Here is a 72,089-nt window from a genome sequence, read left to right as displayed (position 1 = left end):
TGTTTATTGTTGCGTTTATAGCACATACATTTAACTGCGTTCTCACGCGACTATATAAATATTGTGAGAGCTGCTCTGTCTCGTGACGTCACAGTCGTACAAGCGGAGCGCATCGTGGTGCACTCAAAACGCAACCGGTGTGAATTACCGGACGGCGAACAGCGGTGAAATACTGGATCGGTGCCGTGGCGCTGCGCAGTGGAAACCCCGGGTAAGTTTGACATCAACATTAGTACAAAGTGTCTATTGATACGGAAATGTGTGGCCGAGTGCACTCAAGGATCCTTCCCTCCCCTAACGTGGGTTAAAATCCCACTTTTGTGATTTTAACATAACACGGCATATTCCACCTTTAAAAATAAATATTAAAAAAAAGCAACATTTTAGGATATTTCCTGGGTTAGGGCTAAAATAAAAGGGTTAACGGGTTAACTTTAAGTCATGTGGTGCACCTATCACGCCACCTAAACTGGCCAATGAGGGGTGCTACGTATGAATAGACTGGCAATCTATGCATACGTTTCCGTATGAATAGCTACGTATTAGTATGTAGTGCAGGGGTGCCCAAATTCTTTTTATAGAAAAGCCAAAAATGTATCGTAGTGGAGGGCCGCGGGCCAAAACTAAACATTCATGTTGCAGTGCATGAAAATAAATATGCCAATAACATCACTGTTCAAAATAAACACTTAAAGGTAGGGTAGGTGATTTTCAAAAGCTAACATGATTTTGAATGTAGCCTCTCTGATGGCTCTGCCTTTACCCCCCTCGCCCCTCCCCTCTGTGCTCCGTCTCACTCACATGCACACGCAGCGCTGCTGGAGAAGTAGAGATAATCTCATCGCTTCTATTGTGTAGAAATGTCGTTGTTTCATGTCTCATTCAGCAGTAAGTAAACAATAAACTTTACCATCATATATGTAAAAACACATGACCAAAAACTCTGTTTTAACTCTGTCAGCGGTGACACGCTTTCAATGTGACGTGATTGGTTAAAAAAAAACATTCTTTTTTTCTATTGGTTGAAGTTAATACAGGTTTACAGCTGCTACAGTTGATGGATTTTCTTTGTTCCTTTTTCAGAGCACATAAAATCTTAATTTCTGTTAGGACATAAAGACAATTTCAACCAAAAACTTAAAGAGTGTATCTGGAGAAAATCGCCTACCCTAGCTTTAAAGTAGTTTTGAAATTGAAGTACACTTTATACTGTTTCACGGCATAAAATTGTGAAACATCTAAATGTCTTTAGACAATGAGTACAATATAAATTCAACAAAATAGGACACAACATGCCCCGCCTTGAAACAATACTTTAAAACTCAAGAAAAATAATAATTTAATTAAACATCTGCTTGAGTTTTTTTTTCTGAAAGAAATCACTATACTGTATTACATTAATTTTGGGTGAAATATTAACTATAGACAGCAATTCTCAAACATGACTGAAAAAGATGAGGAAAAATGCTACATCCATCACGACCATTTTTAGGGATACAATCCTCAGTGTACACTTAGCAGATGAAGGGGTTCATAAGTAAAATTACCCAAAGGGTATCAACTGTCACCCCCTGATTTATGATAAGCATGCCCAAAACGACCTGAAAGAAGAGATAAAAAGACTTTATCCGACAAAACCAGGTTAACCCTTGTGGCTCCTGGACTACATGCAGAGGCCTTTTAGTGGGAGACATGAACCCTGTCCCTGGTTTTTAAATGTCTCTCAGTATCTGCAGATGTTGGCATACCTGTGTACAGGAACACATAAGTAGAAGTCCTGTAAGGGGAGCTCTGGAGGTCTGAATCAGACTGAAGTTCCAGCTGTTCCAGTTGAAGCTCCACTGACTACATCCACATCAACAGAAAAGTGCTGAGCAAACAACTCAAATGCTGTTGTATATTCTAAAAAAACGTTGAACTCATGTTTCCCCAACTCCTTTTAAACTTTCTGTTATCAGTGTGCTACTGCTTTACACGCTCCATCTCAGTTCTGACTCCAACATCCTCTCACTCTCTGCTCAATGCGCTCATTATGCTACAGATCTGAGCCCTACTAATAACGTAAAACAATGGCACTTTGTGGCGATGGGAAGGAAGTGCAACAAAAAATACATTCAGATTGCTGGAAACTGGGGAAAAATATTAAAAAAGAATAAAAATAACAATTTCAAATCTGGGCAGCAAGCCAAAACCTAACACTTGCGGGAAAACTTTGGCCCGCGAGCTCCAAATTGGACGGCCCTGATGTATTGTGTTCACATTAGATAGTATGAAAAGAATATGTTAGAAATTATGCATTGAGAGACTGATGTCACCGTCTGAGTTTACCTCCGTGCTGAGATTATAACCCTAACCCTAACATAATCCAATAAACATATAAAACACGTTTCTGTTCACTTTGGAAACAAAAATTAATAAAAAAAGGAATTTATTTCTTTTTAGCAAAAATTCTTTTTTCGGTAGTGCGCATGTCCGCGCAATGCACATATGCAATCTCAGTACGATGTGAGCTCAGACCATGACACCGGCTTCAAGCTAAAAATCAAACATTCCCTTTTTTCAAAACAAATGCATCTCTTATTGTCTTCCATTAGTTTTTTGATACTTTTGTAAATAGGGCTTTTGTTTTGAAGTTAACCGGACATATTGCCAGTGGCACAATGGAGGGTCTCTGAAAATCTCCAGAATGAAATTCATTTTCCGCAAGTTTTATGGCTCAAATGAGCACATGTTGATATTCTACTTTGTCAATTTCTCACTTCAAATATTTTCAGAACTTAAGTACAAGTAAAATTACTGATTTAGAAATAGTCATAAAAGTACAAATACCCATAATAGCAAATCAATTACAGCAACGTGAGTATTGTAATCTGTTACTTTCACCTCTGATAAATACAATACATAGACTTTGTGAGTGAAGTCAGCTGACATTGGTCCTCCTTTCCCACAGCTGTCTCTCTCAAGAAGTCAATCCCCCAGAAATGGTTTCCATCACACCCAAGACAAGTATCATCCAGTATCAGCTTGGAATCCTGCCTCTCCCTCGTCCAGTACGCGGGTCAGTAACAGACGTGGTCAGAGTAGTCCTGAAAAGATCCTGAGTCTACACGAGCAGCTGCAGCAGACAGTGATGAGCAGCTATCAGGTTCACAGTAAACCACCATGTACTGTACGTACAGTATGTGATCCCTCTGTGAGCCACACACTCTCAACCTGATCTTTTCTCTAAGCTTTCAGAGACAGAAGGTTTGTTGTTGTAGGTTCCAAATGCATCTTGGGAAACTTGGAAGTATACTACAGTGGGAATGCTCATCATTATCATACTTATCATATATAGTAGACAGTATATACTCTTTGAGTAATTAGTGTAACGTACGGAGTGTGCGATTTCGAACACAGCCCTAGACACAGACATGAGAGAGGGATTATAACCCATAAACGCACACAGAGAGCATGAGAAAAGCAAACAGAGTTAACATGAATAACTCAGGAACGGAGGGAAGTTTATTCTTGTTTCAACATTTTGAAAGTAGTAAACTTCTAAAGTTGGTGTTATTTCGTCAATTTATCACAGAGAACAAATAAAACACGTATGACCAGACACAAATCTATGTTAGTTTGATGAGTATTGTGCTTGTGTTTTACACACCTGTCAGCAATTAAAATAATGACGTTTCAGTAAGTCACAATTACATATGTGATTCATGAGATTTACGACTGTTTGGATGAATAGTTTCTTTAAACTCAGCACTAAACTTTAAACTCATATGAACGGAGGGAGGCATCGTGGTGTTGGATGTGACGCCGCAGCAGAGTGCACACCCACTGTGCAGCTTCCCAAGATAAGTGATACATTCTTGGATTTTAGGCATCGGGGAGCCTTAAGGGTCTGTCCCTGAACACCCTCTCCCTTCAGAGAACTCTATAAAAAAGTATTATTTTAATTCTTTGGGGTTTTTTTTCACTTTGTCTGCACATGCTGTCAAATGTCAACACTACAAGAAGTGCAACCTTTAAAGACAGCAATGTATGATTTGTTATTGTAATTAAATAAATAAATGTATTTAATTGCATAATTGTGACCATCACCAGCCCTCCCTAAGTTAGGCTAAGACACACTTTATTATAGGGAGGATATAAAAAGAGAGGGCTCTGCTAGGTGAGGGGAAGGGAACAGGGAAGAGGGAGTCAGGGTAGGAAAATGGAAAGGGTGGGGAAGAGTGAACTGCTTTATAGTGAGAGTGAGATAATAATAATGCATCAATTTTATTTCGCGCTTTGTCATAGACACTCAAAGACGCTTTACAGAGTTAAGGCATTATTCTTTCACTCCACACTTAGTGGTGGCAAACTACTGTTGTAGCCACAGCTGCCCTGGGGCAGACTGACGGAAGCGAGGCTGCCAAAGTGCGCCATCGGACCCTCCGACCACCACCAACACTCACTCACACACTACGTTCATACTAGGCAATGTAGGTGAAGTGTCTTGCCCAAGGACGCAATGACAGAAACCACTGCAGCGACTGACACCCCACTGTGGCACCTGGAATTCTCAGTGGTCTCCCATCCAACTACTAACCAGGCCCAGACCTGCTTAGCTTCCAAGATTGGACAATGACAGGCTGGTATGTGATGTAATAGTTATGCATATTGTGCTTATTGTGTTGTGTAATCAGTTCAGCCAGTCAGGTGGAAAGTGTGGAGTATAATGGTGGTGGCCATGACTAGAGAGAAGGAGTGAGTGGTAATACCTAAAACTGGTATTTGGGATCAACGTGTCTAAGGTTAACCCCAGTACGAGTTTTATCCCACAGCCCACAAAACATGCCAGTGCGTCCATGACCTATGTTTGTGCAAAAACTGCTTCTGAGAACCCAAGTGCCTGCTGGAGCAGCCCCCAAACACCCCCAAGATCCCAACCTGAGGACCCAGCGCACCCCACCACCGACCCTAACCCCAAACCCCAAAGACCTGACCCCAAGGACCGGGAACCCCCAAGGGCGAGCCTCTGGGCGAAGCCCCCCCAGGGAGTCCTCCCGCACCCCAGCCCACGAACCAGCCACCATCCACCAGGACCGCACAGCCCCGAGGCAAGGACAGCAACATAATGTACCGTGCCAAAACAGCATTGAATGCCGGTTATTTGAGCAAGATAATTTTTTTGTTTTGAATTTAATTCATTGGTGTCATTTTATTCAAAAAAGAATTGTACATTATGACAAACATTTTATTTTATACAGATGCCTTTGTGAAAAATAAATTAAGTACCAGTTGTTCAAGATTTCATCCATCCCTTTTTAAGTTTAGAGATGAGATGTTTACTGTATGCAAGGGAACCGTTGCAAGATTTATTACCAAAAATAAATGTGAGGGGTGAAAGTAACTATACTTTTACTTTGAGTACTATTTAATTGAGCTACTTTTTACTTGTACTTGAGTATTTTATGTATGACTTACTTGTACTTTTTCAATCAAGTAACAGTACTTCTACTTAGGAGTAGGATATATTATATTATATTATAACTCTTTACGCCTCTGATTGTGATCATGTATTGAAAAAGTACGGAACACAATAAACTATACAATTAATAAGACAATGATTCTAAATCAAACCTAAACTAAACTGAATCATGATATTCTGTTTATTTCATTTAACAAAACACAATAAAGCCATAGATAGTGAGAAAATGTATGAATTACAGTTTGTAGAAGTCTTTGTGACTCATTTTTTTTTTAAATGTTTCGATCTCTGTTGAGTGTTTTAAAGCAGGGGTTCTCAACTGGTCTCACCCTGGGACCCACATTTTTCAACGGTCATTAAATCGCGACCCACTTTTTTTTATTCAACCAACCAAATTTTGTTTTTCAAAAATAGCTGTTGAAAACATACATATATAAATAAATATAAATAAATAAAATATAAATCTATGTATTTTCCTGTGCAACATGCATTTCACAGCATGTCTGTCAAAAAAAAAAGTTTCTTTCAAAATAAAAGACAATTTGAGAGACATGAAGTATGTTTTTTTGACCAGCTGTCCGCGACCCATTCAGTACAGTTCCGCGACCCACTTTTGGGTCCCAACTCACCAGCTGAGAATCGCTGTTTTAAAGCACCGTAATGACATATTTCTCTTAAAAAGATGACGTGCTTTCATATGAGTGGATCTGCAGGTAAACCAAGCGTGTCCTTAAACCGGGTCGGGAGCAGGTTCGCAGCACAGACTGCGTCACCATGGCAACTGAGGTGTTGACGGTTTGATGAAACAGCCGTTCCAGCTAGATTCTGGTTTAAATGAGTCAGACTCTCAGGTGACCTAACTTACAGACCAAGTAAACAACATGAGCCTAGAAATAATCATGAAATGTACCCACACACACGGATCGTGACGCTGCGTTAATTCACACATCAGCAGCTCAACCTTCTCCTTAACTGTCAGTTGTGTTTTAATGAATAATCCAGCCTGTTTAAAAAGGAATAATTGCATCACGCCTGACAGCAATCAGGATTGTAATTAGTGAAAGAATTACAATTTCTGCCAGCAATTAATAACAAACTGTTGAGGTCACAAGAATAATCAAGTGTGCAGCTTCAAAATATATAACGTATATTAAAAGATTTCATTAGTTAAAGTGAAGGTTTTAAGGACATACAAGAAGTTAATATCCATCCATCGTCTACTCTTGCCAATCCAGACCATTGTGCTGGAGTAAGTGCTAGTTTACTCAGGCTGTGGAGGACAAGTGATAAACACGAGAGGTCAGAGGTCAATCCAACAGGTTATTGCACAGAGATGAAAAAATGACAGGCACATTCATTGCCCAACTGTTGGAAAATGTCAAAATAGAAACGGTCTCACTTGAATCCAAACCAGCAATCTTTAGGAAATGTGACATAACTACTTACTACAGAGACAATCTCGAGATGTTTATCCATGCCTTTGTGTCTTCCCGTTTAGACTATTGTAACAGCTTGTTTTCTTGTCTAAACAAAAAGGCGCTGTCTCATCTTCAGCAGGTACAAAACTCTGCGGCGAGGTTACTGACTCGCACAAACAGAAGGACCCATATTACTCCCATTCTAAAAGCCCTTCATTGGCTCCCAGTCACTTTTCGTTTCAATTTTAAAATTCTGGTGCTGACCTTCAGAGCCTTGCATGGTCAGGCTCCCTCCTACATTAGAGACTTGTTGTGTCCTTATACCCCCTCCCGGAGGCTGAGGTTGCAAGATCAGAACCTGCTCATGGTCCCCCGTACCCGTTACAAGACCAGAGGAGATCGCTCCTTCCAGGCGGTCGCGCCAACGCTCTGGAACGATCTTCCGTTTTCCTTGCGTTTGCTTGATTCCGTTGATGCTTTTAAGAGCCAACTGAAAACCTATTTGTTTCAGAAAGCATTTTAAATTCCAGTGATAAAGGGTTGTTTTATGACCGTCATATTCTTGTGACTGTAACTGCAATTTGTATTGTATTGTATGCACTGTATGTATTGTGAAGCACTTTGTGACTTCTGTCTGTAAAAGGTGCTATATAAATAAATATTACTTACTTACTTATATCCAGTGTTGGCAACATTATTTTAAAAAAGTAATTAGTTATAGTTACTCACTACTTGTTCCAAAAAGTAACTGCGTTAGTAACTGAATTACTCTATAATAAAAGTAACTCATTACCAAGGAAAGTAACTATTTGCGTTAATGTTAAAAAAAAAAAGTTGCTCTATGTCAAAGAATTCACATTTTTTAGATGCGTGTGTCGTGAGGTGCTTCATTAATTTTGAGTTGCTTACAACAGATGTCGACAAAGTCTTCACTCCTGGATATAATGAACACTTCACATACACGTTCTTGCCTTTGACCACAAACAATTTAAAGTAGTGTTTGTATCGCCACCTTAAAAATGACAACTTTTCATCAGAATGCTCCACGCTCACCATCTCTGCTGTTTCATCAAATCTGTAGTGTGTGTGTGTGTGTGTGTGTGTGCTGGCACGTCGCCTTAGCCAATCATAATCGCTCACCTTGTTTTTAACCCACCTCCTCACTACATTGAGTAAGAAGCCAGGGATGCTTTCAGATAACAGTTCATTTAATCAATGAACGTAACGCACCGCATTTAGCGTTCAGTAAGCGTTGTAACGGCGTAAAAAGTAATTAGTTAGATTACCCCGTTACTGAAAAACAAACGCCGTTACATAAAACAGTGTTATTCCAAACACTGCTTATATCTAAATGACTCAAAAAGGTTTTTCTATATTTGCAGGGTTGAGATTTACAGTTAGAGTCTAATTTAATACAAATGTAGTTACTAAGTTAATAATAGCCAAATCAATATGACATATATTTTAGACTTTACATAGATCTTGATGATGCAGCCTAAATTATGATTTCAATTTTATAAGCTCTTAAAACTGAAGCCAAAAAGTGCTGTACGGATTTGTGATGTGTTAAATATATTTTTATACATATTATTATACATAACACATTTTAAAATTCCTTAAGAGTTTAGAGACGATTAAGTAGAAGGATGCACATCATGTATTTATTTAAATAATCTGTGTACAGGAATGGTTTGCAAAAGATTTGAAATATAGTATGAGCATGATAATTACATTTTATACTGCATGTACTAAACACAAAACATGCATTGTTTTAAATATGAGGTGACTGAATATACAAAACTTGAAAAAGCTCAATTTAAAGTCATATTAGGGTAGTTTGACATAGGGTAATTGCATATACTCTACATTAAAGGGTAATTTTGAGTTAATACAGGGCAACTGAATATATTCTACATTAAAAAAATCAAGTTCGTTTAACATAATGTAAATGCATATACTGTACTTTACATTAAAACGTTTTGTTAATTTAGCATAGGGTAATTTAATGCACTCTAAATAAAAAAAAAGTCATGTTGGTTTAACATGTAGAATACATGTTGAACATAGATAAACCATTTTTAATAAACATAATTTTAATATCTGCAACCGATGTGGCATGTGTGTTTTTTTATTTACATTTAACAAACCTTTTTTAAAGAAGGGTTGTAAAAAGCAGTTTTGCTGTATTTTATGTGGTTTGTTTTTATCTCTATTCTTCTCCAATTTTCCAACAGTTATTATTATATTGCTTATTTCAATGTTTCAAAAAGATGTCCAATCATTAAAAATGTATATGGTGAGTAGTTATTCATGGATTTATGTAGATTTATTATTTTCTTTTCTACTATGGAATAAAACTAGGATTCTCTCCGTCTTCATGTTCCCTAAACATCAGTGGGTTTAATCATGTGTTCACCACCGAGTTAATATGATTGTAGCCTGACAGGCTGGTTGTCATGGAAACTCAGGGGGAGCCACAGAACATCAACAACATGCTATGGATTTCATGCTGACAGAAGCACATTGTAATAGGAAAGAGAGTGTGGTGTGTGTGTGTAAAATGAGAACAATTTAGTGTTAGATTTGTGTGTAAAAAGCCTCTTCACGACACCATCAATAGACACTAATATGAAAACGTAATATCTCAACCGCCTGCAAATAGGAATAAGGAGAGTGTTTGATATAAAGACATTTACATTGAAATGGGAAGATGAAGCCACTGGTGGACAATGCACATGAAAAATAGAGAGAGAGTTAAAGGCTGCACCAGAAATAGAACAATGTATTTAAAACATTTCTGACCTACTGGGTCACCACATCATTCCAGCCTAACCGCTGCCAATTTTCAGAGACTTATGGAGAAGTAATGCTCCACTGAAAAGCAGGAAGTAGCCCATCATATCATCCAGCTGTAATATTTATCTACACTAAACAGGTGGACACAGGTGTTTATGTCACTGTGGCCATGGCGACAGGATGTTTTCAATTAGGAATGAAATATTGAGAATTTAACAATTTGGAATTAAAGTATTCTGCTTGTGTCTGACAAATGAACAAACTTCACTGGATAATTATTATTTTCTGAAGGAAAGAAAAAGCAACAAGTTCTGTGCCAGAAAAGTGTCCTTACTGTTTATAATGTGCCAACTTATAGCACTATACAGAAGACGTTTCATTTCATTTGTAATTTCTATTATTTGAAGACTGACAAAAGTACACGTCAATATGACACATATCCCTTGGGACTAGTTTAAAATACAGAGGAATGTAAATGCCATGCCTGCATCTGTTCAAGTCTGTTAAAAACAAACAATAAAACAAACAATAAATGACTTTATAAAGCCACTTTGTTATATACCTTATCAATGTTTTTATCTGCCACAATAATGTCATTTCAATGAAAATACTTCAAGTTGAAGGCGTTTCTCAGCAATTTCTAGGTGCGATTAATTAGATTAATTAATAGCACATTTTTTTTTATCTCTCGACAGCACTAATATATATATATATATATATATGCAAACTTACGCATATACATTTGTGTATGATACTACACTCTACATTGAAGCAATAAGCCCTTTTATCCTTAAGTCATTGACTCACTATGATGTAATAAAATTATTACACTATTAGGGAAAAATATATTTTTCCTGTCCCATTATGGAATAATGCACGCAAAATGTTACAACTTGTTACAAAAGTTCATTCACATCTAAGGATGGCTACTCAAACGAGAAGAAAGCATTGTAGAAGAATGGTGGGTTTAGGTGGCATAAGAAATCAGAGGGTCACATTAATGCCCCGCTAGCCTGGAGTGAACATACAAACAACATTCTCAGATATATATCTGCGCGAGACGCCCTGGACAAAGCTTACAAAAAAAGAGTAGAAGAAAATCGCACTTACATTAAAACTGTGGCAGAAGTGCTTCCTCTTATACAGCCAAGCTAAACACCTCTCAGAGGGGGCACAGAGGGCGACAGATGCCCCAAAACAAAGAGAACTTTTTGGAAATAACGAAATTCAGTGTGAAACATAACCCATTGGTCGCCAAAAAAATTAAAGAGACAGGAAACGCCAAATATACACACAACACCAATCAAAAAGGAAATCTTGGAATGTCTGTCTGATATGGTTTGTGAAGACATAATCAAGGAGGTTAAAGAAAACAAATATTTCTCTGTCAGATCAGATGGAACAAAAAACCACTGCCATTGGTACTAAGGTACTATTACAATGCTTCAGCTTATGAAAGAAAACGGATCAATTAGATGAAGGAGGGCTCACTCAACAAAAAGTGCAGTGTAAGCAGAAATATGGCCTTAAGTATAAATCCCACCTTGTTGGTCAGGGCTATGATGGAGCTGCAGTAATGTCAGGAAAGTGCCGTGGGGTTGCAGCCAGAATAAAAAAAGAGAAGCTAAACATGCTTTTTACGTGCACTACAATGCACATTGTCTCAACCGTCCCTGAGGCTGACATACAGAAAATGTATGTGTACATGTCAGGCACTTATGTGCACCAGAAATGGTTGTCAGTTCAAAAGGAATTGTATCAAGATGCACCCGGAGAGCTACAGTGACTCATTGATACCAGGTGGGTATGTAGGTACCAGGCAGGGCTGAATGATTTAGAAAGATAATCTCATTGCGATTTTTTTCCCTCAATATTACGATTGCGATTTAATATGCGATTATTTTTTCAAGGGCCTTTTGTCATGTATTGTTCAATGAACAAAAGCGAATAAATCAATCTGTTTCATAATAAACCATTTCAGATTAATTTAAACTTTAAATAAATATAAAATATACATTTTAAAGCACAGATTACAACGATAAAGCAAACCAATCTGTAGCTTTACCTCTTCAACATATCTAACTAACTTCAAGTTTCATGAAACATGTAAACATGTAGACTGCACTCTCTGAACTTAACAGGACAGTACAAGAAAAAAAAAGAAAATCGCCGCCTTTGCGATAAGAAAATCACGTTTTATCGCATATGCAGTTAATCGTTCAGCCCTAGTACCAGGCATATAAAAATCTGGTGGACATACTACCTGCTCTACTACGAGTACTTCATGAAAACAACGGGAAAAGATCTGTTGAAGCACGAGGTCGACTTGCACAAATAAACCTGACCAATATGGCATTCTTGCAATATTCAGAAAAGTTCTTGGGGAATTTCTGTCAGACATGTTACAAATCCCCATCCATTGATCCACGCTCTACAGCAATACAGAGAAGATGCATGTTTTGATGAGCTGTGGACACAGCAAAGCAATGTACTGTAATATTGTTGAAGCTGTTGAGAAACTATTCCAAAGAGGGAGCCTTAGGCTTTCTGGTTACGTCATAGAGTCCACTATGGGACAACGTAGGTGCAAAGATGGAGATGAAGAAAAGTTTAAGAATGGAGTGTTTTTCTCCATTTTAGGCATTTTAGCAAAAATAAATAAAAAAAAAACTGACATTATGAGAGGCATCCAAGCACTCAACATAGAGTTTTTTGTCAGAGGAAATTATTTTAAGTTCTATTTCATAACATTTCGCAAGATGTCTCACTATGGGATGCACTCCCATCTGCAGCCCTCAGAAGCATTTTTCTCAATCTGCCAATCCTGATTGGCTGGTGAAATGTGTCCGTCTGCCAGGGACACTCCCACCTCGTAAAAGAGGAGGAGGTGGACGGGCACACATCATTCAAACACCTCTTCTCACTCTCAAGCATATCTCACATCTTGTACCAACTCAGCTGTCCACAGACGGATCTTCTTATAGCCTCTGTCGATGAGCACTGATAGAAAGGATGCACTTGCTTTATGGATCACACCTGGTCAAAAAAAAGCCAGCGCTTACTTTACCTCCGCTTGGTCGTCATCACACCACGATCCCGAGCTTCCACACCAGCTGTTGTCTCGAGCCCAGCGCTACTCTTGACGCCTCCGGCGGTCTAATGCACGTTGGTCCTCCTCGCGGACGTTCACACTCCAGTGGACGGCTGGTCTCCACACTCAAGCTTCCAGATGCTAGTACACCTGCTGTCGTCTCGAGCCCAAAGCTGTCCTCGACGTCCTTCGACGCTCCGCACGTTGGCCCAGATCCCGGCTAGCACACCTGCTAGCCATCATATTGCTCATATTGTTTTAAACGCTACTTTGCCAATAAAACTTTTCTGATTTAAAGTCAGTCCAAAACCAAAAAAATGGGAATTTACACTATAGGTTAAAGTGACTGAATCAAATATTTTGCTCCTTTGTGACTCTCATCTGATGTTTTTGTGAGACTTTATGAGTGGTGCAACTCACATGGACTCTAATATTAAATCAGGTTAGGCCACTTTCCTATTTTTTCATTTTCCTAGCTGTGGCAGTAGTATTATAATTTAACTTAAAACACGTATAAGGCATTGTGTTTTTTTGCTTTTAAGAAAACATTATTTTGGTATGTAAGTTGTTGCAATGAGCAGCTGGCATTTGATCCACACACACATATGAACATTTTAAATACACAAAGTGCATATCACACGCATTTTTTTTTCTTTAGATATTTAACTCCTTTTGTTGCTTGAACATATAAGGGAAATGCCCATGTTCCAAATAATTATATAATTTAGGGTAAACAGTATTATTAACTTTAATTATAAGTGGTTGTTTTATTTAAAATTTACTGTACCGCCTTAATCAGAGTCTGCGCCCCTGCAGTGGCCCCCTAACAAAAAAGTCCTAGACCCTCCCCTGTGTGCAACATTAACGAAGCTCTGTGTTCTGGTGCAGGACGTCATGTGATTAAGACTGTTGCGTTTGCTGATTTCCGTGTGTGTGTAATATGTCCATGAATGTCCACATGTTTACGCCTCCGTCCATCCACTCTTTTCCTTATATCCATATCTTCTAAGGCTCTTATTAAATAAACAGTCTTGACGCGAGTCCAAAGCTTGCTTTGGGAGGCCATCTTGGATTAAATCGGCACCAGTGCGTCATCGTTACAGGACGAGCATGCGCAGAATGACCGGAATTAATTTAATGCGGAATGAACTTGTATAAGTTAAAGGAATTAAAATCAGAATAAACCAGCCACTGACTTCGAATTTAATTTTTATTCAGCCTGGCCATTTTCATTTGGAATTAAGTGTTTACAAGGTCAGTTAAAAGAGGATTTTATTTTTATTCTGAATTAAAGGGGAATTAAAGCTCTTTTGTAAATGTAGCCAATAAACCACTGATTATCAGAAGATTAAAAAGAAAATAATAAGAGCGATTACCTTGTGGAGTTTGAAACATTTTCTGACAATGGAAAGGTTTTTTTTGTATTGTTCAGAGATGAATGCAGCAGGTTGATTGGATGTTTTCGCTTTAGCAGCTTCCATCAGGAAAGTAATTGTTTAGGTGACTCTGCTTTGTATTAACAGCCGGTACCGTCAACACAAAAGACTAATAAACAAGTGAAGAAAAGAGACGACAACACTATTTTGAACGCAAATTACCCTGGAGAAACAATTGTGACAGGAGGACAAAAAGAAACAAGGAAAGAGAAGGTGGAGATGAAGAGAGAGAGAGAGAGAGAGAGAGAGAGAGAGAGAGAGAGAGAGGGGGCGAGTGAGCGACAGAGGGAGAGCTAAATCTTAACCACACTCAACTCAAACACACACACACACTCTCTCTCCTTGAGTGAGGCTGTGGTTTCCTGTGAGGAGAAGCAACACTGAGGTAAGCTGACAGTTTTATTTTCAAATATACTCGTTTGTTTGATCTGAAAACTCTTCATCAACAAATTTATTACAAGTCTTCACCTTTTTTTTCATAAGCCAGCCAAGAAAGTTGCTTAAACAGATCAATAAACAGATCAATGTAATTGTTGTTTCAGTCGAGGAGAGTTTATTTCATGATGAGTAAAAATAATGATGAAAAACATAACCAGAAATGAATCACATGTGTTTTTGCTTCTTCTTCTCCTCATTGTGACAAAATGAAATATGTATATATAATATGTGCATTTATTCTCATTAGAAACAAAACAGATAAAGCCATGGCTATACATAAAGCAGCAGTAACCCTGAGTGACGTCCTTTGTTAATATCCTGGTAGTATGTCATTACAGAGGCTTATAAGAGCGTCATTACAATAACAATGGCTTTAATGTTAATTACTTTCTTCACATGCCTTTCTGAATATAAAAATAGCATAATCATTCAGAAGTACTTTTGGAAGAAATAATCTAATTCTTTTGTAAAACACCTACAAAAAAATAAATAAAAAATGGTTTCTTACATCTGATAAAATCCAAAATGTTTCCTTTTGTGTTGCTATCCTTCCTCAACCTATGATGTAAAACAGAGCTACCAGAGCTTGCTTTGTTACCAGGAAACAGACTTTTCAACTGGGAATCTAACAAGCATTAGATAAATTCAGTGTATTTTATGGGCTTTTATAGGAAGTAGATAAGGTCTTTAATACGGAACTAACACTTGGGAAAACAAGAAGCCTGCAGTAAAAGAAGATGTGCTTTAGTTTCACAACACTTTCAGGGATGTTTATGAGAACGTTCCCTACCAGAAATGTAAGTTGAGTTCCACTTTAAAATGTCACTGTGCATATTTTAAGCAAAGGACTGTAAGCTGCAACTTTTTTTTTTTTTTTTTTTTAAGTTTAAAATGCAATGATAACTAAAATGGACAGATGTAATGGGCCTGTACAAGTATATCCTGATATCTCTCCATTAGCTTCACCTAACCAAACATTCTCTGTCACAGAGCAGCTGTACTACCTAGCAGAATATCAACACATGCACTAAAGCCAGGTCATTTCAGTCTGGCTACGTGCGCGCTCACATGAAACGGGTGGAGATTGCAGCATCAGACCAATCACAAACCGTGCAGAGCAACTCACGCCACAATTGAGGAACAAGTCTTTAAAAATATGAAGAATTGAAATCCATAGTTCAGACCAAAAGCAACACTGTTGGTGCAGAAAAAGCATTAAGGAGGGAATGCATGCAGAGAATTGATGCTTAAAAGAGTGAGATTATACAACATGCTGATGTCTTTGGGCACCTACAAAAATGGTTTATAGATAAAATGTATTAATAATAATATTAATTCATCAGAGAATAAACAACACTGATCAGTTTAATTTTACTAAGGCACACGTGTTTCTATTCACGTATCCGCCTCGTTCTGGGTGCAGTCTGTGGCTCTGATGCTGCTCAGCCTACATCACGGGTGTCAAACTCATTTTAGTAAATACAGAGCAGTTTTCTCAAGTGGGCCACAGATTTAATGTGGGAAAATTAGTAAATTCAACATTATTGTGGCCTAGTTTACACTTCTACGTATACATAAAATAAAAAATATGTAAGAAACCAACAATATCCAAGCAATAAGTGATAGATATCAGTACCAACAGGATCTTCACTTTAAATCTCCTAGATTTTGTGACCGATTTTTATTTAATTGAGGGAAATATAATGTAATAATTTGAGGAAAATTTTGTAAGAATTTAGATTTTTTTTTTTTTTCAACTGTTTAACATTAAAATTGACTCCAAACATGTGATATAATCACCAACAAAACACTGAGCCCCTGTAAATATTCAGTCATTTTTTGTTTCTCCTGCGGGCCGAATTGGATGTTCCAAAGGGCCGGATTTGGCCCCTGGGCCATGAGTTTGACGCATGTGGCCTACATCATATGGTGGAACAATATTTGTATTTTATACAGCCTGTTTTATCTTACAGGACTGAGAATCTCAGAGTTAAAACAAGATAAAAATCCATATCTTTCCTATAGAATGTCATCGGGTAAATGAAAGGATTGCATCAACGCCTGAATATTCTCTGCTCTCAGATCAGATCCACGCAGCAACGTGTCCAGAGAATGACCCGCCCATTCTTGGGCAGGGAAAACTCAATTTTATAACCCTCAAGGGGCTCTTGAAGAGGAAAAAAAAAACTTTAAACAAAAATAATGATATATATATAAAATTTGAAAGAGCAGACTGGAAAAAGAAAAACAACAATATTAACATCTACGAAGCTGGATAAGTATATCTGGAATATCTCTCCTTTAGTGGACTTCACTTAAAGCAGAACTAAGTAACTTGCACTTGGCGCTCCCCCTAAAGGTTAAGTCACTGTCGTAAAAACTCTGCACCCCCGAGGCAGCAGCTCCTCCCTCCCTCTACAGTGAGACGGGCAGCGGGGGGCTTCCTAAACGTACCGGGGCTAAATTCAACTATCCATCAATCCATCTTCATACCCGCTTATTCCCGTTTATCAGGGTCGCCGGGGTCTGCCGGTGCCAATCTCCGGCTCTCATAGGGCGCTGGGCGGGGGTACACCCTGGACAGGGCACCAGTCCATCACAGGGCAACACAGACAGACAACCACTCACTCACTCATTCACTCCTATGGGCAATTTAGAGACTCCAATCAACCTTACAGTCATGTTTTTGGATTGTGGGAGGAAGCCGGAGTACCCGGAGGAAACCCACGCAGCATGGGGAGAACATGCAAACTCCACACAGAAAGGACCCAAGTGTCCACCCCAGGGCTTGAACCCAGGACCTTCTTGCTGTGAGACCCCCCAATCACCGCATAGACACTTGTATTACCCTCACAGGGACTATGAGAAGGATTTATTAAGGTGAAAAAGTTACTTAGTTCTGCTTTAACCAAACATTCTCTGTCAGAGAGCAGCTGTACTACGAAGCAGGATATAAATACATTCACTTAAGAGAGGTGATTTCAGCCTGGCTACGTGTGCTTTCACATGAAATGGGTGGAGACTGCAGCGTCAGACCAACCACAATCACGAAGAAACTGTGGAGAGCAATTTACATCACAATTGAGGAATATTTTTTTTTAAATATATAAATATTTAAAATTCATAATTCAGACCAAAACCAACACTGTTGCTGTAGAAAAATCAGGAAGAAAAGAACACAGGCAGGAAGCTGCCGATATCATTAATGGGTAAAATTATGAGATTATGCAATATTAATCCATGGGATGAAAAATCAAATTCTATTCAGGTAGTCCTCAGTTTATCACACTGGATTACGAGCTCAGTGTTTTACTGTAGTCAGTGTTCATTTTGACAAGAAATTTGAATTCAGTTTTAGCCTTTTGACTAAAATTCTTTTTAGTTTTAGTCATCTGATTTTTTTTATAATTTTAGTCGACTAAAATACCAAGCAATTTTAGTCAACTAAATCAATAACAAATTTACTAGACAATTTTTTATCGCTGGTATAGGAAACAAACAAAACCTACTGTAATTTATGTGTGTTTATGTAATATATAAAACACAAATTTTACTTTACTTCAACACAACTGTCTTTATTTCAATACACTGAATAACACGAGCAGATATTTAAGTTTGAAATGGTATCTTTCTTCCATAATAATGCAAACAAAAAAGTACAATAAGTATTAAAAATTAGAATTAGAATAATAGAATTATTGTGAATTTCCAAGTTTTAAATATGTCTGAAATACCTAAAACCAAAACTCAAGCGTTAAGAAACATGTCCTTAGCTGTCATGCTATATGTGATTTTTTTTTTAGATTACATAGTTATATATACATTAATAAATATTGCCGGCCCGGCCAACATGAAGAACCTTTTTTTCCACCGGTTGGTTGAGTATAAGCCTATTTACAGCAGAGCCGTCCCTGAACTAGGACATCTCGGGCGTGAATTCATTTTTATCAGCCTCTGCTGGGAGTAGGGTTACTTCCTGGTTCACTTGGAGGTGAAATACTTGAAGATGTCATCTCCTACTACAGTATACACTTGTATTTGTCCCCTTGAAAGCGGAGGATTCTTTTTTTTAATTTCGGGCAGACTAGACGCCTCAAAGGCGTATTGCCTCCTGGTGGTGGCAGAAATTGCTTGCAAATTCTACATTACGGCCCCCTCCAGGATGTTAGATCAAAAGGCTTGAGGGGCAGCAACATAAATGACGCCGAACAGAAAGAATGATTATCAAAAGCATTTAACAACAAAATCTTAAAAGTAGCAACACAACAAACTAAAAGAAACTGGAGATCCTGGACAAACTGAACAAAAGTAAGGATGACACTGAGCCAACCCTATACAGGGCCGTCGACCCAGCGTCCACCCTCTAAACTACAAAACATTACAAACGCTAAATGTACATAAAGAAAAAAAACAGGACAACCAGAAATCTCCAGTCCAAACTAAAATAAACTTAGACGATGTTGCGTGGGGAGGTGAAGAAACTCTTTATACAGCTTCCTCTCCACCTGATTACTGATATGAATCAGGTGTGTTAGGAAAAAGGGAGGAAGGGCAGGCTGAGCGGCCAGAGGGGTATTCCATAAAGCAGGTTATGTTTGAACTCTGAGTATGTTTGGGCTCAAATGAGGGAAACTCTGAGTATCTCATTCCTAAACATGAGGTATGTTCTTCTCCGAGCATGTCACCATGGCAACATTGAGCGTTTTATCAAAGAAACCCTGGGTTTCTACCTGGCTCCGCCCACCTGAACACCGTTTCTCAAGGAACACTTTTTTTTTTTACTTTAACTTGACACTCTTCTCTAAAACACATTAGTAACATCACACACCACAGACGTGCTCAAATTATTACTAATGTTGTGTTGCTTTACGTTTTTTTTTTTATAAATAAATCACTCTCTTCCGGGTGGTTACCATGGTAGTTTGTGTAACCTTCGACCCATTGATGATGGCTTTTTATCGCGCGCGTGCACGTAAGTAACCCAAGGTTTACATATTCAGGGTTGATTGACCCACTTCATACCAGCTGTAATGGAATCAGATACCCAGAGTTTCCCATCGCGGGGTATGTTGACCCAGAGTTTATGAATAAACTCAGTTTGTTAACCCTCCTTTATGGAATACCCCTCAGGAGGCTCCGTAACTGCTAATAAACTCCTCAGGTAAAACTTCCTACATCTGAACCATATCTGGCGATGCGGCCGTTTCTGCTCATTTCCTCGCCCCAGAGTTGGTATAGCGGTTGAGCCAATGAGAGCTGAACAGGGGAAAACATCATATCCCCTGCACAAAGCAGTATCAAAACAAACATGGCGGCTGTCACGGACAAAGACCTTTGCAGCTATGCTCTGCTCTGTTTTAAAAGACTTGGATATATCGTTGAAACCACAACAAGAAGAGGCTTTAAAACCATAAGTCTGTACCGTACTACGCGCTGTTTTCAGCTGCTGGCTCCGTTTATGGAAAAAGAACTACACTTGTCGCGCTATTGTCGTCAGGTCCGCTCATTGTTAGATTGGTTACTCTGTACGTGTTTGTAACGCCCCGCTCAGCCACCAGAACTCAAACGGTGTGAGCGCTTACAGACTAATCGCCTGTATATGAATAATAAGGAGATTAAGATGGATTCCAGGCTACATCTCTCCCTTTTCTGATTGGATTTTAGTCACAGTCTATTATTCGTTGACAATAATGTCAATCAATTTAGTCATAGTTTTAGCCTCAATCAATGACTTCTTTCGACACAGGCTTCATCAGCTGACTGTAGATCAGTCCATCAGATGTAAATCTATACCGGGATCTTCTAACAATGGGCAGCTCATAAAGCAAGAGAACTGATTGGTCATGAGGCGGGACTTATGTACTTGCTCAGATCTTACCCAGCACAAAACTTGGTCCCGACCAGGTAGGTCGTTTAGCCAAAACAGAAGTTCAGTTTAGCACGGTAAGACGTTAGCCTGCGTGGTAGTCCAGCACACACCAAATAAATACTAAAGTTAGCGTGATAAGAGGAAATCCTGCTTCGTAGTACAGGCCCCAAAAGACAAGAAAAATAAATAAAAAACAAGTAGCAACCATTGTTTGATTATTCATTAAGCAGTAGCTTTCAATTTTGAAATGGCCATGGGGAAAGTTTGATCATACCTTGATAAAACAAAAATCAATAATGTCCATGAGCTCTGAGCCTCTTTGTGTATTATGCATGTGTGTTTGTTTATTGGCGTGGTCCACAGTGACACACACCGGCCGCAGCCATACATATTTTATCCACCCTTTAGTCATCCACCCCTCTTAGGCCGTGTCTGTCACACTGTGTTCTTCGTTTTCATGCTTTGATAGGATGTCATAGTCTCCGTCCGTCCGGCAGTCAGGGTCACATGGCTGTTACCAGGCAACCTGCATCCCCTCAAAACACCTTCCTCACACACTAGTGTCTCTGTGGATCTGAGGTGTGCAAAAGCCAAGGCCACATTGACAGGACTTCACAGCCTTACCCTTCAGAGACCACCCCCCAACCCAATCCTGACAAAAAAGAGGTTTTTTCATTATAAACTAAGCTTTTCATGAAGAAAACATTGTTAAGGTTGTTTTTCACTTCAAACTAAATCATATAATAGCATGTAAGTGTTTTTACATCCTGACTATGGGGCGCCGATTGTAAAGTTGGGCATGCTAAAATAAACAGAAACATTTAGCAACAAACCACGTTCACAAAACTTACATGATTTTTTTAATATATTACTTTTGACTAGATTTACAGCAATTTTTTTTACGTAAAAATATAAGGTCAATGTTAAATCTAAATATTAAATGCTAAATCTAAACGTTAAATGTTTAATCTAAATGGTGAATTTTCTTATTAGCTAAATATTTAGTTTCAACCGTGACATTTACTTTTAACATTTATCATTTAGATTTAATTTAACATTTAGATTAAACATCACCATTTAATATTGATATTTAACATTGACATTTATTTTTAGGAGAAAAAAACATCACAAATTTCAAAAATATTGTTGTAAATCTGGTCAAAAGTAAGATAAAAAAACATACGTTTTTTAAAAGTGGTTTGTTGCTAAATGTTGCAAAAAAATGCTGTTTATTTTTGCATGAGCAACTTTACAATCAGTGCCCTATACCTGTCCGTGCATTAGTCACTTCATCGAACATTCCTCTTCGTCTTGCATCTGTGACTGTACCCTCTTCCATCTCACTACACTCTTCTTAAATTAACCAATACGTCTAAATCTCTCCCATTGATTTCTGTGAGAGTTCCCCCTGTGTCAGTCCGAGAGTTGTCTGTCGAAACAAGAGCCATTTTCTTAATAATTAGGTCCGTGCACAACAACACATTACTGTTGTGATTTTGAACACTTCCCCAAATGACTCCTAATTTGTTCGTAATTAAAAATCACTCCATACATATAACACTTACAAAATAATGAACATAAAAATCACAGCTACATTACCTTCTTCTAAGGTGAAAGACAACAACACCACACAAGGGACTTCAGGCTGTGTGTGTGCGTGCGTGTGTGTACAAGATTTAATTACAATCAATTTGTTCATTCGATTCGCCTCCTTTGCTTTCCCTGCCTGTTGTTGTTATTGTGTTGTTGTTATTCACTGGTTAGCTACTCCTGTCTCTCCCAGTATGTATGTTAAGGACTTGTTCATGATTGGTCTAATGAGTAACTGTTTAACCGTGCAAAATACAGTCATTTTACAAAGCCACTTTGAACAAAGTACTTGAAGAAAAAAAAAAAAAAGTAATGGGTACATGCTAACTAATGAAGTTAATTCCAAGTGCACACAATTTAGTTTAGCGATCAATCATATTGGAGTAATAGAGATAAGTGAGGATGACAAGATATAGCGATATTAAAAACATTGCAAGATAAACCGTTGATGGCTCATAGAAGGTCACCACTACATGTAGTGCAATCTTTTTGTGATGAAGGGTAAGAAAAAGTGAAGATATTAAAAAGAGAAGGGCAGTGTTTGACCTCCATAAGGGGGAAGGTACAGGGAAGAGGGAGTTAGGGTGGGACAATGGAAGGAGTGACACACATTTAGCTATTTTGGTTGTGCTGAAAGTGTAATGTTATGGTACTATTGTGCATTTTGTGTTGTGGGGTGTAATCCACTAATTAGGGGAGAGGCAGCACACTGTTCAAATATAATGATGGTGGCCATGAACGCTCCAGAATTTGTTTGCTCTGACAGTCCTGTGAACACGAAAACAAAGTCTAGAACGGATCAAATTGGCGAATTCTAGAGCAATTATTTTTGGTGATTGCGGAGCATTTCCAATCAAAGCCTAGAGCGATAATGAGTGCTGCACACAACCGCTATCGGAAGTGTCGGCGATGACGTAGAGTAGGGCTGGGTGGTTCATACCGAATACCGGTATATATTTTTGTTATGATGTAAATTTTTAATATACCGCCGTGCCAGTGTATTTGATTACACAACTTTCGGAACGCTATGCTACATTCAGACCGAAGCCTTTTCAACGTTGCACTACTAAATAAGAACGTAAACAGTAGCAGTCTGGTGTTAGTTGCGGTGCAAATTATACGTGTGAATGAATCAGAAAGACACAATTAAAAGCTCTAAAGCTGCATGTGAGCATGTGCCTGCGTGCGCATGCCTCTGCTACAAGAGAACAACACTCACGGACACATAGGCACGGTTAGCTTAGCCTGTCGGCAGTAATACACAAAAAAAAAAAGAGCAAAGGATCGCAGTTTGTAATTCCTATAATGCGTAAATAAGTCCTGGTGGAGCTGCAAACAAAACACTACCTTATTCACCATAAGAAACCACCACACCACTGAGTATACAGCATTTAAAGCTAGAAATCAAGCTAATGCTAAAGCTAACGAGGCAAAGAGCCATTGGGCTGCTGTTGCAAACTTGTATTACTACTAGTGTAGAATTATTCTACAATATTCATTCATCATGACAGTAAAATAGACCATCCTGTCAATCTACTGCAGTAATTCATCTCTCTTACCTTTATCTTAATTTTTCTTTATACGTTATTTATCCCTTATCCTTATATTTATCACTAGTATTATTATTACTGCTGGCTTGTGTTTTTGTACTCATCAAAATAAACCATTCTGATTCTGATTATCAATCAGTAGAATAAGCTGTGAACACCTGATTATGCATGAAAATCTAGTAATAAAATTTAGAAAAATACTGTGATATACATTTTTGGTCAAACCGCCCAGCCCTAACGTAGAGTGCACAGAATTGTGGGTGGTCATGGTGCAAAACAGGGCTTTAAAAACACCAAAAGCAATGACAACTTGTTGCTTCTCCATTGTTTAATGTTGGGAAAGAACAAATGCTTGACTTGACCCATAGATCAGAGCCTCTACCAAAATCCCTGAAAGTAGCTGCTGTGAAACCGCTGTTAAAAAAGAGAACACTGGATGCCTCTATACTGGCTAACTATAGACCAATCAGCAACCTTCCATTCATGGCCAAGATCATTGAGAAGGTGGTCTTCAACCAACTGAGTCAATTCTTAACATTCAACAAAATATTTGATAAATTTCAGTCAGGTTTTCGTTCTCATCACAGCACTGAAACTGCTCTTATCAAAGTGATCAATGACATAAGGTTGAACACTGATTCAGGAAAAGTATCTGTTCTCATTCTGTTGGATCTAAGTGCTGCATTTGACACTGTAGATCATACAATTTTGTTGCACAGATTGCAAACATGGGTCGGACTAAATGGAAAAGTAATGCAATGGTTTAAGTCATACTTGGAGGAGCGAAGCTATTTTGTAAGCATTGGAAACTTTGAATCTGACAGATTACCAATGTCCTGTGGGGTTCCTCAGGGATCTGTTCTTGGACCCCTTCTGTTTAACCTTTACATGCTTCCTTTAGGACAAATTTTACAGAACTGTAAGGTTGATTATCAGAGCTATGCAGATGACACACAACTATATCTATCACTGAACCCAGATGACCATGGTCCCATTGAGGTGTTGTGTGACTGTTTAGAAAAAGTAAACTGCTGGATGAGTGAAAACTTCCTTCAACTAAACCATGACAAGACGGAGGTGATTGTCTTTGGTAACAAGGAAAAGAGGACTGCTGTCAGCAATTATCTTGAGTCTCGATCTTTAAAAGCTAAAGACCAAGTCAAAAACCTTGGTGTTCTGATTGACTCAGATCTTACATTCAGCAGTCAGATCAAATCTATCACAAAAACAGCCTTCTACCACCTAAAGAACATCTCCAGAGTGAAAGGTTTAATGGCTCAGAAAGATCAGGAGAAACTGGTCCATGCTTTTATCTCCAGCAGACTGGACTATTGTAATGGTCTTCTGACAGGAATCCCCCAAAAGAGCATCAAACAGCTACAGCTGGTTCAGAACGCTGCAGCTCGGGTCTTAACCAGAACAAAGAGGTCAGAGCACATTACTCCAGTTTTAAAGTCTTTACACTGGCTCCCAGTCAGCCTCAGAATAGACTTTAAAGTTCTGCTGCTGGTGTATAAATCTGTGAATGGGTTTGGTCCAGAATACATCAGTGACATGTTGGTCAGGTATGAACCCAGCAGGTCTCTCAGATCTATAGACACAGGTCAGATAGTGGAGCCCAGAGCTCACAGTAAACATGGTGATGCTGCTTTTAGTTGTTATGCTGCAAAGAAGTGGAACAAACTGCCAGCGGAGCTGAAGTCAGCATCCAATGTGAACATTTTTAAATCAAAGTTAAAGGCACTTTTTTTCTCTACTGCATATGATTGAGAGAGAGATTTTTTGTCATGTTGTTGATGTAATGATGATTTTACTGATGATTTTAATTGATTTTACTGATGATTTTAATTGTTCTTATTGATTTAAATGTTCTTATTGATTTTAAACAATTGAATGTTTTATCATGTAAAGCACATTGAGTTGCCTTGAGTATGAAATGCGCTATATAAATAAATTTGCCTTGCCTTGCCTTGCCTTTATCAGGTTTCTGTTTCTCTGCCTACAGAAGTCTCCACTCCAGTTATCACGCTCTCAACTGGTTAGCTCATGGAACTGCAGCAGAGGCTGTTTGGAGCGGATCAGAAGTTGTTCTCTGACCACAAACCAAGCCAAACCAAGGTGATAACATTATCTGCTGTCCTCTGACCTTTTGGACCAAGTCCGGGACTAAAGCGATGTGAAAGCACCCCAAGGCATGCCAGTGTATCCATGACCGATGTGCATGCAAGAGCCGCTTTAATGAACCCAATCCAACCCCCAACCACCCCTAGAAATAAGTTGTAAAATGCGAGTCAGTCACGTATTACACCACATTAGGCTAGACACAATCATTACTTGGATGCAACATTTTTGGAATCATCCTAGTATTCTGTTTGTTTTTCTCTTTTTAAAGTATTTGGTGCAGACACAATGTCCAATATTTGTCGGAAAAGTTTTAAACATTTAAACTGCTGTAAAGAACAATTGTTATAACAGTAAATCCATACTGGACTCCTTTTATTGGGAATGTCCCGATACAACTTTTTCATTTCCGATATGATACTGATATTGCAGCCTTGCGTATCGGCCAATACCGATATTAATCTGATATCAGCATGAATCATACATATTTTTTTTCTTTAATAAAAAAATATTTATTTTTTAGTGTGGAATGTTAGAAAAAGCTTGATCAAGTGATGTCACTCAAACAGAGAACAATAGTCAGCAACAGTAGGTATGAGAAAAATTGACCCATTTATTATTAACCAATTGGTTACATACATTTTAACCTTCAACATAATATCTACAGTATTCTAAAATTGAATAAAATAAATAAAAATGAATTGGAATCAGATCTTTGATACGCTGATATCGGATCGATATCCAATATGGATATCGGATCGGGACACTACTACTTTTTATTTCTGTAAAGATCGCGGCAGGGAACGTTTCAATAAGGAAACTTTGTGTTTTGATCTATAGAAGTTTCCTGTGTCCTCAGTTGCTCCAAACCCTTCACTTTGTTTACATAAAGCCTCTCCATGTGTCTACAAAGCCTACACCATCTACAAACAGTTCTAGCAGTAGTTGCAACATTTTATAGCTTGAAAAGAACTGGAAACTCATGAAAGTAGTGCAGCCATCTGAAATGTCTTATTGAAAATAGGGCACTTAGTCCATTTTCAGATCCATTACACACCTTTGGATCCCTTACTGAGACACGAGTGTTGAAAGCTTTAGTGCGTCCACTGAAGACAAAAGGTACACGTGTGCGTGGGTCTGTCTATCTTCACACTTATAACCTTTCTTTGCAACCTTTAAATGGATAAAGACTGACCAACAATTTGCACCAAATGTTTTACAAATATATGTTATCTGCTTACAACTAGACTAAGACGCGAGAACCAAATCTATCAATTATTACATGATATGTTTGTCACAAAAACTGAGAAAAAATTGTTGTCCAGTCAGTAGCTACTTCGTGTAAAGGGGCGGGACAAGATGTTCAATGACCCAATCAGGGTAATCAAAAATCTAAAAATTGACTAAATCCTCTAGATTTAGTCGATTAAAGACTATTTCAGTTCAGTCACAAAACGGTTAACTTCAAAACAAAAGCCCTAAATGCTTGAATGTTTGACTTTTAGCTTGAAGCTGGTCCCAGGATGATCTTATGTTCCACTCGCAATGCATCATGGGGCAGTTGAGTATGACTAGTGTGCCCACCGTGCATACTTTAAAAATGTCCTGATATAGGATACTTTCTCGCATACTCAATATTTCTATACTATCTAATGTGAATGAACTACATACTAATTTTGACATCAAACTTAGTATGACATTTTGAAAACAGCCATGGTCTTTTCAACATTTTCCTTCTGATATGAAGATAATATCTCATCTCAGGAGAAAAAGTGACAAGGAAACACACATGTACACTGAATATCAACCTCCTGTATGCACTGCTTTGGGTCTTGGCTCTTTAAGTGGGTCAGGTTGTCCTTGTCAGTTATGTGGACATCACTTGAACCATGTGCGTTTATGAATGTGTGTGTCAGCCTGTGTGCGACTTTGATGGTCTGAGATTGATCAATTTGGAATTGAGAGGACAGGTTGAAACACTGCATTTTGATGATGAAATCAGTTGAAACGTGTGCGTGTGTGTGTGTGTGTGTGTGTGTGTGTGTGGTTTTCCACTGTAAAGGCTCAATCATCATGAACATCAGTTCCCGACTGTTGTTTTATGTTAGCTCTGGATAAACCACTGAACAGTGCACAAGTTAGAAAGATAAGGTTAAAAGTTTTTACTTATTGAAGTTTAAAGCAGAAATAAATTTGTGGTATGAGTTTGTCACACCACAGAAACATGTTCGGAAGAGGATTAGGGCCACTAAAAAAAAAAAAAACAGAGACAGTAGTGAGAAAAAAAAACAAGGAAAAAAAAAAGACAGAGTAGTGGAAGTTATGGGAGGTCGTTTAGGAAAAAACAGTGAAAATGAAAAAAGAAAACACAATGAAAACCATGGCTTTACACATTAGATGGTGCACTTGTACATTGAAATCCTTTTTTTTTTTTAATGCTTTATATATATTTGTTTTTTCACATTCACAAAAAAAAAAAAAAAAAAAAAACACTGATGTGCAGCCGGACGTTGATTGATGTGGAAGTTATCCGGAAGGTAGCAGTTGTTGCCATAGACATGAATACTGTTGCCGGAAGGTTGCCAGAAAATAAAAGTACTGCTATGCGCTATTGCAGTTTTCATTTTCAATGTGTTTTTTCATAAACGGCCTCCCATCCATAGGAAGTAATTTTTTTTTGGTATTTTCATTGGACATATATACATATATATATATGTAATATATATAACATTGATGTGCAACCGGATGTTGATTGATGTGACCGGAAGCTGTTGAAGGCTGCTGTAAAGTGTTTTTAGGTTTTTGAAAAGTGCTTATAAATAAAATGTGTTATTATTATTGATGGGACAAGCGAGATAGTATGAGTTCTCACTTTGAAATATATTTACGAGGAACACCATTCACTAACCTGGTCCATGATTGTTTTTATTAAGCTATTATTTTAATTCAATTCACAAATTTAAAGGAAGTGATCAGCACAGTGTCTGACTCTCTTTGCAATCAAACCAGCAATTCACGGCTGTTTTGCAGCTGTACCAACAACAACAAAGGCAGCAAGAAGCATGCGTGGTTGTGCCATGGCACACCTGGGCCTTCATGGTTGTCATTGTAACCTGTTTGCAGGTTATCAGCAGAGCAACAAAAATAACATCAAGTTACATAAATATCAGCAAACGAGAAAAGCAAGTGGAGTCACTGCACGGCCATAGCCATACTTTTATTCTAGCAGCCTTCAACAGCTACCTTCCTGTCACATCAATGCTTTTTTTTTTTTTTTTTTTTATCAATGTGGGGGAAAAAAAATCATACATGCATTTTCATTGTGAAAAAAATTTATTTAAATATCTGATGTGCATTTTCAATGTAAAAATAAATAAATAAAATGCATTTATAATGTGAACGGCAAATTAGATGTACATTTAATCTTCTTTATTGTGTAGGCAATGTATTTGAATGTGTTTAAAACAAGATCAATGTACAAGTGTGCCATTGGTTTTCATTGTGTTTTTTTTCTATTCACACTGTTTTCTCCTATACGGCCTCTCATATTTCCTCTGTTTTTTTTTTCTTCTTTTTTCCAGTCTCGTTTTCTTACTCCAGCCACTCAGAAACACACTGTCTCCACCTGTGTTTTGTGTGGGAGGAGCTTGCAGGTGTCCCAAAATAAAAAATAAAAAAAGGAAATCAAAGGAAAAAATAAAAAAATTAATTAATTAAAAATTAAGACAAAAAATAATTAAGACCTGGAGGCAAAAACAGGAAACGCCGCTGGCTAAAGACTGTGGAGGCTCGTAATGTTACAGCTTTGTGCCAGAATAGGAGGAACAGTGACGTGCCGTGACCACTAGGGCTGGGTAGGCACGTTGCAAATCGAGACCACCAATGACAATTTCATATGTTTCTGCTGTCAAGTGTTAATTCAATTCAAATCAATTTTAATGGTATAAAGCAATTTCCAACAAGGTCATCTCAATGCGCTTATCAAAATATAAAATTCATAATAAGAAAGAAAAAACCCAATAAGATCCACATGAACAAGTGTTTAGCCATCTAACAAAATCAACATCATAAACACTATTAAAGAAACATAAACAATTATTTAATATAGCCTCCATACTCTCCCAACAAGATATATCTCATGACACGACAGCACATCTGTTGTTTGTGTTGGAAACACAGAAACACGGAGAAAATGACAACTTAGAACATCCTCAGTGAAGAGCATCAACAAAGTCAATCCTTCCTTTTGTTCCATTCACTGTGAAAAGTATGAAACATGTTCTGACCTTACCTTTGCTGAAGGTCTGGTAACTCAGGTGTTGGTCTCCATCTTTTAAAAGCTGTCGTTTTTCCTCAAAACAAAGTTTCTTTATCATCTCTAGCGCTGTCATCCACACTGTAGTGTTGTCTCGCCCACGAGCTAGAGAACGTAGCAGCAGCAGTCACGTGTCACCTATTCACTAATGTGCTGTGAACTTACGTATAGCATTTAGCATAGCGCAGTAAAATCACGCAATGGGAACGGAGGCAGAGGAGCGACGTGCCTTTGGGAGGGGGCGTGGCCTCCCTCTGCCTTACAGCGGAGCGAAAAAAAAAAAAAAAAGACTGCAGCTGTTCCAGGAAATAGCGCTGTTTAGTAATTTGGGCTATGAAACGCACAAAATTCGGACACTTTCAAACTTATAGGTACTGTCGGCTATTGGAAATGGAAAACTAAATAATTTACAATTAAAAAAAAAAATATATATATATATAATTAAATAATCAAAATATCAATTCACCCTTGGGTAGGCACTGCCTACCTTGCCTACCCTGACGGCACGTCACTGAGGAGGAATAACGTTAGTGGACGTAAATTAAAGTTTTATAGGATTCCAGCGGACACTCGTGCTCAGAAAAAATTGAGACAATTGTGGTGTTGCCTCCAGGCTAAGCCCCGCCCAACAAAATACGCCAGAAAAATATGTTTACAAACAAGGGGTCTAAACTGAGGAACTTTCACATCTTTCTCCAAAGAGTGGCGTCTTCAATCATTTCACCTCCATGATCTGAACCCCAAACTATCCTCCATTATCTCCTGTGTTAAAGGACATGTTCCTTACACTACACCCAGATGGATGATTTAAATTCATGCTTCAGTGGCTTGCAACATCTCCCCTACATTCTTTTATAATAATAATAATAATAATAATAATAATAATAATAATACAAAGTGCTTTTCAAGACACTCAAAGACACTTTACAGCAGGGTTGTGGTCAATTATATTTTAAAATTAAAATTACGTCTTCGATTATCTAAGCTCAATTGCAACTCAAATCCGATTACGTTGGCCGGATTTTTTTCCAATTACAATTAAAATTACATTTTTTTTATCCCCTGAAAGTCAGTTACAACTACATTCTCAATTAATCAGAATTACTGAGCCTTTCATAAATAATACCATTAAACTTAACGTTCCTCTTGTATTAGCTTTCTATTAGCATCTAGTATGATAATGGATCAGTTTGACCCATGTCTTAAATCTGCTGTAAAATGCACAAAAATATATTACCTACCATCTCATTTGTTTTTCATTTCTTGGTTGCCTTGTGAGGCTTCCTAATCCATCAAATTATTTGTATTAATATTTTTGGTATGGGCGTCTGAGCCTTTGTTGTCATACCCCTCGATTTATATACACTTTTAAATGGTAAAATGATCCTGAAGGGAAGTGACAGGTAAACCTGATATAAAAAAAAAACATTTTAATTATGTTAACGACTTATGTGTAGAACTGTATCATGGTTTCCCAGGTTTGGGTTTAATTAAATTAAATTGTAAAAGTTAATTTTGACAAAATTTCCATGTCAATTACACTTGAAAAGTCAATTCTCTGAACTAAATTACAATTCAACACTACAGTGGTAAAAGCATAGAAATATAAATCAGAAAGAGAGAGCATCAGTAAAAAAATAAAATTAAAAAAAATAAATAAAGAAATAATAAAAAAAAATATATAAAAAATGCTTCAATATTTTATCCAGGTATTAGAGCTCACTGCTCTAACACCTGGATAAAACTTTAAAGTCCTCATTACCTTTACTCTGTTGATTCTGTCCTGATTCACCATCTACTCTATACATATAGATGTGAATTTCCTTTTACCTCTATTTAGAGCCATAAACCCGAATTAGTATCCCGCGCCACGAGCTTCCATCCCATCTACGTCACTTCCGGAAGCCATGGACTCCTTCTCCACCCCTATCTTCACGTCAACTCCATCAATAAAGTTTTATACAAAATAATATTTACCAGAAGCTGTACCTAAAAGAGACACTAGGTGGCAGCGTTGCTTCTCAAATGTTCTCTCACTAATACAGACTCGCATTGAGTGAACTTAGAAAATACTTTTAAGCTAAATTAAGACACATTTAAAACAATGTATGAACCTATATGATTTTTAATTAAAACTTTTAACCTTGGACCGTTTTAGAATGTCATGCCTCACACTTAGCAGCTGTTGAGAAATGCCATCATTGAAAATAAATCATCATCGTATTAGACATGTTTTGTTTTGTTTCTGAGTTTTGGGGACTACTAATTCAGTATCTAATATCGTTATTTCAATAGTCGTTTGTTCTGGTATGCGGTAACGTAATTTACACACACTATGATAGAGATCATAATTCAGACTGTCATGGATGGACAGATATTAATTCATAATGATAAAATAATAATAATAATAATAATAATAATAATAATAATAATAATAATAGTAATAATACACCACTGATCTCATTGCATGATGAGAGACTGTACAAAATTGTAATTAATTACTATACAAACATCTATTATCTATTTTGTTTGGTAAAAGTGAAAATATGAACACATCAGCCACGTTTCATCGTTTTTCTGTTTTGGCAAAGATTGAATCACACACAGAAAAGTATCTTTATTTAAACAAGGTTGGAAGGTTTTAGTTTATTATTATTATTATTTAAAGCGATGAAGTGTCAATGCTTGACTGTATTGTGAATCTCTCTCCACTAGGTGGCACTGCAGTCTTGACAAACGGTGGTGAAGAAAACAAGATGTCCTCACAGACAGTGATGGAAACAGCACAGAAGATGTTATGATTATCAGCGCACGTGTTGGTGTTAGCAGTCTCACAACATTATATATATGCCTGTCACCAAGTTCCCTAAAGTACTTTTTTAGTCAAAGAAAACCATTAATGAGCTCCACTGGGAAATGCAAGTAAAAAAATCCACTATGGTGACACGGAGCTGGGTTTGTGTGCATCTCTGGTACTGGGAGTCCCTCAACACCAGTAACACTTGTAGAGACACTATAAAAAGGAAACATGTGAAGGCCTGCTACTGAAAAAGGCTTTAAACGATGTGTCCGATGGAGGCCAAGCCCTGATCGTATATGGTTATCTTCAACAGAGCACCAGTGGTCATGGTTTCCAAAGTGGTCCTGGGTGTTGTCCTGTCGCTCATCATCCTTCTGACGGTTGTTGGTAACGTGTTGGTGTGTCTGGCCGTCTGCGCCTCTAGACGCCTCCGCTGCCTCACTAACTGCTTCATCGTGTCTCTGGCGGTGACCGACCTGCTTCTGGGCCTGCTGGTCCTTCCTTTCTCAGCTCTCCTTCTGCTAAACGGAGAATGGCCGCTTGGTCCCATCTTCTGCAACTTCTACATCTGCATGGACGTCATGCTGTGCACCGCCTCCATCCTTACCCTGCTGGCCATCAGCGTGGATCGCTACCTGGCCGTGACCATGCCGCTGAGGTACATCTCCCTGGTGTTGCCCTGGAGAGTTGCCGTAACCATGGTGATCGTCTGGGCCATATCTATCGCTGTGTCCTTCCCGCCCATCCACTTGGGTTGGAACACCGTGAACGGCACGGTGCAGAATTACGGACCCTCCGCCTCCGATAAAGAATGTCGTTTTGAGCTCAACAGACCGTATGTGCTGACTGATGCTATCCTCACCTTCTACCTACCGCTGGTGACAATGTGCTGGACCTACTTCCGAATACTTCGCATCGCACGCGCTCAGGCCAAGCGCATCATCAGTGCTCGCCCAATCTGCATGAGCACGTACAACAGCAAGAACAATCCACCAACTACCAGCACGGTGGTTTTCAGCGTGACCGCAGTGGCACTGAGGGAGCACAAAGCGACAGTGACTCTGGCAGCAGTCATGGGTGTCTTTGTGGTGTGCTGGTTGCCATATTTCATCCTCTTCACAGTGCTGGGTCTTAAGGAGCATACGGACCCAAACACAGTCCCAGAGTTCCCTTTTGTTTTGTGGTTAGGTTACACAAACTCAGCCCTCAATCCCATCCTGTACGGAGCACTGAACAGGGACTTCAGGTCCGCCTACACCCATCTGCTGAGATGCCGTTGTCCTTCATACAGTAGGTGGAGGAGTCCTCAGCCATCTCCTGAAATACCAGCAGGTAAAGCTGCTCCACCTATGCTGGTTAATGTGAGTAAAGAAAGCATTGAAGTTTAAATAGCCATTAATAAATGAGTGTCAGTGCCCGATCCTTTCACAGGCACAACCCATGTTCGTAGGCTACACTTCCTTCACTCGCAATCTTTGCGACAGAGCTACTGAAATGTGATATTTGAATGTAAACCGATCACACGACGTTTGTTAAATATTTGAATAGTACACATGTAAATATGTGAGTGTTTTTGTGCTGTTTTTAATTGTTTATTAAAAAAAGAGAGAAGAAGGAAAAACCACTGCAAGACGATATAACGTATACAAAAATGGATCAAAACACAATACACAACATTGACAATCAAAAACCAAACAGAAAAAAATAAAAATAAAACCAAAATAAATCGTAATTCACTGAAAACACAAATTTATAATTCTTTTTAAATAGCAGGGTTTGAACCTTTTAAATAGTACATGAACTGTGTAAAATAGGCCGACCGAATGGAGACATGTTTCACACGAGTTGGAAGGATCTGAATCGATCAGGCCCGAAAGAATAGGGCACTGACAGTGAGTTCAAAACAACTCTTTCTTTTTTTTTTTTTTTTTTACCAGAAAACCAATCATAAAAAATAATGTCACCTTCACCTATCACTTCACAATTGTGTTGTTCCTTTTCTTCTCAATCATCTCAGTAGCAGAACAAGTCACAGAGGTGATGCAACTGTGTGACCACGCCCCCTTCTCCTGCAGGGCGACTCAACCAGACCAAAGCATCGCTGCGATGCCTCACGAACTGCGGCGTGGGACAGTCAAAGAAAATTGACTAAAAACAACACGTTTAACAGCTATGACAGGTCGAACTACTATTTTTCTGATGTTTTGGGCAGTAGATGTTTTCATTAGGGGCGGGACTTTATCGTGTTAATCGTGATTAATTAAAGCTGATATCCGGAGTTTCTGAGTGGACCCTCGATGTCCCGCCCTCAACCGCTCCTCTTCCTCCCCTGTCTCTGCAATCTACCAGAAGCCACGCCTTTGCTTTTCTGCACGCGCATCGCAGAACATAACAAGGTTGCATCGGGTCGCATTGATATAGGTCTATGGGTCAGATAACAGCCAAATTCATATTTACCTGTTTGCTGTTGTTTCTGTGCACAGTTCCACATTCACTTTGATTGACAGTCTCAAAAACAGGAAGTTGAAGCCTATTGGTTGGGCGCAGTCGGCGATCGTTTCCATTTGTACAGGGATCTATAGGAAGAAGGAGGGACTTATATACAATAATATATATGAATGACCACAGGCAGTAGATCATATTAAAAATCTAGTTAGGTATTTTTTCGCATTTCAAAAGAGTCATACATGAACATAGATTTCTCAGAAACTCCAGATATCAGCTTTAATAAGAAAAATAATGCCTTCGTCTGTTTGTTTGTTTGTTAGTAAGTGACTTTAAAAGTTATGAACAGATTTGGATGAAATTTTCAGGAAATGTTGGTAATAGGACAAGGAAAAGGTGATTACATTTTGGTGATGTTTTGGATTATCAAAAATGAGAAACTACCATTAGTGGAAATCACAATATGGGTGGATGTGCTTGCTAAGCGCGGTGGCTTATGGGTAATGAAGTACTGGTAGGGAAGTGCATGCTATACTCTTTAACTCACAATATGGGTGGAAATGAGCTACTTGGCGGAGGTCTGAGCTCCTCGAGCACTCTCGTTTATTCATGTTGTACATTATGTTAGCACTCAGTGCTAAAAATAATAAACATTATTTTATAGTTTAAGCTCATTTATTGTTTTCATTGATTCAGTCATATACAAAAATCATTAAAACAGGAAAAACCTTTCTTCTCGGGTCAAATATTGTTAGGTGTTTAATTTAGATGAATCAAAATTCATTATTTACAAAGTTTCTAATTATTAGATACATTTTTTATTCGAGTTCTACCACTTGTTTTCATACATAGACACTACATCTATTACAAATCTGAGGATGTCAGCTTTATACTAAGGACCCCTTAACTCAGGGTTCTCAAACTTATTTTTGTTCAGGAACCAAATATGGAGCAGTATGAAAGAAAACAAGTAATTTCAACATAATTGTGCTGTAGTTTGCATCTCCACATATACATAATATATAAAGTATATCAGGCACCAACAAACAGATATAAGTTTGTGCAGAATATTCACTAAAATTTCCTTTATTGTGTCACCAACTTTTTATTCAATTTGATGAAATGTTGTTGAATAATTTGAGGTAAATTGCAGGATTTGGGGAAAATGAACAGTTATTTCAACAATTTGTGTTTAATAAATAATGGGGGAAACTATGAGCTCTGCAAACAATGTGGAGTTTCATTGAATTTGTGTATTTGTAGGGTATGGGATATCTACAACTGAATTATTTGGTAATTTATATAATGAATTATGTTATCTCTGACATTTTTGTTTCCTCCTGCTGGCCAAATTGGATGCTCTAAAGCAGTGGTTTTTAAACTGTTTTGGCTCAGCTACCCCATTTCTCCTATTTCTGAATCCACCTTTGTCAGACTACAACATTTTGCTTAGAAAACTAATTAAAAACAACTATAGAGCATCATGATGGAATGAATGCATTTAAAACAATCTCATTTTGTCAATAACTAGATTTTTATTTCACAGAGTTCAAGTATAGAATTATGAGATTGTGTGTTTAATTATTTCATTAATATCATATTTAAAAGATTTCAAAAATGTATATTACTTTTTCAAAAATATCATGCGACCCCATTTAAACTCCAGGTTGAAAAACACTGATTTATTGGCACCGGAATAGTTTTATATCTATCATTTTTATCACTTTATTTGTTAATTTTCCAAACTCTCTCTCTCTCAACTACCCCTTGTAGTGCCATCGCATACCCCTATGGGTACACGTGCCCCCATTTGAGAAACATTGATGAGTTTGACACGTGCCATAACTTATGAAACATTAGTCAGACTCCTTAAATAGGTCTTTATATAAAATCAGGCCGGTGGCTGCTTTCTACTTCATTTTTGCTGCAGTACCAAACATGAACTGCTACAATCCAAAATGCAGCTTGAAATGTTCAGCAACCTCTTGTAACTTAAAGAATGAGAGAGTAAAGTTGCTCAAATGAAGCAGTGTTGTTATTTATGACTTTCTACATGATATACCATACAACACCGAATACATGTGCTTTAATGTGGGAGATACACTTCAACATGGATGGAGAGACTTGCTGTCAGTTGTAAATCACTAAGTTAAACAACAGGTAGGATAGAATAAAAGGATCAATATGGATTAAAAAGCATTGAAAAGTCCAATAACGTAGATTATGGCATTTAAAGTCACTAACAACGTGACTCTGCCTTCGCTGAACGCTGAATGCATGCACACTCCCGGAGGCCAGGGGATGCCCATTTTGTTGAGGGGGGGAGTAGATTGGAACAGCACCGCTTCATCCACCGCGTTATACTCTGACAAGCGCGCACTGAGGGGCGGATTCACTAAAATCTGAAATAAAGGGTGGTAAACCATGTGAATCCCTAAATCCTGTGTCCTCACCTGCTGTGGGGAATTCACGAACATTGCTGCACTAATAGGTGCGTGTATAGACGTGGTTGAGACCGCCATATTTACATGAACATTTTGCTCATTCAACGTGTAGAGGTGAGCGCACAGAAGCACTAAATGACATTTGAACACGTTTAATTGGAGGCAGATGGACTTCTCTGTCTGCAGCACAAACATTTCATAATGTAGAAAACAAAATAAACAAAAAAACAACAACTTTAAAACCTAACCTAAAACCTATATTTCCCCCCCCTGAGTTAATGTGGGTGCTCCGCTAGTTCCTATAACTTTGCTCTGATCAGTCCATGGAAAACAGGCAGATTTGGACACAAACCGTCCTATTGATCTGTTGATGCCATTGATCTGAGTTAATGCAGCAAGAGAATCTGTCAATCAGTCGATCGGCACCATTTGAAGATGATCTGCTGACCATCATCCAGCACGTCTGAGCTCCTGAGCAGCACTGTGTCACGCACACTGTCAGATGTGACCATTGCGCCATCACTGCGTAAATTACGCAGCTGATCAGCTGATTCTAGCCTGTCATCAACGCGACACGAGAGTTTTACGGTCAAAACATGGAGAGAAAGACACAGGAGCTCCCTGTAGTGGTGCGTCCGGGGAGACATCCATGTAGCTCCGTGCACAGCGACTCTCTGCACTGCAGCCACACCAGGCTCCACACGCGCCGCCGCGGGTGTCCAGCTCTTTCTCTCAGTCACACACACTATTTTAATTATTTTGTTATACTAGAAAGGTTAACTGGAGCATTGTTTTCCATGTCTGCTGTTTTGTGTCAACATTCAGTGCAGCCATGATCTCTGTGTGTGAGTTTGCACCTGCCTGTGGGTCGCACTATTTTCGGCGCAGAAAACAATCATCACAAACAGTTCCAGATTTGATGAACTGCATTGCGCCCACTGCATTAATTTATTTGCATTTCCTCCTCACCTTGTGACGTTCCGCCTACATTACATATTCATCGGAGGGAAACACCCATAAATAGATTGTGGGCGCATTGTGACGCGCAGTCCTAATGCCCTGGGGTTTGTACCTCTTATTAGCGCGTGGAGTGATGTTTGCACACGTTTTAATTCCCCTAAACCTTTAGTGAATCCGCGGTGTTGGCTCGTTCTCTGTTCCACTCAGCTTGTTTTTTCGGTGCATCACTACAAACAACTGACTTATGACTCTACGGAGCACCCGCGGTGTCTGCCATGTTGTGAACAAAGCACTAAGCTGCTACGGTAAGCAAGAGGGTCAAAAGTCATCAGCTGCTGGTCCTTTAAAACTTTTTTACTTGATTTTATTTTGTGAACCCTTGAATTTTATATTGCCGTTTTATTTTTTATTTCCTCGTCACAATGCCCCGTTGCCCCCACAAACTCCGCTTATGGAGTTAACATTTTTAGCATGTGATAAGTTACCTCACAGACTAACAGCGGTCCTAGATCACAATTTGGGCTCTGAAAAATGTTTTCATTTTTAGTAAAAAACTGATAGGTGATTGTTTTCCATGATATTCAAATGAAATGACAAAAATTATTCATTGGTGATCTTTTAATGCACACTGTTCGATGTTGTATGTCAAAAATCATCTGTTTTCTCTCAATTTGTTCAGTTGCCACAGATCCTTTCGGAGTTGGATACTGAGTTTACGCCACAAACCAGAAAAAAAACAAAAAACAAAACAAAAGAAAGAGCAGCAAACAATGGACAAAGACCCACAGCCTGTATTTGGACGCCGCAGTCAGTGCCGAAGCAGAAGCAGCTACTGTATAATACACCATGTAAGTATGTGAGTGAGTATACTGACATCCCCAAAGCCCCCGCAGATCATGTCTGCTGCAGAACAAATGAAGTGTGACACACAGACCCAAGCTGTGTCTTCCACAGAGCATCAGGCCATATGGCAACATGCGTGTTTGGCCAAAAGCTGCAGCTTTCAGCACAGAACAGACATATTAGCCAGTTATTGTACTCTCAGTTCTTCAGCACATTGAAAAAAAAAGTCATCATGATAATGTTATGCTTAATCAATTGTAACCATAAAATTAGGAAAAATCATGAAATATGAAGCAAAAAAAAAAAAAAAAAGTCAAGTATGATTTTTTTGAATGATAAACATTAAAGCTAGGGTAGGTAATTTCCTCCAGATACACTTTTTAAGTTTTTGGTTGAAATTTTCTTTTTGTCTTGACATAAATTGAGATCTTATGTGCTCTGAAAAAGGAACGAAGAAAATCCATCATGTGTAGCAGCTGTAAACCTGTAAAAACTTCGAGCAATAAAAAAAAAACAGTTTTTTTTAACCAATCATGTCTCCATGTCTCCCTGCTCGTTCTCGACCCCTCGCATGCACGAGCTCACACTGAAAGCGCGTCACTGGTGACGGACTTACAACTGAGTTTTTAGTCACGTTTTTTAACATATATGATGATAAAGTACATTGTTTACTTACTGCTGAATGAGACATGAGACGACAAAGTTTCTACACAATACAAGCTATGAGCTGAGGTCTGCTTCTGGAGAACCGGCGCTCGTGCATGTGAGTGAAAAGGAGCACAGAGGGGAGGGGGTAAAGGCGGAGCCTTCGGGGAAGCTACATTCAAAATCATAGTAGCTTTCGAAAATCACCTACCCTGCCTTTAAATGGGGTTAAATTGAGCCCAAGGATAATCAGAGGGTTAAATGTGGCATCATATAATGCAAAAAGCACAGCACTGAGCCACAGAAAAAAGTTACATATTATAGCCTGAGCGATTAATCGGCCGATCTATTGACTGACGTCGATCAATCAGTGATCAATAAAATCAGCCCATATTGGTCTCTGATGAGTTTGCATGTTCTGACTGATTCCTGTTATCACACAGCGGCTTTAACCGTGACAGTCATAGTTTGATGAGTTATCAATGGAGAGAATCTCAATACTTTTAATCATAAATCATGTTGAATGAAACAAATGCTCTGAAAAAAATAAAGCAGTGTGTGTGTAATACGATACAGGAATGTGTACGAGACGTCTGGTGTATATACTTTTTTTTTTACTAAACATTAATCTCAAGTTGTCAATTTAAAGAAAAATTACAAAGCGTTAAATGGAAAAACAAATGTTATGTCCTGGGAATCGCGTTTCAAAATGCCTTCTCGACAACAAACATTGCAAAAGAGTGGATGATCTTTTTAAAAGTTCAAGCAGATTTGCTTTTGGGGAAATGGGAATTTAATAGTTTTTTCATTATTTTGTAGTTACAGCGAGGGTTGGTTTTGGAGAGAGCTGCAGAAACGTAGTCTGCCTTCACAGATAGTTGGTGTTTTTGTTGAGCTTTTATTTGAGTCACTGCTCTCCGAATGTGTAGGAGGTGTAAAATACATGTATACATCACTGTATGTGACGTATCAGCGTTTCTATCTTGGCTGCATGTCGTGAATTGAAGTTAGATGACTATAAAACATTTTCACTTGTGTTTATTTATTCCAAATCTCTCTTTATTTTGTAGGAATGTAAGCAGTCGGGACCTCAGACATTCTCAATCCAACTGGAAACAAATACTTCTTCAACATGAATGGATCACAAACCTGAGGTTTAGCAGCACAAGAAGAGTGATTTCTAACGGAAAAAGATAAAGTTCACCCTGAACAGAGTGAATGATTATTTAAATACAGAACAATCGAGAAAAAAAAGAATCTAATGCACTAATGCAGGGACCTTTGTGCTGCGACATGATTGACTTTGAAAATGAACATGAAAGCCATTAATATCAAAGTGTATTGTTTTTGTCATGTCAATTCTACAAACATTATGTTTTGAATGCTATTTTTGTGGGTTAAACATCAGACTGAAGGCTTAATTAAAATGCATTAAAATGTGGTTCCAATAAAGCAAAGCATAAGAACAACATTTTTAGTTGTTAATAGTGATATGTAATAATGGGTTAAAGCAGAGATTTTCACATTCAATGTAATTTCTGTTTAATAGCTCACTTTGTGAGGTTATTTAAATGGTAATGAGAGAAATTCCAGATTTTTTTTAAATAAATAGGAGATAATATGCATCGTATCAGTTCTTTAAACATTGTGCCACATTAACGCCAAAATTAGCTAATCTTTTTTTTCTCGCACAGCTCAGGAGAACACACAGTTACACATTACATGTTTTAAGAATTAATGTTAGAATTGTTTCTTGTGATTAAAAAAAAAGTATTTTTCATTCTGTTTTGCTTCTTATTCTTATTGTGAAGGTTTAAGTTTGTACTTATTTAGTCAGTCATGTGATTTAAGATAATGGGGTTATTCCATGTCATTTCAATGGCCCACACACACTCCGGTCTCAATACATTTTCACTAATTGTTCCGTTATTATTCAACAGGCACACTGATAATTGATGGGATTAATACTTTTTGAGATAAGGATGATTTAGTGAGGGGGGTATGTGACGATTTTCGTGAGTCCTTGTTTTTTTGCATTTTCAGCTTCCAATATCTCAGGAACTCCAGCACATGGGAAACTAAAATTTGTTATAGTAATACAGCTCCACCTACTCTCTCAGAATACAGCCCATCTGGTGGACATAACAACCTACGGAAGACGATTAGGGCCACAAAAAAAAAAAAAAAAAAAACACAGAGCCAGTAGTGGAAGAAAAAAAAAAACAGAGACAACAGTGAGAAAAAAAAAAAAAAACAGGGAAAAAGAGCGAGTATAGTGGTATGGGAAGCCGTTTAGGAAAAAACACAGTGAAAATAAAAAAAAACACAACGAAAACTATGGCGCACTTGTACATTGAAATCCATTATTTAATTTTTTTAATGCATTTTTTTTTTTAGTATTTTTTAAAAAATATCATTTTTTTTTTTTTCTTCACATTGATAAAGCTCATCGAATATGTTTTTTCACCCATGGTTTTCATTGAGCTTTTTTTGGTTTTCATTGTGTTTTCTTTTCTTTTTTTTGTGTTTTTTCCTAAAAAAAAAAAAAAACAAAAAAGAAAGAAAAAGCAAAGTTTTTTTGTCAAATTTTTTTTACAATTATTATCATTTTTATTTTTTCCCCTTGATTTTTTTTTCCAGTTTTTTTTTTTTTTTTTTTTTTTTTAGTGGCCCTAATCCTCTTTTGTAGACAGCCCTTCAAAGTTGGAAAAAAAGGTTTGTTGGGTTTGGGGCTGGAACATGTTATGACCTTCAGTAAATAATTTAGCATCTGCCTCAGCTCCCTGTAATTTGATCAGCTCTGAGCTATGTACTGTTCACATCACTAATGATTAGTCATGCATTGGTTCTTGGGTGACAGTCTCTTGAAATGCGTAAAAACAACAACTTGTTTTACAATTTTCATTGGCCCATAACTGCATGCGGGAATGTAAGAAAAAACATAATTTTTCAAAATTATTGAATAATCATGAAACAATTGGTAAAAATCTCTTTTAAGTAGGATGTCCTGAAAATGTGTTGAAATGACCCATTGAGTATTACTTCTTTATACCGGTACGCTGCTTAAACAGTTGCTTGTGGTTGCTGTAGGTCAGTAATGACATATTGACTTTACTGTGTGTGGAGAAGAGAATAAAATGAGTCTGTTGTGTTATTTAAGTATTACGACTGCTACTGAATACACACACCCACAACAGAGGGGTTTTGTTTCTACATCAGGTGACCAAACAACGCTTTTCACTGTAGTTTCCCATTAACGTGGTATATGTATTTGTTGCTTCAAAGCTGTTGCTTCAACCTGTCGGCTTTAAGGGCCCTCAGTGGAAACATAAAGGCAACATAATGGACATACAGATTTAAGTGGGTTGTAACATAACGTTGAAAAGTATACATTGATTTTTCTATATAAATGGAACATACATCTCACTCCCGTAAAGTACATTTGACTTCATCTATTGAAGTAAATACTTATATAGTTAAGAAAAGTGTACGGGAAACCATAAATTATCCAAATGATTGCAACATCATTTAAAATCATAATTTATCTGAAATGATTGAAATTAATGATCACAACTGTTTGTCACATTAGAAACAACTTTCATAATACTTTCTTTGTTACATTATAATCAACTCAACTGATCCAAGGATGAAATATGTTGTATTTATAAGTTAAAAACTCTTCCCCATTTGCCTGCAAGCATTGCTATTGGATGTTGCACACAAGGTTTTCCACCAACGGCTTAGCTTAGTTTAGTGCAGTGATTCTCAACCTTTTTAAGCCCAAAATAACAAACCCCCCAAAAAAAGGTTCCAGACAGCGGGGACCCCACTGTAGCTGATGGTGGTTGAGCCACATTGTTAACCACATTTATTTATTGATCTGAATAATATCCACTATTATCCAGGAATTTTATCATTTTTTGGGCCATAGTAAAATGTCATCTTAAAGATGTGAATCCTTGTTTTAATCAGAAATTAAATGGGTTGTGACCAAAAATGGTGGAAAAGGTGGTGAAATTGGATTTCAAAAACCACAGAAATAGGTTAAAAGTTGCAAAGTAGAGTGGCCAAAAATGGACAGAAATAGTAGTTAAAAGGACTCAAAGTGTCAATATTGGTTAAAAAGTAGCAGAAATAGATTAATGTAATTAAAAAAACAATTAGTTTAAACTGGCAATATATATATATATATACACACACACACACACACACACACACAACAGTTACTGCACGTTCCATCCCCCATAACTAACCACCTGTTAGACAGTCTAAAAACAAAGAAAAGTTGGCATTATTGTTTAAGTATTTACAGTAATGTAACATTTGTGTACAATATTGTGTAAATATAACTTTATAACAAAACAAACCCTTTTTGTTTGTTTTTTTCATGTGATTGGTCGATTGGTATCAGCTGCTACTACTTTCAGGTATTTGACCCTAAAAATCCCGATAGTTTTGTGAAGTCTTTTGAATAATTTCTTCTCTTTTGTTCTACCATTCTACTTAAACAGCATCTGTGAGATGTGGCCATGATGTTAGACAACAAGTCTTGGTAGTTTCTGGCTTTTAAGTCTTCAGTCTACCTTAAGGACCTTAAATTAATTGTGTTGTGTAATCATGTTGAATTGTGGCCCAATACTGTTTGTGATATAGTGTAATTTAGTCCCAGAAAGGCTATACAGAGCTTGGCATATTGTAGCAGAGTCTTATTTCTTTTGCAGTTACTTTGGATGAAGTAAAGGAGCCAGTGATGTCTCAGCACAAACACTTTAAAGCATGTTCCCTCAGATGCATATGTTTATTCTTAAGTAGGGGTAATCAACAACATTTGTCCATGGGGCCAGGACTTGTCTTACAGCAATCTAATGTCCTAAAGCAGGGTTGTCCAAATTTGGTCCTTAAGGGTCCCACAATTGCTGCTGTACTAATTGTTTATTTATTTTAACTTATTTTTGCCTTTGGAAGTATTAACAATATAATATTACTGGTGCTATGAAAAGCCACTGGGGGGTCTACGGAATGGTGATATTTCAGGCTTCCTATTGGTCTGTCAAGCTTTCTTTTACCTGAAGGTAATGTAGCAAACCAACTAGTTCAAATATGTTGTGTTCTGTTATTCTACTGTCATGAAGAAAAAAAGAGAAAATATGGGATTTCAAAGGAGGTCTGGCCCAATGAACAGAAGGAGAACAAACCAGGCAGATAAAGTGAGAGAATGTAATATTTTCCCAATAATCACTATACAGGATAGATACTTGCATTAAAGGGATGCTCAACACAAATGACAGACAGCTCAACAAAAATATTGTTATGTGTAAACTTTACTATTTTGATTAAAAGTTAGTTTATCATTTATAAGCTGCATATGCATTAAAAAACACTTTAAACTCACTCGTGGAGGTGAACATGTTTGACAGACTTTGAAGTAGTGAATACTCAAGTAAGTGTTCCATTCATGTGTAACGCATACATTGGTTCCCATTTTTTCATAAATTTACAGTTTTAAGGCTCAAACGTACTCGAGTGGACATCGGCGAAGCGGAGTCTGCGCCGAGTCCGCCAGGCCAATGAACTGCTATGCTCAGATTTTACGACCGCGCGTAAATTCTCGGCGTAGTTGGTGTCACACCAAACACAGCTCTGCATTGTATCGACTCATATTAAATGTAACACCGACCTGCATTTTACCTCATGGTGAAACAGAGCAGGGGAGATGAACAAACCAGCAAAATAACAAAAAGCTTGAACAGCTTCAACCACTGAGGGAGGAGTCAACTACAATGTTAGTTTATCAGTGTAAACCCAAAAACAATAGAGGAAACTGTTCAGCAGCTGAATCCATCAACATGTTGCCTTGACACAATACCATCAAACCTCTTTAAAACTGTTGTTAAGTCAATTGTCACTGATTTGTGTCAAATAAGTAACTGCTCATTCCAGTCAAGATGCCTCTATACTGGCTAACTACAGACCAATCAGCAACCTTCCATTCATGGCCAAGATAATTGAGAAGGTGATCTTCAACCAATTCTTAACATTAAGTAAATTCTTAACATCTATTGGATCTAAGTGCTGCATTTGACACTGTAGATCATACAATTTTGTTGCACAAATTGCAAACATGGGTTGGACTAAATGGAAAAGTAATGCAATGGTTTAAGTCATACTTGGAGGAGCAAAGTTATTTTGTAAGCATTGGAAACTTTGAATCTGACAGATTACCAATGTCCTGTGGGGTTCCTCAGGGCTCTGTTCTTGGACCTCTTCTGTTTAGCCTTTATATGCTTCCTTTAGGACAAATTTTACAGAACTGTAAGGTTGATTATCAGAGCTACGCAGATGACACACAACTATATCTATCACTGAACCCAGATGACTATGGTCTCATTCAGGTGTTGTGTGACTGTTTAGAAAAAGTAAACTGCTGGATGAGTGAAAACTTCCTTCAACTAAACCATGACAAGATGAAGGTTATTGTCTTTGGTAACAAGGAAAAGAGGACTGCTGTCAGCAATTATCTTGAGTCTCGATTTTTAAAAGCTTAAGACCAAGTCAAAAACCTTGGTGTTCTGATTGACTCAGATCTTACATTCAGCAGTCAGATCAAATCTATCACAAAAACAGCTTCTACCACCTAAAGAACATCTCCAGAGTGAAAGGTCTAATGACTCAGAAAGATCAGGAGAAACTGGTCCATGCTTTTATCTCCTGCAGACTGGACTATTGTAATGGTCTTCTGACAGGAATCCCCCAAAAGAGCATCAAACAGCTACAGCTGGTTCAGAACGCTGCAGCTCGGGTCTTAACCAGAACAAAGAGGTCAAAGCACATTAGTCCAGTTTTAAAGTCTTTACACTGGCTCCCAGTCAGCCTCAGAATAGACTTTAAAGTTCTGCTGCTGGTGTATAAATCTGTGAATGGGTTTGGTCCAGAATACATCAGTGACATGTTAGTCAGGTATGAACCCAGCAGGTCTCTCAGATCTATGGACACAGGTCAGATAGTGGAGCCCAGAGTTCACAGTAAACATGGTGATGCTGCTTTTAGTTGTTATGCTGTAAAGAAGTGGAACAAACTGTCAGCAGAGCTGAAGTCAGCATCTAATGTGAACATTTTTAAATCAAAGTTAAAGGCACTTTTTTTCTCTACAGCGTATGATTGAGAGAGATATTTTTGGTCATGTTGTTGATGATGTAATGTTTTTGTTGATGATTTTGAATGTTATACTGATGATTTTTAAATGATTTGTTGCTGACTTTAATGTTCTTATTGATTTTAACCTGTTGAATGTTTTCTGTTGCACTGTAAAGCACATTGAGTTGTCTTGTGTATGAAATGCGCTATACAAATAAATTTGCCTTGCCTTGCCTTACAGAGAAGCACTAAGAGTTGTTCGAAATGTTGGATTTTAATGGAAACTGCTACCAAGTATGTAAGCTCTGAGGAGTGCGGACAGTCCGCGCGTAGTCTGTTGTGCGCAGTCTGCCCGAGTATGTTTAGGCCTTTAATGTGTCGTCCTTGTTGAGCTGGAAGGCTTGCTTGGATCTGTAGTAAAATATTTTTCTTTTATTTCTGTATTTTGTAGGCCCCGACACTCTGTTGCTTTGGTTTGAACACTCTTGAACACACTGTGCACTGTTTTCATATGACCTCAAGGTTACGGAGCAGAGTTGGTCTGCCCTGTGATATATTTCTAAATCATGTTCGTACCACACTCTGCATTACACAAAGGTGAGCCCAGCCCAGAAGATAACTTTGGTTGTTTTTTTTAAACTTTTGAACCGATAGACGCAGACAGATAGAGATACACATAGAACAGAAAGACACAGAGTGACACAGACTTCTTCCTACAGTCACCTGCATGTGTGCTAAAACTTTCATTGTGATTGTAACTAAAATAAACCACATTGAAATAGTACAACTGTTGTCATCTGTCCTCAGAGATATTTAATTAAAAGGTCCGGGAAGATAGTAGAGAAAAACCTTACAGTAGTAAGATGGCTGATAGTGGTGTTCAAACGCTACATTAACTGACAATTTCAAAGTCCCGTCTCGTTTATCTTATCCTGGTGAGAGCAGCGTCAAAATCCATCCACTGTAATGTTCCTGGTCAGAACTGGATGACACGTGACTAAGTACTGCAACATCAAACTAAAATGCTACTTCACCGCAGACTTTTTATTGGAGTGAAGCAGGGAAAGGTATGCCTGCAGTTACACCAACATTTTATGTGAATGCTGATTGGCTGAAATCTCCAAAATGGCAATGCCCACATTTAAAGGGATATTAGTTTTATTTGGAGACTAAACGTTGATGTAAATGACTCCATGGTAAGTCTGTCTTAGTGAATTAGCACCAATGTTTTATTTTTCAGCTTTAAACTGATTAACACGCAACTGTTTTAAATCTGAATAATCAAAGTTAAACAATAAAAAAGTATGGATTACAGCATAATCCTGTGGACGTGTCCGTTTCTATTTAGGGCCCAAATCAATGCTTTCTTCCTCCTCTTCTGAAAAACCAGTATGACCAGTGACAGCTCCAACCATTAATCATTGCTTTCTTAACATCAGATTAATGGGAGGAAAACAAAACATATAAACTGTGTTGATGCCACTGCTACACAAACACACACACACACACACACGCACACGCACACACACACACACACACACACACGCACACACACTCGCCTGGGTGTGAATAAGCTATCAATCATACATACTGTCATTATTCAAGTGTGTCACCGACAGGCCCCGTTCCTACTCTGTCTCTTCTGTCTGTCATTTCCACTCTCCCTTCTTCTTTCCCTCCGTTCTTTTCACACACACACACACGCACACGCACACACACACACACACACACACACACACACACACACACACACACACACACACACACACAGAGGGAAAATCATGAATCATAAATCTTATGAATGCCACCTAAAGACTATAAGCCCTGTGAGGAGGAGCAATGATTGATAGAAGTGAGTGACTTTGGTGAAAAGCAAAGAGGATGGACAGAAGGTTGTTGCTAAGAACGTCAAGGTCCGAAACTGTGGTTCAAGGGTCAAACGTATCAGAGCTGAGCAGTAGGAGACGGAGAAAATGGTCGGGATGTGGAAAAGACGAAGGAGGGGAGGGAGTAAATGGTTGGAGTGGAAGAAGGAGGAGGACGAGGAGATGAGGGGATGCTGCCACAGTCGGGCTAAAGCCATAACTCATCTTTTATTAAAAATAATGAAAAAAACTTAATGAGTTAATAATATCTGGGGAAAGAGATAGGAAGTGAGACAGCGATGGAGGAAGGGACAAGAAGAGGAAAGGAAGGGGACATAAGAAAGGAAACACGGAAATTTAAAACTCTTCAGATAAAAAAAGAAAAGGGAAAAAGGGTCATTCTGCGTCTCCACTTTCAGAAGTTAACTCAACATTCATTAGATGAACAGGGACCGTCTCTTTCTTTATGCACACCAAAATCCCAAGGCCTGCTTGGTAATTAAAGGCACTTAACAACCAATTAACGGCGATGAGCTAAATTAGCAGGATATTGTCTCCGTTGACGACGCTACTGCATTATCTGCGTATTGAAACGGTGATGAACAAACCTCAGCGGCCCATGTTCACATGTCGGTAAATGACGGATTAATTACTATTAAAACATCAGCATCGTAATGAGCTCGGAAACAATTAGTGGGGTCGTTAGCATGTGGAGAACGGCTGAGAGAAGAAGAAGAAGAAGAAACAGAAGAAGTAAAAAGAAGAAGAAGGGAGGGCTACCTTAAAACCAGAGAAATCTTCATTGGGAAGCTATACTGATTAAATGGACGTACGGTCGCACTCATTGCCCAATATCCACTGACTTATTAAATACGTGACATGGCCATTTGTCTTTCCTACCATCGAGCTACTTTTCTGCTGCCGTTATCTTTCCCACTTCTTCTTCTTCTTCTTCTTCTTCTTCTTCTGCTTCTTCTCAGGCATCCCTGGGTCTGCCTTCAATTCATCTCTCATAAAATGCCTTTTTCTTGCTCTCTCATTTCTTTCCCTACTTTCTGCTTTTTAACTCCCATTTCTTCTATCCCTTCCTCCATGCTCGGGGGCCACAGTCCTGTGAAGGAATTTAATATGCAACTTTTATATGAGAAACCAATCGCATACGTCTTGGTCTATTGGGCTGGCAATCTATCGGCCCGGACGGCTAATGCAATAGAGAGAGCCGGGGCTATTTATCACGCGGGGAGCTATCGTTTCCCCTCTCTCCCTCTCTCTCTCTCTCCCTCACTCTGCCCTCGCTCTTTCTGTCTTTATTCAAGCCCAGATTCCAGGCTGCCACTAAATCAGGCCAACTATGAGCTATGGCTGCCCAGAGGGCATCTCCTCTTTTATGGGAGGATTTGGATTTTGTACCTACTGGTTCCTCAGTGGTCGTTTAGCCTGCGCTAACGGAAGCTATAAACATCGGGAAACAAATGCAACACCCTAAATGTCCCTCCATCCCCACTGCAACGATCATATACTGAACAGAGGCGATGCATAAAAAAACCTGATTAATAGGATAACTCGAGCGTCTGTAAATATTCAAATAGAACAGAAAGAATGTGAGATATGTACACGCAACTAAAAAGATAAAGTGTTGAAAAAATCAATTCTACTTTTAAAAATGCACGGCACGAAGAAGCCAAATGTGGAGAACGGTATACGGTGCCCACCTGCAGCAATTAAAATACCTCAGATAAACAGAATTCATTTAAACAAATTAGTCACATTACTGGCCACTGTGTAATCGCTGATGGCAATTAATAAGAAATTAGTCACAATCAGCCCTATATTAACATCTCACCTAGGGGCCGCGGCTGGAAATTAATAACCACAGATTCATCTCTCTTACTGTCTCTCTCCCCCTACACACCCACACACACACACACACACACACACCTATGCCCACCTACATTGTTCATGATTCACCTCTAAGATGGATTTTTTTTTTGGTGTGGATCATCTCATACCATCCACAATCTGCTCATGTCAGCTCGCCAGCTTCCTCTTTACCAGGGTGCGAAAACCCCCTGAAAGACCAAGTGTGTGTGTATGTGTATGTGTATGTGTGTCTGTGTGTGTGTGTGTGTGTGTGTGTGTGTGTGTGTGTGTGTGTGTGTGTGTGTGTGTGTGTGTGTGTGACAAACTTGACATTTAAAAGAATAAAAATGTAAACACATAGGACACATCATAGGCTATATGGTAAACTGTGTTGCGAGAATGCTACCCCTTGTGTGTGTGTGTGTGTGTGTGTGTGTGTGTGTGTGTGTGTGTGTGTGTGTGTGTGTGTGTGTGTGTGTGTGTGTGTGTGTGCGCGCGTGTAGGGGGCCCTGGTGAAGACGGAACCCACCTCTAGGGGTCTTCACACCAATCAGCAAAGCACACTAAGAATCAATTAACACCGGTGGGAGGGGGCAAAGGCTACAGTAGCACACACACACACACACACACACACACACACACACACACACACACACACACACTTGGACATTAGCACACAGTGTCCATACGCACACTGCCCACACACACACACACACGGAACTGTCTGAGGAGATATCTGTCACATCACACACACACACACGCACAGTATGTCAGGGCCAATGTGTGTGTGTGTCTCAGAGTGTGTATTCCTGTCCCAGCGTGCCCCGGCCTCTTATGGTGTGAGGTTGGGGAACAGATTGAGGGTCAGCAGGGGGCATGAGTCCAGGGTCACCCCCCACTCCCCCCCCATTCTAGCTGCATGTACGTGTGTGTCAGTCCTTGTGTATGTGTCCGTGTGAGTGTGTGTGTGTGTGTAAAGCCTGACCATCATCGCCGAGGCTCTCTGGCAGACAGAAATGAGTAAGATTGATGGTGTTGATTCATACCAACGAATTCATTGTTCCTGTTAAATCCAGGGAGAATAAATACAGCCACAGAAATGATGAGGCGAGGGACCTGAACGACTATCTCACATTTCATATTCCTGCTTTACTCCTTCAGCGTGATTGTCTCTCGGCCTCTCTCTCTCTCCCTCAGTGTGTCATGGGGACAGCTGCCGGCTACACGACAACCATTCATCATTGCATCTTTACCGTTGGAATTATTGACAGAGGAGGAGGACACGGAGATATATTGGCTGCATTTTACAAGATTTGGAGAAAAAGAAACATCGTCCATCTGTGCAAATGTGACTAAATGAAGTTTGAACACAATATGTTTTGAGGTGCTTGAGAGAAAGCTAAAGTGCAAAACAAGACATTTCAGATATAGAATTGGTAAAAAGAGCGGATTAATAAAGTGATCAAAGAGCGTTTAGCATTAGTTCTGTAGCAAAGCCCACCTCCTTCCTCTTCATCACATCGACTTCTCCATCTGTTCGCCCGCTGCACTCGTCCATACACCACTACCCCCCCTCCTCTGTTCACTTCCTCTCCTCCTCAGCTCCTCATGGTCTTCCTACCCTGAGGGAGGTAAGGAGATCTCCCTGTGCTGGTGTAAGTGACTGGTATTAGTCTCCCTCTCTGTCTGTCTGTTTGATCCCAGCACTAATGACTCCACAGGGACTGGGCTCTGATAATGGGAAATCAATATGGAAAATGGTGCTGTGGAGTGGCCTCACTTAGCTTTTGCTCTTCACGCCTCACAGCAAAGCGTGTGCGTGAGTGTGTGTGTGTAATATACAGAAGTTGATTAGGGCCAATTTTGATGGAGAAAATGATTTTGGGCAAAAGGCAAAATGTCAAGATTACAGTTGAAATATAACGTCGAAATGATAGTCAAAAATACAAGATTAAAGTGGAAATTTCGAAAAATAAACTCAAAATATAATATCGTAATAAAAGTCGAAGGTTTGCAAACAAACCTTCGACTTTTTGTCAATTTTTATTGAATCTTATTGAATCAAGAATAAAGTTGAAATGTCGAGAATAAGGTTGAAATTTCGAAAAGAAAGTTCAAATATGTTGAAAAATAAGTTGAAATGTCAAAATTTACGTTGAAATTTCAACAAGAAAGCTGAAATATGATGTTAAAAATAAAGTCAAAAAGACAAGATTGAAGTCGTAAAAAATAAACTCAAAATACAATATTGTGATAAATGTCGAAGGTTTGCAAATAAAGTCAAATCTAGGGAAGCTGACTAGGGCCAATTCACCATATGTAACAACAGTCTCCATTCAAACTGGTCCTAATCTCTTTCCGTAGCTCCTCAATTGCCACAGACGGACTGAATGTTTCCACCTCGACGAAACTTTACTGGTTTTTCCTTCTGACCAAAAGAGAAATGATGTCTTTGTTATTAAACCCAACTTTGAAGTATACTATAATTTAATGCGTTCATCGATACACAGCATTTTGTAGAGGGTCCCGATCTGCTGTTTGTTGTCATGTGGTGAATTGGCCTTGGCAGCTTCCGTAGATTTGACTTTATTAGCAAACCTTCAACTCTTATCACAATATTGTATTTGGGGTTCATTTTCAAAATGTTGACTTTAATATCAACATTTCTACTTTACTCTTGATTTGAAAATTATTTTCTCCATCTAAATTGGCCTTAATCCTTTTCCGTACTAATATACAAGTTTTGCATATAGTCATTGACTTGATCTGATGACAGACTTTTTACTCACTCAGGTTTCTCTACAGGTTCAAAGAAATGCTTTGATCACTGAACAAATGACTTTCATTAAAAAGATTTAAATAAACATTGACTTAAATCAAAGGTTGCCATGACAGTTGACAGTTTAAGGGCCATTTGTCTGTGAAATGCACATGTGCTTTTGTCTACGTGAGTGTGTGTCTAATCGGTCAAACTACACCCGGGGCTGAACAGGTGGGGCTGGTGGCCCTCTTACCCTGAGGGGCCAGAAGGCCGTGCAAAGCAGGGGTCTGGAGTAGCTCTCCTCTGCCAGGAACCCAAAGCACTATGGCTGGTGGCAGCTGGTCCCTTGTCCCTCCCCTGTTCCACGGAGCCTGCAGGCAGGCAACAGGAGGGGTGAGGAGGTCAAGAGGCAGCAGAGAATGAGTGGAGCGTGCGGCTATAATCACCTTTTATGAAGTGTAGAGGACACAGGGCATGGAGAGCCAGGGATCAGCCGCTCTGACACAATGCAGCTGACTACAAGCTGTAATGAATTAACACATTAGCACCACAACCAGGGGCGTTCAAGAGCACTCAGCTGCTCTTCAACCCGAGCCCACCCTGACATTCCCCCTTTCTCTCTCTCTCTCTCAAACATGCACATAAATCAGTCAGAAGTCATTAAAGCAAGAAGAAACGTGTTCACTTATTAATTGCATCTGTCATTATGTCAGCAGCAGATTCATTTGTGTGTCTGAGAGGAGAAAAAATGTTGTTCTTATACATGCTCCAAATTGATAAAACAAAGGTTAGCTCTCATACTAGGAAAGTTTAGTGTGGGAATCCTCCTCTGCAAAACTCAAACCATGTGTTCAATTATCATCAGCCTTAAACGATCTACCATTAATTCTTTAACTCTTTCTCTCACATGTGCCTCAGCCCTCGTGCATCCAGCTCTGCTTTCGTCCACCCCTGTAATTCATGTCTGTGCGGTCACTTGCTTCCTCTGTCTCGCTCTTGTCTTCTTCTTTTTCTTCTTCTCTGACTTTTAACCAGCGTGAAGAAGCAGCCGTGCATTCAACCATCAGACAGGCCAACATGGTCCTCCCTCATACACGCACACACACTCAGCCAACGCATGTTGTTCCAAACAAGAATGTAACGTTCACTGAAACTAATATCTTCGTTATTTAAAACAAAAAAAAAAACAAAAAAAAAAATGTTTGCAAGGAAGTTTAGCTTATGAGTCACTTTGTTGGTTTTGGAGTCACAAATTCAATAAAGAAACCCAATTTTGAAGGATACGCCCTAAACTTTTGGGATTTTAGACACAAATTGGCTCCTGCAGAGTAATACATAACTGACATTTAACATATTGTGTGTCTGTTTTTGTTTAGCTTGTGGGTTAATAGTGTCCATAGTATGGAAGCGGATTAGGAAAAAATAAAATAAAAAATAGTGCATGGCTCCTGGTTATTTCTAGAGTCTTTCTCTACGCTCCTCCAGCAGCAGAACCATGTAGGGAAACAAGATTCTAAGAGTAATCCAATAATTTAAAGGTCCAGTATTATGCTATCTTATCACCCATCTCCATTTGTTCTACAATCCCCACCAACATTTAAGGTTTATTTTCCCAGACTTGCCTGTTTTCCAAAGTTTTAGCCTCTGTAAAGTCACTTTCATGACGCTTCTAAAAACGGGCTGTTTCGGGGCCTTCATGCATATTCATGAGTGGGCGTGTCTGTAGACGCAGACTTCATGCCTCGCTTTTGCGAGGGAGATCAGTGATCACCAAAACAATTTTATTTCGTATCCACACACTTAGGCCTGGGCCGTTAATCGATAAATCAATTAACCTCGGTAAGTTTGCCTGCGTATTTGGCGGCGCACCTGACGACTGCAGAGGCTAGCGTTAGCAACAGATATTAAACGGCAGATAACTCAGTCAGTTCTAATAAGTTATCAGTGAACCTGCAGCGTAATTACTCTAGAATAGCATTCCACTCCCAGGCAATCAGATTTAGGGAAATCAAACCGTTATAGTCCGGTAGATGCAGCAACTCTGGACCTACTACGTAGCTTCAGATTGCTACACTGGCTACACCCAGTGGCCTGTGGAGGAGGGGAGCCTCGTACCTCGTACCACCCTAGGTGTCCGCTAGAGGAGGAGAAGTAAGCGGTGTGATCGGAAGCAGAGGCGGGGATGCTGAGCGGGGCTAGCAACCAAGCTAAGTCTAAGTATTTAGTTTTCCTCGTCTTTGGCCTCCAAACAGACTGGATGACAAGAGGGTTCACCCTCAGCACCTGCATGTTTGTTCTATAGTGGAATGAACAGAGTAAACTAGAAACTATTTGGTCCAGTCTGTTTGTTTTAAGACTGAATGAAAACAGAACAGAATAAAACAGGGGGAGGCGGGGCCACTAGCATATTTGTTTACAAAGGTTCTAACTGGATTGGAAGTGTTACCTGTTAAGGAATGTAGAACTATATACCTCTATGCCTCAGTGTTTAATATTTATTTTAAGTGCAATTTAGTTTTTTGAGAGAAACTTGATAAACCATTTTATTTATTGCTTTGGTTGTGTGTGGTTTTGCATTTGAGGTGTTTTTTTTCTAAACAGAGACGGGGTCTATTTTATTGGTTTTGTTTGTGATATTTATTAAAGTGTAGTTTTTTTTGCTAACAGAGACTGAGAGTCCATTTTATTTTAATTGTTTGTTTTATTTGCTTTAAATATTTAAAAGTTCTTGACATTTCAATTACAAAGGTAAAAAATACTAATGAGAAATACAAGTTGATTGCATTTGAAAGGGTGTACTTGCATTTTTATGATACGTTATCATTACATTAGTGGTTAATTTATTCTAAATAAAATTCGACAATAAAATTGTTTATGGGCAATAATTTGTGGGACAATATATTGTCCAGCAAAATCTGTTATCGACCCAGGCCTGAACACACTGTTGTTATTGTTTTCAGTCAAAAAGCTGCACATTACAGTAAAACACATGGCTATTTAAGCGGCTATTGTGATTGTGAGCCCGTCTCAACGCTGCTTCAGGGTGTGTGTGTGTTAGCAGCAGCAGCAGCAGCGGAATCAGTCATCTGTTTAAAACACTAATCGGAGTGTTAAACTGCTAAGTCACTTTCTTTTCCATCTCTATTAACTACAGGAATAGTGCATTTAAGGTGATAATCATTTGTTTTGTTCAACCGCTGCATCGCATTTTGTCACAAACACGTCAGATCATGTCAAAGGAGGTACAAGGCCATATAATGGCTACTAAATGTGTTACTGCTCCCTGGGCGTTACACCGTGGGGTTAAATGCAGAGAACACATTTTGTGTATGTAGCTTTACATATATGAAAATAAAGTATAATATATTCTATATTACACCGCAGTGTTTGTTTTACATGTAAATTTGAGAGGGAGGAGCTCACATTCACATAGGGTAGGAGGAGCCAGGATTGTCAGGAGGAGGTGTTTCTGCCATGTAACATCACAACTCAAGAAAAATCCAACTGGCCCGTTTTACAAAATGTGGAATAACAAGGGAGGAAACAGGACTTTTTAAACTGTGGCTCTCTGAATGAGGCTAAAGGATGCATATCACTGTAGTAAAACCATTATAAAGTGATTTTTCATAATACTGCCCCTTTAATGAGGATAACCCCTAACTGCATCATTATGTACAGTATATTAAGTTATGAAACATTTGCTTATCTTTCATTATTTAAAACATTCAACTTTGCTTCTCTCTACAACTTGAAGGATAGCAGTGTCTAGGCTTCATATATTACCACTCTGGGCGACAGCAGTGTTTTAAAACTCTGTGTAACTGGTTATGTTGTTGTGGAAGTAGCTCCTTGTCAGAAATGAGAATGGCCCTTGTATTTTCAGTTCATGATCATGACTGACATTTTAACCAAAAGTACACATTTCAAAATTCCTATATTTTCCAATGCCTTTTATTTGTCGATTTTCCACTTTCTCTCAAATAGCCCCTGTACTGCCATCGTGTTCCTCTAGGGTACGAGTACCCGCATTTGAGAAACCCTGGTATAGGTACAGAACAAATTTCTGTTTACAGCCCCAGAGATGATGATGATGATGATGATGATGATGATGATGATGATGGTGGTGGTGGTGGTGGTGGTGGTGATGGTGATGGCCCCATCAGGGTCCCTGACATGAATCCCATTGCTCCTCTCTTATCCAACAATCCCACTGAGCATGTCAATATGAAACAATATCCTCCAATCTCTCTCTCTCTCTCTCTCTCACACACACACACACACACACGCGCACACACACACACACACACACACACACACACACACACACACACACACACACACACACACACACACACACACACACACACGCACACACACACACACACACACACGGGGACAGGTCTTCATATTCATAAAAGCTGGATCTCAGCGAGGATATAGATGCAGAAAAGTGTAAATGAGAGCAAATCAAGTCCTCCACCAGTAAAACCCGGTTCTCACCGTATATATTGCTTTGCTTTCAATGTAAAGCATGATTTAGTGCCTTACTCTGAGCTATGGGTTAAAGAGACAGCGAGCTGTAAAGCTTTGTTTACCCAACTCCTAAAAATCCACAGCCTTGTAAATGTTGTCAGATGGTCAATGCCAATGTCTTTTAGCTTAATACCACCTATATTAAATAGTTTAAATATTTCATAAGGGCTGTATTTTAGAGCACACAGGGAGGGGGAATCGTTAGCTGCGGTAAACTTTCATTAACTGGTTCCCATTTCGCTGCGAGGCAAACTCATCTCGTCTTATTGTAATAAAACAATCGCTCTCTCTTTTTCTGTGGCTTTCTCTCTCTCTCTCATCTCCCTCTCTCCTCCTCTTTTACATCATAATAATACACTACATCCCCTTTAAATGCACTATTACTTACCGCTGCCTTTTCATATTGTAACATCACGGGCACTTTAGCGACAATATAAAAGCGTGTCATTCATTATTCAGAGGCAGCCGAGGCCGCCTCGCCTCGCCTCGCCTCGTCTCGTCCTCCTTTTAAAAAGTCAGGCGCGCTGCTGAATTGATAACGAAACGCGGCGCTGAGACGCGCAATAAAAACGCAGCCCGCGGGCACGAGCTGAGACGCAGCCCGCGCGGGCCCCGATTATGCAGATCAAGTACGTGGTAATATCTCAAACAAATCGCACTCTTTCACTCTTTTGTTGTCATTTCTTTTTTGGACTTTTGAATGCAGGGTGTCAGCTTTTTTATTGTTTAGGGGGAAAAATGAGGATTGATTTGGATTTAAATCGTTCATGTGAGCTGTTGTTTTTTTTTAGTAACATGCATGGAAAGAAATATTTTGATCGATGAAATGATGGTTTAGGTTTTACGGAAGCGGATTAGGGCCAATTTTGATGGAGAAAATATTTTTGGGCAAATCAAGATTAAAGTAAAAAAGGCGAAAATGAGCTCTAAATACAATATCGTGAAAAAAGTCGAAGGTTTGCAAAGTCAAATCTACGGAAGCGGACAACGGCCAATTCACCATATGCGATTTTTCTTCTGAACATATTCCGTTTTTGGCAATAGCTCCTCAAAGTCCTAAAGTGATTACAACACTGTGTTTATGAGCTATAAAAAGAAAAGGATCAATATCTTTGTTATTAAACATAACTTCAAAGTATAGTTTAACAGGTTTTTCTCAACGAGTCTTGCTCACCTACGGAGCCCCTAAAGGGACACAGGTAAAAAAAAAAAATCATTGCGCGCACACCCGAGCACGTGATACTAGTATGGCGTAAGCGAGCACATTAAGGTATTTGTTAACCCTAACCCTGAAATAAAGCTTTACTAGAACCTCTAACACAAATAACTCCTGATGACTGACGTTTATAAGCGTGCACAAAAAATGTTTTGCATGCGTCAAACTATTATGTGCTCCCTTAGAACTACTTTTACGCACTCACGTAAAGGTTCCACGATTTTACGTGAGCGTGCAACTAAAAATAAATAAATATATATATATATATATATATATATATATATATATATATATATATTCATGTCCCTTTAGGGGCTCATTTTGCAACTGTCATCAAATCGCGACCCACTTTTTTTTTTTTTTCTTTAGAATTAGAGAAACCAATTTTAGGTTTTCAAAGATAGCTGTTGAAAACAAATATATACATATTTAAAAAAAACAAAACATAACTCTATATCTTTTCCATTGCAACATACATTTCAAGCATGCCGGTGTCCAACATGAGAGACATTAAGTATTAATTTATTTTTCACCAAATGTCCGCGACCCACCCAGTACAGGTCCACGACCAACTTTTTGGTCCCGACCCACCAGTTGAGAATCGCTGGTTTAATACATTAATTGATACACAAAATTTTGTAGACGGCACGATCTGCTGTTTGTTGTCATATGGTGAATTGGCCCTCGTCAGCGTCTCTAGGTTTTACTTTATTAGCAAACCTTCAACTTTTATCACAATGATGTATTTTCACTTCATTTTCGAAAGTTCACCTTTTATCTCGACATTTCGACTTTATTCTTGATTTGCGCAAAATGATTTTCTTCCGTCAAAATTGGCCCAGCAGTCCGCTTCTGTAAGGTTTAAACTGACGGATATTCATATTTCCTTTTTTTTTTTTTTAATCCAACATCAATAAATCCCTGGCATGAGGTGCAGGGATAGGCCGGATTTGCATGATGTTTCTTAACTGGTGTCACGGTGGTAGGTCAAGGATAATGCGCCATAATCATTCATAGTCATTGGATTACACCAATTACTGACACCCTACATCTGCAGAGAGTGGGAACCCTTCTGCCGATAGGGACAGTCCGGATTCTCATGTAACAATTAGGCCTATACTTGTTTAAAATTCAGTATTTAACAAATAAATAAACAAATATATAAAGTGTGTAGTTTATGGGTCATCATACAAAGAAAACAGAGAGACAAAAAGAGAAGAAAACCACACACTGCTTAATTCCGTTAAGTGTGTGTTTTAGTGAAAGTGGAGGAAAAAAAAAAAAAAAAAAAACGTTGGATTTGTTTGGACATCATTGAGAAAACTGTAGATGGTGATGACAGCTATAACAGACCAATTCTCCTCCATCAAAAGTCACCGGTGAGCACACATATGGCCAAGGCTGGACCAGCCAACACCCGGAGTCTGTCCATATTGCCAAACAAACACCTCAGGCCTCGTCCCGTCTCATATTGCTTCATATATACTGCTTTATTGTAGAGAAAAGTGCAGATTCTTTAAAAACAACAACAGAAATACATATTGCCTGCTGGATTATTTGCATCTCCTTCGATTGTGGCAGTCACGACCACATGACGTAAAAAAAAAGGACTCACTCTTAATTTTTAATGAATGTTACAAACAATACTTTTCAAAACCAAATTTTGCATAATATCTTGCTGAATATATATAGATATATATGATTTTTCTTTTCAAAAATATTTCAAATAAATTATTTAAAGCCATTATTAGGAATTTTAAAAACGTAATGACATAATAATCATAAATAAAGGTTTTACTGCCCTAATTAAAATAATGATTAAGTCTATGAAAAAGTTGGAATTAAAAGTTAAACTAAAGTCTCCCCGTGCGACTCGTGCTCCATGATCCGTGTGAGTTTGGTTAAAGTGCTGTAACGTGATCGCGTAAAAAGCCACCTGCCGCATCCGAACCCGACACGCATTCATCCACGACACAAGTTTAGTGCAAACCCGATTAGAGGGTCACTTTGGGCTCCTGTTAACATTGGATGTGAGCGGCCATGCAGCAGCAGCAGCAGCTTCCAGAGTCGGAACACTTTATCTGAGGTAGCCCGTGGCTTTCCCCTGTCAGCTCATTTAATGTGGCACTGGATAGCAGCAACAACTAAGGCCGCGGAGCACTTTGCCAAAGCTCAATAGGTGCTGCTCATACTGCCAATGGTCAATGAGGCTGCTTTCTTCTTACTTTGGAGGGCTGCAGTGCGTGCACGACGATGGCTGCGCGTGCAGGCAAAGGGACTAGATGGATGTGCGTAATTACGCACCGTTTTACTTCGCAGGTATTACAAAGGATAGTTACCTTCTTAATATTGAGACGACATTTTGGCTACTTTAAAATAACATTCATTAATATTTAGTGTCATTTGTGTCACTATCTGTGCTATATTTATCCACCTCACCAAGAGGTGAGTTTTACATTTTTATATTGCGTGTTATTATCATGTTAATGTATTTTAGTGCTGAGTATTATAGTATTGATTTACATTTCTTTTTCCAGTATTTTATTTATTTAAGTGTGTGTATTATACGTTATTCCTCATTCTAGTACCTTAATTTCGTTGTATAATTTGCACAAAAACATAAAGCATCAATCTATCTATCTATCTATCTATCTATCTATCTATCTATCTATCTATCTATCTATCTATCTATCTATCTATCTATCTATCTATTGTTCATCTGCAGTTTGTTACATAATTGTTACAATTTAAGATGTTTGGGTGAAATGCATGCTTTAGTATTAATTTATAATGAACGTTCAAAAATGTAAGTTACTGTAAATAAATGTAATGTTATATAAAGGCACGTAAAAGTATAAACGTGAAACCAAAACTCTAAATAATTATTAAAGTCAATCAACAAGTCTTAATCAAAGATCGTCAGAGCTAAACGTTTGATTTTTTTAAATTTTTTTTACTGCATCAAAAATCTTGCTTCTTGAGACTTGTTGGTTATTCCCTCGTGTGCTAAACTAAAATGAAATTGATTTTAATAGAATTGATGTGGAGCAAACATTGACTCATCATCATCATCATCATCGTCACAGAGATGATGAAGGCTGCAGCTCTCCTGTCATTTAAATTTTCATGCAGTCATGATTCCTTATTACAATAAAAGGCTCAGCAAGTAAAACACTGATGGAGATAAGTCAACACTAGTGCCGGTGGTGATGTGAAGTTATGGATGTTGTGGGGCCCTATCCTACCCCCGCTGACAGACACACAGTCAGTCAGCCAATGAAAGGTGGAGAGGGATGGAGGAAGAGGAGGATGAGGAAGAGGATGAGGAGGATGAGGATGGAGCTGCTATAGCAGAGAACACAGAGCGTCACATCAAACTTTGATCCAGCCTGTGGAGGAGGAGGAGATCCAGTCCTCTGACAGACATACAGAGGCCTGCGAGGAGGACTTGACGCTGGACGATGGAGACACTCCTCCTCCTGCTACTGAACACTTTCAGTCCAGTTTGACCATCATTATCATCATCTGTGAAAGAAAGAAGAATCCACCTGAAAACCTTCATCCAGTTCTTTTTCTTCCTCCGTTTTGTGACCAAAGGAAGGAAAGGAAGGATGGAGCAAGCCCCCAGCGCCCCCAGCCCTCCCCCTAAACCGAGCCATCACGAGCCCATCAGCTTCGGTATCGATCAGATTCTAGGAGCCGGATCGGAGCCGGAGAGCGTGCGCACGGCTGATCGACACAGCGGATCCGATTTAAGCTGCACCGGGGACGGGTTTTACAGTTTAGGGAGTCCGAGCAGGACCAGCGCGCCCTCCTACACCGCCCTGTCCATCTCCCTGTCCGGGATTATGCCTCCGATGGAGGCTTCCGCTCCGTACGGGGAGAGCAGGGGTCTGGGCAGCCGCGGAGTGATCCGAGTGCCGGCGCACAGACCCGTGTCCGCCCCGGGGCCAACGGGCCAGGTCCAGGGTGCTGTGCCCGGGTTTGGAGGGCTGTGCTTCCCCTGGATAGGAAACAGATTCACCAAGGACAGAATATCAGGTAAACAAACCGTGAACAGGCTCATAATCTCATATTTATAAATAATGAACAACAATAAAAACAGTTTTTATTTCTTTTTTGCATTTAAACATTTGATAGAATAAATTAAAATCGCTGGAATGTTTTGAAAAGCATTTATAAAACACAATCCATGTGTTAAACTAAAACATTTTTTTTTGTAGTTTTATTGATAAAACAACTAAAAATAGCCAAAATGTAAAATATTTTCGTTTTGCTTGTTTTTTAATCTGGGACTATTTCGTACATTGAGAGTGTTATACTATATCAATAATAATAATAATAATAATAATAATAATAATAATAATAATAATAATAATAATAATAATAATAATAATAATAATGATGATGATACAAGCAGAGACAATTGTACGAAATCACACAAAAGAAATATTCTCATTCTCCAGAAATAATTAAACAGCTAATTATGCAGAGAGTTGTCTTGTGACTTAATTTATTAAAACTAACCATGTGTTTAATAATTTAAAAAACTATATGCAAAATAATTAAGGTAAATTAAGAAAATGCAATTTAACGTATTTACATAAATACAGATGTGTTTTCATCTGTAGCACTTAATAAACATTCGTTAACACAATCACATTTGTAAATCGATGAAAAAGTGCCCTAATCTCTTTACAATTGTAACATATATTTACACACACACACACACACACACACACACACACACACACACACACACACACACACACACGTAATTAGGATATTAACCTACAAATATAAATTGAAATAAGAATATTTTCTACTACATTTAAAGCAATTTAAATGGTTTTGAATTGGTGGGATTTCCACTTATTTTTGATGTAATATAAACATTAGTTTCTGCTTTACAAAACTGACTTTATAAATGCTGACACCTCGCTCTCCTCTCACTTCCTCGGTCCGTGTCCTCCTGCAGCGGCTCTGGTTCCGTTCGCCGTGACGCGGCGGATAGGACACCCGTACCAGAACAGGACGCCCCCCAAACGGAAAAAACCGCGCACGTCCTTCTCCAGGGTGCAGATCTGTGAGCTGGAGAAACGCTTCCACAGACAGAAATACTTGGCCAGCGCTGAGCGCGCGGCTTTGGCCAAAAGTCTGAAGATGACAGACGCACAGGTGAAGACATGGTTCCAGAACCGCAGGACCAAGTGGAGGTCGGTATGAGAACTCACCAGTACTCACACTGTATAGTTCAGGGCTGTCAAACCTCACCTTAGAGTTCAGGGGCCAAATTTGGAAGACTTTGATCTCAAGTATAGGCCGCAGATTTAAGGCAGAACAAAAAAGTTATCCCACATTAATTGTTTGCACTTCCACGCATAAATAAAGCAGGATCTTCACTTAAAAATGCTTGATTTTGTGACTCCATTTTTGTTTGAATATAGGGAAATCTGTGGAATAATTTGAGGAAACTTGCAGTATTCTTTTCTGTTTTTAAAAATGACTGCTCTGGGAAAACTGCGAGCCTATAGCTGCAAATATTGGGAAGATTCATTGATATTGTGTATTTGGAGGGGCTTGCGATATCTACATTTGTTACGCAATGATTCATTGTTTTTATTTTTTCCTATGGGCTGAATCGGATGCTACAGGGGCCAAAGCTGGACCCCGGGCCATGAGTTTGACACGTGTTAGAATTAAATTTATTTATATCAAGATAAGTAACAATTAATTATTTAACTATATAGATCAGGGGTGTCAAACTCATTTTAGTTCAGGGGCCAAATACGGAGCAGTTTGATCTCAAGAGGGCCACAGATTATATGATGCGGGAAATTTCAACATTTTTGTGCCCTATAGTTTGCACTTCTATGTATACATACAATATAAAATATAAGAAACAAACCATATCCAAGCAATAAGTGCAAACATCAATCCCAACAGAATACATTTTGTGACCAATTAATATTTAATCAGGGGAAATATTTGATGATTTGAGGAAAAATGAAGGATTTTGTAACAATTTTTAGTTTTTATGAACTGTTTAACACAGAGGTTTTCAACCTTGGGGTCGACACCCCTTGTGAGGTCGCCTGGAAAAAAAAAGGGGTCGCCTGTTTTAAAATTTAAAATAAATAGAAATAAATATATTCTACTTTTTTTTTTTTTTTTTTAATGTTATGTATTTATTTTTCATTTATCTACTTTGCACAATTGAAAAAGCAATACATAATATCACAGAAATAGACATACAGTCCAGGAAGAGGAACAAAGCTTAAAGTGCTTAAATATTTTATTTTTTTCCAAATGAAAACACCAGACAGTGAAATGCAGTATAAACATATCTGAGTGGGCACTTGTTGTGCACTAATTCTTACTATTTGTATCGCAGTATAACAAATGTGATCAAAAAACAAATTTTAGAGAAAAAAAGGCAATTTATGACATAAAAACGCGGTACAATTTGAATGCTGTAAAGGACCAAATATGGGACCCCGGGCCACGAGTTTGACACATGTGAAATAGATACATTGACAAAACAAATTAACATAACGTTTCTCATAGAATTTGAAGTATTAAAAGACTTTTTCAAAATAATTTTGAATGTAAATTAAACACACTAAAATGTATAGAATGTTCTTCTAGTACAGGGGCTGGCAACTAATTTTGGCCGCGGGCAAAACATTTTTCTGACCAACTGAGAGGTGGGACAAAATTGCATCTTTATTAGGCAAAAACGATTAAACGAAACATTTTCTCATTCATATCTGACTATTATATCCTGTACAAAAACTTAATTTCATGAAGTTATTTATTCAAAATAAATTAAATTTGCTATCGAGTGACTTATTTCTTAATGTGTTACTGCTTTGGCTCCATTGTGTCTGCTTTATCAGACAGACAGTAAATTGGCTTTACAGTAATTGCACATTCACACACACCGTCTTTCAAGAGAGAATGGTTCAATAATGAGCATTAAAATATATATAGACTAATTAGAACGCTGTTCTTGGATTTCCTAAGGAACAGTTGGCTGAATAAACTAAACCATTCAAAAAGAAGAAAAAAATAATCTTGCAGGAATTAGAATTTTCTTCATTTAGAACATATGCTACACATAATTTTTCAAACTTTCTCATTCCATCTGTTTTGGTTACTGTGGGTTTCCTGTTTTGTTTTTTTCTCTTCTTTTTTTAATATATTGGTTTTAAAGTCCCAGTGTTCTCTGTTTGTTCTCCAGGAGACAGACAGCAGAGGAGAGAGAGGCGGAGCGACAACAGGCCAATCGGCTCATCCTGCAGCTGCAACAGTCCGCCCTCCAGAAGTCCCTCAGCGAATCAGCGGCTTCGGATCCTCTGTGCGCCCATAACTCCTCCCTGTACGCCCTGCAGAACCTCCAACCCTGGGCCGAGGACCGGGAGTAGTAGAGTAAATATGACCCAGCTGGAAGAAGTGGGACTGACTGTCTGTCATGTTTATTATTATTATTATTATTATTATTATGAAGAAGAAGAAGGAATGTGATGGAGGACACTGAAGAATGGACCTCATAGTTTTTGAGGCTGATGATGATGATGATGAAGGATGGCTATGGCTGAAAACAGAAACTTTCTCCATCAATCAATCAGAGACTAAAGAGACTGGACCTTAACGTCCCCCGTCAGTTTTCAGTAAATGTGCGTCACTTGAAAGAATAACACAGACGAGATATGCACAATTATATCACTGCAAAAATTATCATGTGTGCAATAAAATGGACTTTGATATGGAAGAGGATTGGCTTCACTGAAAACTAAAAAACAAAAACAACGTCCAATATTTATATAGTAGACAAAAGGCTTCATTCGGAGTTTAAAGTCCGAATTCTGAGTTCAAAGTCAGAATGCTGAATTTAAAGTCAGAATTTTGAGTTTGAAGTAAGATTTCTGAGTTCAAAGTTAGAATTCCAAGTTCAAAGTCAGACTTCTGAGTTTAAAGTCAGAATTCTTGAGAAAAAAGTCAGAATTCTTGAGAAAAAAGTCAGACTTGTGAATTTAAAGTCAGAATTCTTGAGAAAAAAGTCAAACTTGTGAATTTAAAGTCAGAATTTTGAGCTTAACGTCAGACTTCGGAGTTTAAAGTCAGAATTCTTGAGAAAAAAGTCAGAATTCTTGAGAAAAAAGTCAGAATTCTTGAGAAAAAAGTCAGAATTCTTGAGAAAAAAGTCAAACTTGTGAATTTAAAGTCAGAATTTTGAGCTTAACGTCAGACTTCGGAGTTTAAAGTCAGAATTCTTGAGAAAAAAGTCAAACTTGTGAATTTAAAGTCAGAATTTTGAGCTTAACGTCAGACTTCTGAGTTCAAAGTTATAATTCCGAGTTCAAAATCAGACTTCTAAGTTTAAAGTCAGAATTCTGAGAAAAAAAGTCAGAATTCTGAGAAAAAAAGAGTTTGAAGTCAGAATTTTGAGTTTAAAGTCAGAATGTTGAGTTTAAAGTTAGAATTCTGAGAAAAAAAGAGTTTGAAGTCAGAATTTTGAGTTTGAAGTCAGAATGTTGAGTTTAAAGTTAGAATTCTGAGAAAAAAAGAGTTTGAAGTCAGAATTTTGAGTTTGAAGTCAGAATGTTGAGTTTAAAGTTAGAATTCCGAGTTCATAGTCAGACTTCTGAGTTCATAGTCAGACTTCTGAGTTTAAAGTCAGAATTCTGAGAAAAAAGTCAGAATGCTTACAGTTTGAAGTCAGAATTTTGAGTTTGAAGTCAGATTTCTGAGAAAAAAGTCTGAATTATATTAAAGTCAGAACATTGTTAATAATGAAAAATATTGGACCTTGGATTTATTTTTCCCAATGGTTCTAATCCTCTTGCGTACATTGACTCTCATAATTTTGCCTCATAAAATCAACCCCAATGACATAAAGCCAAACACAGTCCCTGAATTTAAACATAAGGTTTTTTTTTAATACTCCCAAAACAAAGTTAAAAATAAATGTCAAACATATAGAAAGCAGATGAGATGTTGTTCTGAGAATTCTTATATTTCTGTTAATTGAACCTTTTGGAGCTCTCATTCATAAACGCACTAACTCCAATCAGCTGATAGTTGTGATAAAAACACAGCAGCCCCCACAAAAATACATGCCTGTTAAGAAATGGCTAAACCAATGTGTTGTGTGCAGTCATAACGGCTATAAAGTGATACCAGGGGGAGTAATAAAGGAGGTGATGCATGTTCAGTGATGGTGCTGAAGTTTCTTCATATTGCACATTATCACACATTGTTAATGAGCCGCGTCTACAGAGAATGAGGTATCGCAATGTGCTCCAGTGTGTTTTGTACTTCCATTGTATATGTGTAAATAACATTGTAAACTGTTCATGTGACCACTCTTTTTGCTCATGCTCTTTATGAAGTCTTATAAGGGTTTTATTACACTGTTGTTATTATTATTTAGAATGTGAAATAACAGGGTTGGAAAAAAAAAACAGACAAGTGAGATTATTTCTTTGAAAAGTTTATTGTTAAATATAATGATTTTATACAATATCTTAATACACACATGGTTTCATCCTGATCGTTCCTGTCTGTCTGTCTTTGAGTCTGTCTATTAGCATTTCCTTGTATAAGTCGATATAGGAGAGCTGCAACAGATGAGTCAGATTTGTCTCATTCAATCCTGAAAATAATAATGGCTCTTGTTTTTAAACATGGCTTCCCTCCAGGATCAGTGAAAAAGGTCTTATCTGATGACGTCTCACTCTTTTATAATGTTCCCATCCCTCTCACAGTGATGAGTTGGTCGCTCCTGACAGGAAACAAGAGACAGAGAAAGTTCCCATCTTTTGTGGGAAATTGTCCTTTTTTGCCGGACTGGCAGTTATGGATGAAGAGGATTAGGATCAATTTTGATGGAGAACATAATTCTGAGCAAATCAAGAATAAAGGTTTGTATGTTGAGATTAAAGTTAGAATATAATGTCAAGATTAAAGTCAAAAGACGAAATTAAAATCTAAATTTTGAGAAAAAAGTTGAAATATGTTGAGAGTAAAGTTGAAATCTTGAGGATAAAGTTGAAATTTCAAGAATAAAGTCGAAATATGTCGAGATTAAATCTTAAATTTCGAGAATAAACTCAAAATACAATGTCGTATAAAAAGTCAAAGGTTTGCTAGTGAAGTCAAATCTATGGAAGTTAACTGGCCAATTGACAATGCGACAACAAACTGGTCCTAATCTGTTTCCGTATGCTCATCCACAGGCCACCTCTTTTTCCTTCTGAACAGATTAGGTTTTTGCCAATATCTCTTCAAATGTCCTTAAAGAGATTACACTTCTGTGTTTATGAGCTAAAAAAATAATTTGTTATTAAACCCAAGGTTGAAGTATAGTTTAACGCATTCATCGATACATGGCATAGTGTCGATGGGCACGATCTGCTGATTGTCATATAGGGCTCTATTCTCCCATATGCGTAAGATGTGTTTTATTATATTTTATCCATGCCGTCCACTGGTAGGGGGTGCGTCGCTCAGCTGATCAGCTGTGTGCCGTGGTGCATGCGTCGGCAGCTGCAGCTCATTACAATGAAACTCAGACTGATTAAACTATTTCAACACTGTGTATAACGTAAAGCCACAGTTTGATCCACTACAACGTAAATAACAACGGAAACATTGATGACAGATGATGATGACGACTAATGCGCGCTGATCATTTCTGAAGGAAACTCAAACAAACGTGAATCTATCATTAGTATGAGGTGGAAAAACAGAGGTTTTAACTGTGGCTCAGACAGAAAACTGTGTCCGATCTTCAACCTGCAGTAATCTGATCAATAATCTTTTGTTTCAAATTAAAAGTGCACTTTATCATTTTCACGGATTTCAATGACATTTACAAGTGTTAAGAAAACTTCATGTTCCGGGTTTTCTAGACAGCCCAAAAATAATGACATCATGGCCCAGACCGCCTCCTTTGCTTCAGAAGGCCTTTATTCACAGGCTACGCACTTTTGATTCATTTACGTGCAGCAGGCGTGTCAGGAACCTGGACCAGAGAAGACACGCAGAAGAGAGGCGCGTAAAAAAGTCCAGACAGGAGAATAGGGCCTAAAGTGAATTGACCCTCGTTAGCTTCCGTAGATTTCACTTCATTAGGAGACCTTCGACTTTTATCACAATATCTTATTTTGAGTTCATTTTCATTTACTTCAATCTCAACATTTTCACTTTATTCTCGATTTGCCCAAAATTTTCTGAATCAAAATTGGCCCTAATCCCCTTCCGTAGGTCATAGTATCCACAACATGAAGCTCCACTGTTAACACAAACAGGACACACACTGGACACAGCAGCAGCCCTGTGTTGATCCCCTTCAGTTAAACAATACTTTACTCACACTACTATCCGATCAGACAGAAAGAGAGACAGACACGCAGAGCAACGTTTTTCAGACGGTGGCCACAAACACTACAGGTCAACTGTGGAGCTGTTACAGCGTACAAACATAGAGCAGCAAGAGTTAAAAAGGCTGCGAATGGACCCAACACTGCCACGTGTTGGGTCAGCGCTGCAGACCCAGGTCTGATGAATGACAACATGATGTGATGACTGGGTGAGTCAGCCACCAGCTGGTTTTAATGGCACATTTACATTAAATACACTGAAGGCCTCTTTTCTTGCATGCTTCACAATATTGCTTCTTTTTTTTTTTCTCAACACATAAATTCAAAATGTAAACACCTCATAATTAGGCTTTTTATATCGCCCACATCAAAACTTTGTACTTCTCAAAGGAAAGAGTTCAGATGTGATGTGGATGTGAGATCAAGCTGTATTTATTTATATTTACACTGCAACACGTGACAGGACTGAGATGGAGATGAGGTAAGAGGTCGATTGAAGTATTGATGATTTATCCTCACAGATTGATTACAGATGTTTCCCTTCTTTGTAGCTTTGTATCAAACTGATAAATCTGCAGTGACAAGGTTCATAATTCATTTTAACACAGGTTTATGTTCCCTCTCCTTCTTGATGCTTCTTCTTCTTCCTCATACTGATCTTCTGTTTGTTGCACCTTCCTTCTGTCTATTGTCTAGATGACATTTTCAAAGAGCTGTAAAGACCTCATGATGTTTTCATCCTGTCAAAGAAGATTCAATGTATGTAAGTGTGAGTGAGCACATCCCAGCACTTGGCCACAAGATGGCAGCATAGGCAAGGCAAGGCAAGGCAAATTTATTTGTATAGCGCATTTCTTACACAAGGCAACTCAATGTGCTTTACATCATAAAACATTCAATTGTTTAAAATCATCAGTAAAATCAATTCAAATCACCAACAAACACATTACATCAACAATCGTGACCAAAAATCTCTCTCTCAATCATACGCAGTAGAGAAAAAAAGTGCCTTTAACTTTGATTTAAAAATGTTCACATTAGATGCTGACTTCAGCTCTGCTGGCAGTTTGTTCCACTTCTTTGCAGCATAACAACTAAAAGCAGCATCACC

At 38.4% G+C, this 72,089-nt stretch overlaps 3 protein-coding genes across 11 annotated transcripts in view; 2 read left to right on the top strand and 1 right to left on the bottom strand.

The window, feature by feature from the left end:
* The first annotated feature begins 14,521 nt into the window (after positions 1–14,521).
* Positions 14,522–42,094, top strand: LOC114471574 (histamine H2 receptor-like). 6 transcript variants are annotated; one of them, XM_028460420.1, is made up of 5 exons: positions 14,522–14,587; positions 25,655–25,767; positions 32,801–34,246; positions 39,414–39,582; positions 41,293–42,094. In XM_028460420.1, coding segments are annotated over exons 3-5 (1,236 nt in total). In that variant the 5' UTR covers positions 14,522–14,587; positions 25,655–25,767; positions 32,801–33,181; the 3' UTR covers positions 41,295–42,094. The 6 variants fall into 6 exon arrangements, with proteins under 6 accessions (XP_028316221.1, XP_028316223.1, XP_028316222.1 ...); XM_028460422.1 differs by lacking the exon at positions 41,293–42,094 and adding an exon at positions 34,906–35,064 and having other exon boundaries at positions 32,801–34,217; positions 39,414–39,478; XM_028460421.1 differs by lacking the exon at positions 41,293–42,094 and adding an exon at positions 34,903–35,064 and having other exon boundaries at positions 32,801–34,217; positions 39,414–39,478.
* A 20,887-nt stretch (positions 42,095–62,981) lies between these two features.
* On the top strand, positions 62,982–67,420 carry LOC114471313 (T-cell leukemia homeobox protein 3-like). Its single transcript, XM_028460041.1, has 3 exons — positions 62,982–63,632; positions 64,570–64,807; positions 66,835–67,420. Exons 1-3 carry the CDS (start codon positions 63,203–63,205, stop codon positions 67,016–67,018), a joined length of 852 nt encoding a protein of 283 aa, XP_028315842.1. The 5' UTR covers positions 62,982–63,202; the 3' UTR covers positions 67,019–67,420.
* A 1,656-nt stretch (positions 67,421–69,076) lies between these two features.
* Positions 69,077–72,089, bottom strand: part of kcnip1a (Kv channel interacting protein 1 a) — a 100,527-nt gene continuing 97,514 nt past the window's right edge. For all 4 annotated transcript variants that reach the window (XM_028459325.1, XM_028459324.1, XM_028459323.1 and 1 more), the window contains exon 8: positions 69,077–71,718. In XM_028459325.1, the coding sequence (XP_028315126.1) occupies positions 71,671–71,718 (48 nt within the window). In that variant the 3' untranslated portion in view covers positions 69,077–71,670. The remainder of the gene's footprint in view (positions 71,719–72,089) is intronic.

The sequence above is a fragment of the Gouania willdenowi genome, chromosome 10 (assembly GCF_900634775.1).
Source record: "Gouania willdenowi chromosome 10, fGouWil2.1, whole genome shotgun sequence".
In the NCBI taxonomy this organism is placed as follows: Eukaryota; Metazoa; Chordata; class Actinopteri; order Blenniiformes; family Gobiesocidae; genus Gouania; species Gouania willdenowi.
The sequence above is the reverse complement of the archived record's forward strand: the minus strand, read 5'-3'. Positions and strand labels throughout refer to the sequence as shown.

Excerpts from the sequence above, each read along its gene's own strand:
- LOC114471313 (XM_028460041.1), top strand. The coding sequence starts at position 63,203 with ATGGAGCAAGCCCCCAGCGCCCCCAGCCCTCCCCCTAAACCGAGCCAT. Across the intron at positions 63,633-64,569 it reads CACCAAGGACAGAATATCAG|CGGCTCTGGTTCCGTTCGCC; the intron begins GTAAACAAACCG and ends GTCCTCCTGCAG. Across the intron at positions 64,808-66,834 it reads AACCGCAGGACCAAGTGGAG|GAGACAGACAGCAGAGGAGA; the intron begins GTCGGTATGAGA and ends TTTGTTCTCCAG.
- LOC114471574 (XM_028460420.1), top strand. The coding sequence starts at position 33,182 with ATGGTTATCTTCAACAGAGCACCAGTGGTCATGGTTTCCAAAGTGGTC. Across the intron at positions 34,247-39,413 it reads CTCCACCTATGCTGGTTAAT|TTGCCACAGATCCTTTCGGA; the intron begins GTGAGTAAAGAA and ends CAATTTGTTCAG.